Below are 70,267 nucleotides of genomic sequence, written 5' to 3'. Positions count from 1 at the left end.
AAAAAATCCTCATCAAAAATGTTAGTAAATGGAACCCAGTAATATGAAAAAGAATTATATCCTATTTCCAACTGGGGTTTATTCCAGACATTCAAGGTGGGTTCAATATGTGAATAACAATTAACGTAGTCTACAATATTAACTGGCTAAAAAGAGAAACTCACGTGATTAATTGATGCATAAAATGCATAATCCCACTTATGATAAAAACTCTTAGAAAATAGGGTTAGGAGGGAAGTTCCTCAAGAAATAAAGATAAAGAATATCTATGGAAGCCTAAGGTTAACATCATATACTTACTGATGAAAGACAGAATTCCCCAGGGATTCCCCAGGGACGGGGAACAAGGCAAGGATGTCTTCTCTCACCACTCCTCTCATCAAAGTACTGGAAACCAGAAAGTACTTTACTGAAGGCACTTTTGGAGTGCTGCTTTGGTGGAGTGGCTGACACAGAAGCCAGACTGAAAAGGCACGTAGAGCATTGAGATGGAAATGGTTCATCAAGAGGGTTCAGAATGGCTGCCCAGATAAGACTGCAGATGCAGCTATACTTTCTTGAACAAGTCCCAAGCTGACTCTTAATTTTCCAGTGAGATAGTTGCCCTTTTTTTTGAAACATTATTAGAGAAGCATATATAGCTTTAAAAATCTGAGATGAACACAATCTTAGCTTATTTAAAGTTGTTGGAAATCTTAGAGATCACCTAGTGTATTGTTTTCCACATTTTCCACAGCGCCTGGCCCATGTAGATAATTGCTGTTAAATTTGACAAGTGAGGAAACTGAAGCTCATGTAGACTAAGTTATCTCCCCTTTGCCAGATAATGTGGCACAAGTAGTTCCCTGCGTCGGAAATGCCCTTCTCCCTGGTGACTACTCTTCCACATTGCAGGTTAATTCCATCTCTTCCAAAGAATTCCCTGACTTCTTAAAGCATGAATCCTCCTGGCCACCTTTACTCATTTTACTGTTATGTGTTATTACAATTCATCATTATATATTTAGCCATACAATTTATGGGATATTATGTTCACTAAACTGCAATCTTGCGAGGGCAAGGATCCAGTGGGTTTCCCTTATAACTAGCACCTAGGGCAGTATTAGCACGGAACATTCACATTAACAATTATTTGTGAATTGTATTTTTGGCTGCTGTCTAGGGCAGGGAGTGCTTTACACATGAGTTTCAAGTGACAGGACGGTAGGCACTTTTCCAACAAAACATTCTTCTGTGTTGACTTCTTGGTCCATTCTAAAGCAATTCGCCATGTCTCACCACACCTTGACCACATCCATTTCTCCAGCTCGAGCCCCGAATCTTCCCAATCATCTTTCCCCCGCTCTGGCCCTCCTCCTGGAATCGCGTGTCCTGCATCTGGCCCCCAGGTCTTCTCCCCTTGGGGTGGTTCTCCTCCAGCTTCAGGCCGCCCCACCACCGCCGTTCGCAGATGTCTCAGAATTGTCGGCCGCACCAAGCAGTCAATACGAGAGCCACTTGTGGCCTGAAAATCACATTTATTCGTAAAGCATTTCGTTTCCAAAGAGCTTTCACAAATGTCATCATTTGGGTTCTCTACACACAGAACTGGCATCCAAGTCTGTGACTCCTTCCCATTGCTTCAGCAGGGACTTTAGCTTCCTCGTGTTTTTTGTTTTTTAATTTATTTGTTTATTTATTTTTGGCTGCATTGGGTCTTCGTTGCTGCGCGTGGGCTTTGTCTAGTTGTGGTGTGCGGGCTTCTCATTGTCGTGGCTTCTCTTGTGTGGCGCACGGGCTCTAGGCACGCGGGCTTCAGTAGTTGTGGCTCGCGGGCTCTAGAGCGCAGGCTCAGTAGTTGTGGCGCACGGGCTTAGCTGCTCCGCGGCGTGTGGGATATTCCCTGATCAGGGCTAGAACCCATGTCCCCTGCATTGGCAGGTGGATTCTTAACCACTGCGCCACCAGGGAAGCCCCTTCCTCGTGTTAAGTTAGCCTTTTTTAAACGTTCTAACCTCAGGGGTAGCCCAGGTTGCTTTTCTCGGGCCCGGGGCTCCCGCCCAGATTCCAGCCCGGCCACCCGGCTACCGCCTCGAACCTCCAGAGAACGCAGAAAAACTCCCGCAAACCGCCCGGAAGAGGAGGCTCTCGCGGGCGAAAAGCGTAGCCAACGCACTGGTCCTCCGGAGCCTCTTCCTGGGACTCTCTAGGCTTCCACCGTTTCTCAGTGGTTCTTCCGGTTTGGAGACTCGCACTATTCCCGCCTCTTCCCCTCTGCCGCCGGGATTTAACGAACTCTCGCGAGATCTAAGCCTCTTCCTAAGCCTACTGGAGTCGGCGGCGGCAGGGAGCTTCGGCCGCTTGGTCAAGGTATGTTGTCCGTCGCCGCCGTGCTGGTCCCACGGCTTTGAGGGGCACACGTCTGGGGTCCCCGTGTGGGGATGCGGCCGATTACCCGGCCTGCGGGCCCCGATGGCGTGTGCGGGGAGAGCTGGGGCTGGGACCGGGGCCGGGCCGCACGGGCGGGTGGGCGGGCGGGGTCGCGGGCCGCTCGGCTTGAGCGCTCCGTGCTTCCAGGTGCCGGCCATGTTCAGTTCCAGCGCGAAGATCGTGAAGCCCAATGGCGAGAAGCCGGACGAGTTCGAGTCGGGCATCTCCCAGGTGAGGGGGCGGGCGGAGCGCAGAGGCCGCGCCGGGGTCCGGGGTCCGGGGTCCGGGCGCTGACGGTGCTCTCCTGCCTTCTCTCCCGCAGGCCCTCCTGGAGCTGGAGATGAACTCGGACCTCAAGGCCCAGCTGCGGGAGCTGAACATCACGGCCGCCAAGGTACAGTGGGGTCCCTCCCGGGGGGTGTCGGGGCACGTGCTGTTGGCGGGACATCCCAGCGACTCGGGTGTCGAGGGTGTGACGGTGTCGGCGCGGCGCGTTACCGCTTCAGCTGGGCCAGACCGGGAGGGGCGGCGCTGGGGGCCTAAGAGAGCGTGCGTCTCTCTGCTCTCTCTTCCCCAGGAAATTGAAGTTGGTGGCGGTCGGAAAGCTATCATAATCTTCGTTCCCGTTCCTCAACTGAAGTCTTTCCAGAAAATCCAGGTCCGGCTCGTGCGGGAGCTGGAGAAGAAGTTCAGCGGGAAGCACGTTGTCTTTATCGCGCAGGTAGCTGTCCTGCTGCTGAATGCGCCGCCTTGCGAGTCCCGTAAACATCCCTCGCGGGTGTGAAGAAGCTGTTCCCGGAGGTTAGGGTGCTCGCGCTGGGCTAAAGGGAGGCGGCGCACGGCCACTGTTAACGGGAAGGCGGCTCTGTGTGTGCAGCGCCGTCGGTGCACCGGGGGTGCACACAGGTGATCGCGGTGAGACGTGCGCTTGCAGTGAGCCTGAGTTTTCAGCCTGATGGAATTGCCTGTCTGAGGCTCAGCGAGATTTTCCTGCCTGGTGCGTCAGACGTAGGTTTGGGGAGGAAAAGAGATGAAAAGAAATGGTATGTAGGGAAAGTGGAGCACGGTCGAGAGGTTTTGTTTTGTTTTTAAAGTTAGATCTGGCCTTCCTGCAAACAGAAATCTATAGAAATTAAGTGCCTGGCTTATGAGGAATTACGGAGTGGTATCCTGGCTTAGTACCTTAAGTGGGTGGTGGGCCGGATGGGACGTGAAAAGGGGTGTGATCTTTGGGAGAGCAGCCATATGGTGGAGCAACCGACTCTTTCCAGTTGCATTTTAATGTAAGCCATGGGTTCTGAAAGAATGAGAAATCGGGGAGTACTTAAGAGGATTTCTCAGTAGCTTGTTGGGTCTAGGTTGTTTGGCTTGCTGGAGCTTTGAAGTTATTCAGCCACTGAGTCCTTTGGTTTTTAAAGCAGGTTGACAGTGCTTAGTTTTCTGCCGACTTACTTACGGTCTTTTTTGTTGTTGTTGAGTGATAATTTTTACCTTACAGAGGAGAATTCTGCCTAAGCCAACTCGAAAAAGCCGTACAAAAAATAAGCAAAAACGTCCCAGGAGGTAAGTTTCAGCAGCGTGAAAAACGTACCACTCTTGTCAACAATTCTTGACTGGCGTGTGTTGTTCATAGTCAGAGTTGCAGTAGGCTCCTAAAACTAAATATTGTTAACGTAGAAGTCCATTCACACGGGAATTTTTATCAAGTGACTTAGTTTTTTCTGTAATTATATGCAGAAATGTTTTAAAAGTAACTCTGGAGGTAAGAATTACGTATATTCACACAGGTGGTATAATAGGTTACTGTTACCACAAAAGATGAGATTGTTTCCTCCAGTTCTTTGGGCAAAGGGTAGGAACAGTGGGGAGCAATCTTGAGTGCCGTGGGGTAAAGCACACCAGATGTGCAGGTGGGCTGCGACCTGTCATCCTCATTTTTAAATTTTGCTGTGGATTACGGCTGAAAGATTAGATTTTTCTGTTGCTCACATCACAGGTTAAAGGTGTCAGTACAGTTGTAGTTGCTGATGGACGATGCTTTGTAAATGTGATTGAACTGCAGGTTATCTGACATAAACTTAGATATTGGAAGTTGGCTCTTTGATCTGGGCCTTCTGGTATTTTGTTGAAGTCTCTGGTTTCATAGACTTGGATTATTGGATCGCTGCAGATCCTGCCCTTGGACCAGTTTGAGAAAAAAATACTCAAGCATCCCTCTAATTGCCCTAGAGGCCAGCCTTGTGAAGTACGTAATCTGTAGCGTTAGCATCGCTACTTAAGGGACGAGGAAACTCACCCATCGTGTGCTCATCACAGCTGGTATTAGTGACGCTGGAATTTAAAGTCGGTCTTGTTTCTGAAATTCCTACATAATAGGAAGTGATGGGTGTCCAGTGTTGTGGGCAGATGTGTTGTACCATGCTGTGGTGGAGGGGGGAGAGGGAGTAGTGGTGAGGCTGGAAAGGCCGGTTCCAGGTTTTCTGGAACTCAGAGTGTTGGTCAGTACCTTGAGCTTGTTTTTTGTTTTTTTTTAATATAAATATATTTATTTTATTTATTTTTGGCTGCGTTGGGTCTTCGTTGCTGCGCATGGGCTTTCTCTAGTTGCGGCGAGCAGGGGCTGCTCTTCGTGTCGGTGCACAGGCTTCTCATTGCGGTGGCTTCTCTTGTTGCAGAGCATGGGCTCAGTAGTTGTGGCTCGCGGGCTCTAGAGCACAGGCTCAGTAGTTGTGGCTCGCGGGCTCTAGAGCGCAGTCTCAGTAGTTGTGGCGCACGGGCTTAGTTGCTCCACAGCATGTGGGATCTTCCCCAGACCAGGGTTCGAACCTGTGTCCCCTGCATTGGCAGGTGGATTCTTAACCACTGCACCACCAGCGAAGCCCCTGAGCTTGTTTTAAGGGCAGTTGGAGTAGCTGGAGTACCATAAGAATTTAGCTTTTTTTTTTTTTTTTTTTTTTAATTCTGGATAGTTTGCAAGAGATCAAATACAGGGGATAATCAAGAACATTTAGTTTGTTAATCATGATACTTAAAAAGTGGTTTTATTATCTCAGTTCTGGCAACCCCAGTTAGTACTTGAGTATAAATACAGATCCTTTGCTTTGCACCCAACTAAGGCACTGACTCCCAAATCTACAGCCTTAATTATCCCTCATCCCAAACCTGTTCCCACATTTTCTCAGGTAATGATTTCAACCCGCTCCTAGTGACCTGGTCTAGACTTGGAGTCTTTGTTCTCCTACACTGAGGTCTGGTTGGGAGGCCAGAGTGAATCCACCCCTTTCCAATCTGGTTTCTTGCCTTCAGATTCATTTTCCTTCGCAGTCGTTATCTCTCTCCTACAACAGATTAAATGCTGAGATTTATGTTTTCTTTGGCTTCTGATCTATAGCAGGGTTTCAGTTATTTTTCTTCTGAAGCAGATTAGTTCCTATGCTTTGTGATTATTAAAGTTGCATTGCCACTGCTCCCCCTTAAAAAGTCTTTAGACTGGGTTGGAATTTGAGTCTGAGGCTAGCTTTGATTCTGTCCTAATTTATGTTTTGAAGGAAGTCATTAGCAAGTTTCCATATGTGTGCCTACCTAGTCCTGTAAGAGTAAGAAGTGCTTAGTCGGTGGTTAGCAGCCATTGATCGATTGGGCCATCTGTCTCATTTGCTTTTGGAGAGGTGATAAAGGCTTTGGAAAGTGGGTCCACCATGGGGCAGTGAGGCCTTTGCAGTTATTTAGGAGCGCCTTCTGCGTGCGTGGGAGCTGCCAGACAGGAAATAGAAATGAGTAGAACATAGCGTCTGATCCACTGAGGGGTGAACAAGACCGAGACACATTCCATATTAGAAGGTAGCTGCATAAACATTGAGAACGAGAGCTGTCTTTTCGTTCGCTCATTCCTGATATCCAGTGGTACAAAGCTGATACTTTAAAAGTTTGGAATTAATTGAACCTTCTCGTCAGGCAGCCAGATGGGTTGTGAACTTGAAATGATACTCAGGAGAGGAGCGAGGTTCCCTTGGCAGTTTGTGTGACGGGAAGGGTTGGAAACTGGGGACCCTCGTAGGAGGGGCCACATCCTAGAGCTGGCGATAGAGCAGTGTCTTTGGGATGGGATGTCACCTCATTCCATCGCAGGGAACAAGGGGGGGGTTGGTGCATTTTGGAGGCCAAGGGGAGCCCTCAGAGGGTCTTTAGTAGGGGAAGTGTGTAATGACATCAGTAATTATTTTGATAGCAATGGATGGGATAGTTTTGGAGAGAGGAAAGAGGTTACTGCAGTGATTTAGTCGAGAAATCATACGACTGACAATAAACCTAAAGATAATGTATAAAAATAAAAGTCATCGTTAATCTCCATCCCTTGGAGAAAATCACTCATAATAGCTGGTGTATGTGTAGTTGACAAGATATCACGTTTAAAATACGCTAAGCTTTTGTAATAAAATAATAGGGTGTCGGGAATTCTCTGGCAGCCCAGTGGTTAGGCCTGGCTTCAGTTCCTGGTCAGGGAACTAAAATCCCCCACGTCGTGCCATGTAGCCAAAAAAAAATAGGGTGTTTGTTAACTTATTCTAGTTTGGTAGTGGCTCTTGGTGTGATACATTAAATGAAAGTAGATTACTTGAAAGCTAGTGTTAATCTGGTTTCAGGAATCTAGAGTTTGCCATTTATGTTTCTGACTTCAAGGGGTGCCCTTGGGGCTCCCAGGAGGGCAGACCTTGCTAGATTTCTCACTTTTGTCACTGTATTCTATTCTTCAAGCCGCACTCTGACAGCCGTGCACGACGCCATCCTGGAGGACTTGGTTTTCCCAAGTGAGATTGTGGGCAAGAGGATCCGCGTGAAGCTGGACGGCAGCCGACTCATAAAGGTTCATTTGGATAAAGCACAGCAGAACAATGTGGAACACAAGGTAATAGGCCTTGTTTATTATGGAAAGATCCAGAACAGATAAGGGTAGAATGCAGCCTAACCCATCCCCATGTGGCACCAGAACCAGTCTTTGTGAACTGAGGGCCCACTTCCTCTTGGATTATATGTCAGGTTTTAAATTGGGGTGGTTTTTTTTTTTTTTTGGCTGTGTTGTGTCTGTGTTGCTGCGTGTGGGATTTCTCTAGTTGTGGCGAGCTGGGGCTCCTCTTTGTTGTGATACGCAGGCTTCTCATAGGGGTGGCTTCTCGTTGCGGAGCACGGGCTCTAGGCTCACGGTCTCAGTAGCTGTGGCTCGCGGGCTCTAGAGCGCAGGCTCAGTAGTTGTGGCGCACGGGCTTAGCTGCTCCGCGGCATGTGGGATCTTCCCAGACCAGGGCTCGAACCCGTGTCCCCTGCATTGGCAGGTGGATTCTTAACCTCTGTGCCACTAGGGAAGTCCTGGGGGATGTTTTAAAAGATGGAATTCTCTACCTTTTAAGTTATTAGAGAAATTGAAGTAAAGTAATTCCATGGTGTGGCTTTTAGTAAAGCTGTTTTTATGGGCGGGGTGGTGGTTGTGTTAGAATCTGGGGAGAACTGTCACTTTGCTTCATTCCTGTTAGAGCATTAACCTCTGGGGTCCCCCAGGGTCTGCCGAGTGGCCTAGAGGAGCCAGCCTTCGGGCGCAGTGCTGTGGAGGCCTGTGCCACGACACTGGAGAGGAGCTTGGTCCCAGGTTGGGACTGTAGAGGCATGTCCAGTATATTCCTTCTCTGCCTGGTTGCTGAGGAGAAAAACCATACAGGGCACAATTTCACAGTCTTTAGGCTTTAAGACGAATGTGTATTGAAATGTTTTGTGATGAGTTATTTCTTTTCTCTTAGGTTGAAACGTTTTCTGGTGTCTATAAGAAGCTCACGGGCAAAGATGTTAATTTTGAGTTCCCAGAGTTTCAGTTGTAAACAAAAATGACTAAATAAAATATTATTCACAATATTCTCTGTTTTGGGTATGTTTTTCACAATTAGAGAGCTGTGGGTGCACAGCTGTGTGCATTATCAAGTAGCTTCCTACACAGGCTGGAAGATTTTGAACAGAGAGGGTGCCTGTGGTTTGTGTCCGTGTGTTGGTTTCAGGTGTACAGCAGTGATTCACTTATACACGTATATGTTCTTTTTTCAGATTCTCTTCCCTTAGGTTGTTATAAAATACCGAGTACAGCTCCGTGTGCTCTCCAGCAGGTCCTTGTTGGTTATGTCTTCTGTATTGGAGCCCGTTTTTAAACTGCACGGCCTGTCTCGGGGGCCGTGAGAGGCCAAGGGCCGCCCCAGCCCCGGCGTCCGCCGCCCTCGCTGCCCCTCCCCATCCCGCCTCCGCGTCACCTTGCCACACCCTGTAGGCCTGTTCCTTCAGGCGGGGGACAGTTGTTGACCTGGAGCCGCAGGATGTGCGGCCTAGCGGGCAGGGGCCGGGTGGGCAGCAAGTGGGGCGGGAGGCAGGTCCGCTCGCCCTCCACGGCTGCGCTCACTGGGCCCTGGGAGCGGGGTCCCTGCACCAGCGGCAGCCAGCAGCTCGGGGCTTGGTGGAATGAAGACACCTGGGCCCGCCCTGCCTCCTGAATCTGAAGCTCCAGGGGCGCCCACCATCGGGGTTTTCAGGGGTCCTCCAGTACTGCGTTCCCTGATGATCTGTGGTGATGTAACGTCATTGGACGTTGTAATATGTTGTATCTCTGAGGGGTGAAGCCAGAACCTACCTCTCGTCACGACGGGGCGCCATGCGCTCCAGATTTGGGCCCTTGGCTGTGCTGGCTGGGCTTCTGGGCCACGTCCGCTCTGTGTCCACCAGCGAGCAGGCTCAGCGGATGGGTGGGTTCTCACACTTGGGGAGGGGGCCTGGTGTTTCTCTGGGCTGTCGTGGGCTCTGGAGAAATGAAGCCTTCAGGCGGAAGCAGGCCGCGGTTAACGTCCTCGTGGACAAAGTGTCGAAGAGATAGGGCTGCACGGTGCTGTGACCTCTGGGGAACATTCCCAGCCAGAGACACATGGGTTTGATCTGGCTCTTGTGTCCAGATTTCTCAGTTATGTCTGAGAAATGTAAATAATAACTGGGACATGAGCCAGATTCTTGTCCCAATCCCCTGGAAGTGGCCCATCTCTTCGGAGGTCAGAGTTCCTGAGGGAAAAGCCTGTTCCTGGTGGCCGTGAATTTAGCGCGTTCCAGAACAAGCTGAGGGGAAGGAGGAAAAAGGGAAGAGGGAGACAGGGAAGGCCCCAGAGGAGAAGCACCTAGTGATTCTGGTGGCTTTTTGGCACTTGTTTGCAAAGCAGGTGTAAACATGATTTATGATCTAAAAATGGTTCTAATTTGCAATCTACTGGAAATAGGCAAGTTAGTATAAAATTATCACTTATTTTTGTAACTCAGAGTAATTCTCAGGTTGTTGGCGCTTTTTATAAAAAGTGCTCAACATTTCAGGACACAGAAGCAGAAGGTAAGTACCCCCCGTCTGTCAGCTGTGAGACAAGAAAGGGGGCTGGGAGGAGGGAGGGTGGCCTTGGGATGGCTGTGTGCTATCTGCTGTCCTTGAGGTCTGGTCGGCATGTCCACTGCCTGTGTGATCATGGGCCAGTGCTCTAGTTCTCTGCCCTGTCTCCTGAGCTGTAAAATGGGAGTGATGATGCCTTGCCCGGGGGCTGGTTGTGAGGACTAAGTTAGTAATGATGCTGATCCGAGCCAGGCCCCCGGGAGCTGAGCCTTCACCCCATGTGCATCAAACAGCCCAGCGACCGCGGCTCAGTGACATGGGTGTGCAGGCGCAGCCACCATCCCAGTCGTCCTGTCGGGGGTGTCCCAGTGGCCGTGGGCATCTTTGGGATCTGGCCAAGGGGTTCTCACCTCTGCACTCTTGGCATTTGGGGCTTAGTTATTCTTTGTGGTGGACACTCCTGGGCGTTGTCGGATGTTCAGCAGCGTCCTGGAAGCCAGGACGCCCCCTCCACGGTGTGACCACTAAGAATGTCCTCAGAACATTGCTAGATGTCCCCTGGCGGGGAGTTGGGGCAAGGCTGAAGCTGGGCTAGGGTTGCATTATTTTGGATTTAAGTTGGTTGAGTGGTTCACAGTGATTTCCACGTACAAAGAGCTCATCAGTTACAGCCTGGACAATGGTGTGGTCAGTTCAAAAACATTATTCTCTGCACAGAACAAACTCAACATGCCTGAGATCAAACACCTCACATGAAAGAAATGAGTTTCTTCCAAATTTCACTACCAACCTAAAGAAGTACATGACATACCAATAATGGCTTAGGAAGTTGAAATAAATGTTTTAAAAGCTACCAATAATAAATTCAGATAACCATGCTAGGGAAAATACTGAGTTATAAGGTCTGTTCTTTCAATAGAAAAGCATTGTCATGGCAGGAGGCAAGGACAGCATATGCAGCCTAATAATATAGAACAAAAGAAAGGGAGTGTCGGGCAGCTTTTTTTAAGTGCAAGTTTTAATTTTGAGACAACTGTAGCTTCACATGCAGCTGTAAGAAGTAAACCAGAGGGCTCCGTGTACCCTGTCTCCCCAGTGGTAACAGGTCCTGCGGGAGCAGGGCCCACAGCACGGGTCACGGACGTCCCTCTGTTCCGCTCTCACACCACGCCCACCTCCTCAGCCCCTGGCCACCACTGGTCCGTTCATTTTGTAGTTTCATCATTTCAACAACGTTCTATAAACGGAAACAGGCAGTGCAGAACCTTTGTAGGACTGGCTCTTTTCATTCAAAATTCTCTGGAGACCCTCCCAGTTGGTGCTGTGTCTGTAGTTGGTACTGTGTCTGTAGTTGGTACCTTTACTGCCGAGCGGTGCTCCCTGGTGTTGAGGACCAGAGTTGCTTTAACCAGCCGCCCATTGAAGGACATCTGAGTTGTTCTCACTCTGGGGCTGTTAGGGATTCAGCTGCTATAAACCGCTGTGGATGTTCAGGTTTTCATGTGAAGGTAAGTCTTGGCTCCTGGGGTAAACGCCCAGGAGTGCAATCGCCGGGTTGTAGGGTAGTTGCATGTTCAGTGTCTTAAGAAAGTGCCAAACTGTTCCCAGAGCGGCTGCACCATTAACATCCCCCCCAGCTTGTCATCCTCAACAGCATTTGGGGTCCTCGCTCCTTTCAGTAGCAGCCATCGTGACAGGTGTGTGATGTACCTCACTGTGGGCGTGAGGGGCGTTTCCCTGGTGGCCAGTGATGTTGGACACCTTTTCGTGTGCCTCTTTGCCATCCGCACAGACTCTTGGTTGCAATAGCTTTTCATGTTGTGGCCCATTTTCTAACTGGATTGTTTGTTATTTTCCTGTTGAGTTTTGAGAGTACTTTATATATTCTAGATAAAAGACCTTTGGTAGATATATAGTTTGTGAATACTTTTTCCCCTCCTGTAGCTTGATTTGCATTTTAATAGGGTTTTCATTTTGATGAAGTACAATTTATCAATTTTTGCTTCTGGGGATTGTACTTTTGGTGTTTTGTCTAAGAGCTATTTGCCTATCCCTAGATCCTGAAGATTTTTCTCCTATGTTTTTTCTAAAAGTTTTATAATTTTACACTTAAGTTCGTGATTTATTTTGAGTTAATATTTGTATAAGGTTCACCTGTTGCCTCTGGATGTTGAGCTGCTCCAGCACCATTTATTAAAAAGACCATCCTCCTTCCACTGAGTTGCTTTTGCTCCTTTGTCAAAAATCAGTTGGGTCTAGGGAATTCCCTGGTGGACCAGTGGTTAGGACCTGGCGCTTTCACTGTGTGGCCCAGGTTCAACCCTTGGTCGGGGAACTAAGATCCCGCAAGCCACGCTGAGTGCCCCCCCCACCAAAATAAAAATCAATTGGGATGTAGGCCAGTTAGCACATGAAAAGATGCACTGGTCAGGAGGGAAATGAAAGTCAGAACTACAAAGAGAGCGACCTCACACCTTTTGGGATGGCTGCTATCAAAACAAAACAAAAAACAGAAAATAGCAAGCGCTGGTGAGGATGTGGAGAAATTGGAACCCTTGTTGGTGGGAATGTAAAATGGTGCAGCCACTTTGGAAAACAGTACGGCAGTTCCTCAAAAAAGTAAAAATAGAACTACCATATGATCCAGCAGCTTCACTTCTGGGTATAACCAAAAGAATTAAAAGCAAGGTCTGGAAGAGATATTTGTACACCCATGTTCATAGCATTATTCACAGTAGCTAAAATGTAAAAGCAACCCCAGTGTCCACCAGGGGTTAAATGGATAAACAAAACGTGGTCTATACATACAGTGGGACATTACTCAGCCTTAAAAAGCAGGGGAGGGACTTCCCTGGTGTCCAGTGGGTAAGAGTCCACGCTCCCAGTGTAGAGGGCCCGGGTACGATCCCTGGTTGGGGAACTAGATCCTGCATGTGTGCCACAGCTAAAGATCCCGTGTGCTGCAACTAAGACCCAGTGCAGCCAAAGTAAATAAATAAATATTAAAAAAAAAAATTGGACTTCCCTGGAGGTGCAGTGGCTAAGAATCCACCTGCCAATGCAGGGGACATGGGTTCGATCCCTGGTCCGGGAAGATCCCACAAGTCGCGGAGCAACTAAGCCCGCATGCCGCAACTACTGAAGCCCACGCGCCTAGAGCCCGTGCTCCGCAACAAGAGAAGCCACCGTAGTGAGAAGCTCGTGCACTGCAATGAAGAGTAGCCCCCGCTGTCCGCCAACTGGAGAAAGCCCACACACAGCAATGAGGACCCAATGCAGCCAAAATTAAAATTACAACAAAATAAATTTTTTTTTAAAAAAGGAAGGGGATTCTGACAACTGCTACCACATGGATGAACCTTGAGGACGTTAGGTTAAGTGAAATAAGCCAGTTACACAAATACTCTGTGATTCCACTTACATGAGATGCTTAGAATAGTCAGTTCATAGACATGAAAAGTCGAATGGTGGTGGCCAGGGGCTGAGATTGGGGGGACAATGGGGGGTTATGCTTAATGGGGACAGAGGTTCAGTTTTACAAGGTGGAAAGAAATATGGAGCTGGATGGTAGTGATGGTTGCATGACATTATGAATGTATTTAATACCATTGAACTCTACAGTTAAAATGATTAAGAGGATAAATTTTATGTGCATTTTATTTTAAAAAACAAAATCAGTTGGGTACCTTTGTGTGGGTTCTCTGTTCTGTTCCATTGTATAATAAGTCTTGAAACTAGGTAGACTGATTCCTCTTACTTTATTCTTCTTTTTCAAAATTATTTTAGCTATTCTGGTTCCTTTGTCTTTCATATATATTTTAGAATAGTATTGTCTGTATCTGTAAAAACTCTTGCTGAGATTTCAGTAAGAATTGTGTTAAGCTTGTAGATCAGTTTTGGGGGAAATGACATACTTCCTACGCGGAGCCTTCTGGTCATGAACACGACATGTCTCTCCGTTTGTTTAGATCGTCTGTGATTTTCTCACCAGCATGTTGTGTTTCAGCGTATAGGTCCTATGCATGTTTTGTTAGATTTATACCTACAGATTTCATTTTACTGAGCAATTGTAAATTATATTGCTTTTAATTTCAGTGTCCATACGTTCACTGCTAGCTTATAGAAATACAACTGATTTTTGTATGTTTATCTTGTATTCTGAGACCTTGCTGAACTCACTTAATAGTTCTAGAAGTTTTTTGTAGACTCCTTGGGATTTTCTTGGCAGACAATCATGTCATCTGCAACAAGGGACTGTTTTACTTTTCCCTTTCTGATCCCTGTGGCTTTTGTTTCCTTTCCATGCCTTCTGCATGGGCTGGAACTTCCAGCATGATGCTAAATAAGAAGTAAGATTGCTGTCCTGATTTTCCTGATCTCAGGAGGGGACACTCAGCCTTCACCTGAGGATGATGTTAGTGCTGGTTTTTAAAAATAGATGCTCTTTGACGAAATAGAAAGACATTTTTCCAAAGGACATCCAAATGGCCGACAGACACATGAAGCGATGTTCGACATCGCTAATCATCAGGGAAATGCGCATCAAAACCACGAGCTATTGCCTCACACCTGCCAGAATGCTGGTCATCAAGAAGATGAAAGGTAATGAGTGTTGCCGAGAGTGTGGAGAAAACACTGTTGGTGGGAATGTACATTGGTGCAGCCACTATGGAAAACAGCATGGAGGTCCTCAAAAAAGTAAAAATGGAATTACCATATGGTTGTGCAATTCCACTTCTGGGTATTTATGCAAAGGTAATGAAAACATTATCAAAGGACGAAATCAAATGAAAACATTATCAAACCCTCCCACATTTATTGCAGCGTTATTCACAATAGCCAAGGTACAGAAACCTAAGTGCCTGTCAAAGGATGAATGATAAGTGTGTGAGATATATATATATATATATATATACACACACACACACTCGGATATTATTCAGCCATGAGAAGGAGGAATGTCTTTCCATTTGTGATGGTGTGGTTGGCCCTTGAGGTCATTATGCTAAGTGAGATAATCCAGACAGGGAAAGACAAATATTGTGTGATATAACTTACATGTGGGTCAGAGGAAGCCAAACTCGTAGAAACAGAGTGGAGTGTTGGTTGCCAGGGTTGGGGTTGGGGGATAGGAGAGATGTTTCAGGGTACAAATGTGCAACTAATAGATAAATAAGTCCTGGAGATCTGGTGCACAATATAGTGAATATAGACAACAGTATTTTACTTAAATCATCAAAATTCCTGAGAGACTAGATCTTAATTATTCCCACTACGAAAGAAGCAATGACAACTATATGGCGCAATGGAGTGCTAACTAATTTTACAATTGTAGGCAGCCATATTACCAGGTACAGGTGTATCAAATCAACATGTTATATACCTTGGACTTGCACATTGTATGTCAAATATATTTCAGTAAAAAAATATATCTTTTATCCAAAAAAATCGATGCTCTTTGTCAAGGTGAGGAAGTTCCCTGTCTATTCTTATTTTTCTGAGAGATTTTATCATGAAAGGGTGTTGGATTTTGTCAAATGCTTTTACTGCCTCGATTGATATGATCATGTGATTTCCCTCTGTTGGCTTGTTAGTATGGTGGATTACTCTGGTTGACTTTTTTTTTTATATCCTCCTTCTTTTGTTTAATTCTTTATCATTCCATTGTGAACATTTCTCCCGGTCATTAAAATTCTTCAAACACTGCATTCTTTTTTTTTTTACATCTTTATTGGAGTATAATTGCTTTACAATGGTGTGTTAGTTTCTGCTTTATAACAAAGTGAATCAGTTATACATATACATATGTCCCATATCTCTTCCCTCTTGCGTCTCCAAACACTGCATTCTTAATGACTGGTTGATTTTTGAATATTGACCCAGCCTTGCATCCCCAGAATACCCCACTTGTTTATAAATAGTTTGCAAATCTTTTTATATGTTGCTCAATTCTGTTTGCTGATATTTTGTTAAAGATTTTTGCATCTATATCCTTGCAGGTTATTGGTCTGTAGTTTTCTTCTTCGGTACTGTCTTTGTCTGGTTTCGGTATCAGGGTAACACTAACTTCATAAAACGAATTGGTAAGTGTTCCCTCCTCTTCTACTTTCTGGAAGAAGTGTGTAGAATTGGTGTTAATTTTTCTTTAAACGTTTGGTAGAATCCTCCGGTGAAACCATCTGGCCTAGAGGTTTCCTTTTAGGGAGTTTTAAAATTGCAAATGCAATCCCCTTAATTGCTATAGGGCTGTTAAATTCTCTGTTCCATGTTGGGTCCACTGTGGTAGTTTGTGTTTTCCAGGAAGTGGTCTGTTTTCATCTAAGTTGTCACATTTTCTTATGCTATCAGGTGGTTTTAGGAAAGAATCCATTCTTTTTCATGGACTTTGTGGTGTGTGTGGAATTCGTCAGTTCTGACATTTGTAATTTGCTATGACTTCTCTTGTCAGTCTTAATAAACATTCACTTTTGGACCTCACTTTTTATGATCATAATTTGATCTGTGTCTTTTTCTTAAAGGACCCCCATCTGCCCCTTGTATAAGTCAGGCCACACAGAAGCTGGATCTGCCCAGCCCCCTCCAAAGACGTGGATTTGGCATGTGTTTGTTGCCTTAAATGACACTCCAGTGAGCCGAGGGAGTTCGGGGCCTCACCACCGGTTAGGTCTCGACACGCAGCAGACGAGTACTTTATGCTTTTGGAGTGAAACCCATATGGAAAAACTGCAATATGTCAGCCTGTATTTAGTCTTGTCTGTGAGAAACCAGGTGATAGTTGTGTTGCTCTTCTTTCTACTTTCCTAAACTTCCACAATACATATGCTTATTTTTTCAAAAAATGAAAGAGAGGAACAGAAAAGGTGGATAAAAAGGGACTGACTGGGGAGTTTGGGGTGTAGAGTTAGGGGGGCGTCTCCAGGAGGGGCCCCAAGACCCCGACATCTCACGTGTTTCCAAGTTCCCACACTCCCTTCTCCGCCCGATGCATTTCAAACAGGAAGCTGTTTGCAGATAATACCGCAGCCCCAGCCTGATTTGCCGGGCAGTCTGACAGCCAGGCCGCTTGCCCGACGTGTGGGACTGTGGACCGAGAACAGCAGCCTGGCCTGGCGCACGCCTCAGGTAGGGACACTCTGCTGGCCACTCTGCAGCCTTGGGAGCGGGATGGGGGTGGGGGACCCGCGGGAGATGCTCAGGCGGGAAGGCAAGGCTCCTGACGGGGCACAGGTAGGAACTGGGTGCAGGGCCGAGGGATTTGCTGTCAGATCGGGTGTGTCGCAGGGATCAGGCCGGAATTCTGAGGCTTGACTGATTCGGTAGCTCACGGTGGAAACTTCCTGGAGCCGAGCGCCGAGCACCAGAGCTACCAGTTACTAGGAGATGATCAGGTTTCCATAGATTCAGAGGGGTGACGCAGTTTTTCCTGAATCCCAGCCGGGGTACAAGCGGCTGCAGAACCCCCGTCCCAGCCCCTGGCACACACAGCTTCCTGAGCAGCCAGCTCAGGCCCCTGGGGCCTGGTGGACCCCCCAGCGGGGGCGACGGGACGACCACCTCCTCTGCTCCGTGGCCAGCCTCTCTGTTTCGGGCTCAGTGGTGGGAGTCCCAGATGTGGGGCGAAAGGCGGGGCTGGAGAAGGCACCTTTCAAGGGCACATAGGGTGACCCTGCACGGGGTGGGGTCATCCTGCCTCCAAAGTTGGATTTCACAGCGTCCCAGGGGCCCTCCTGCCTCGACCCTGGCTGTCCGGCCGAAGTTAGGCAGTGGTTCTGAAGCTCGGAGGTCAAGTTTGGAGGCCACTGAGTGTGCATAACTGGATTTTCCGTTTGATGGGAAGCACGTTGCCCGGGTGGCAAGCAGAGCAGCGCCCCAAACGTTTGCAGCTGCTCAGTTCTGTCTACGAAGTTGAAAAATCTATATGCCAGATAAAAGAACAGACAGACGATTTGCATAAGGCTAGGGGGAGGTAATAGGGAAAAGGCCTCTGCTTGCTTCATGGTCTTGGTAAAAAGGTAGGAAAAATGTGTGCCCTTGGGGTGAAAGTCTGTCAGGGCCATAGTCGCTGGGGAAGGCCCAGTGTCACTGTAGGGGTGGGGGTGGGGTGTCTGCCTGCCAGTGAGACCCGCGGTGCTTCTAGGGACGTGCTTCTCTGCAGGCATTCACGGTGCCCGTAAGACGGTGGGCCCTGCTGTAGACATTTAATGAAAATGTACAGTTGCACGTTTGGCCCATTAAGCCCCACTTTTTTCCCCATTTCATTCTTATATCGTGTTTCTACCAAGAATTCCAAACTGAATTTCCTTTCTTTTCGGCCAAGCTGGCCTCCTTCACGGAGGGGCGGCCCCGGCTGGGAGATAAGGATGTTTCTCTTGAAGAGACCCAGGAGGAGCTGCAGCCTCCCCGTTTATAAAACAAAATTCCTCTTCTAAGAGGGCAGGAAGGAGCCCGAAGTCTGGGAAAGAGGCTCCCACCCAGGGCCCGCCCGCACTGATTCCTGCTGGCAGGACCCGCGGTGGGCCCAGAGGGAGGGCCAGTGGGACGGCCAGTGGGAGGGCAGCCCCGGCTTCCCGGCACTCCCGGCTCTCTGCCCCTTGCTCTCCCTTCTTGGGAGGCGGCATCTGATCTCCTCGAGGCCGCTCCTGAGGCTTCTGCAGTGTGAGAGCAGTGAGGCTTGCTGAACAGAGGTGGCTGCCTTCTGACCCAGTGGTCTCTAGCTAGAGAGGAAATTCCCATGTCAGTTTCCGAGACATTTAAAACAATCTAAACACAGCTGGCCTCCCACACATACCAAGAGGCAAGTATCCATTGGCCTGAGCACAAAAGTCAGGGGAGCAAGTGTTTATCGTGGCTTTGTAAAAATTGCCAGGTAGTTGGCACGTAACATTCTATTATCATCGCCTTCAAGAAGTGCTTCCTTGAAAGAAGCAAACGACTTTGCTGCTAAAGCAGCAGCTACGCTCTTTATGGTTAAGAGCACGATGTGATCATCCGGCTGGCTGCACACCTGGCGGTGCTGCTTTGTTCAAAAACCATTAGGAATTCCAGGCCACAATCCCATTACGCGGCCCTCTACTTGGGTCCACACAGGGCGCATGTCCGAGGAGCTGGCCCGGGGAACACCGTGTGGACCTTGGGCGTGATTAACACCATGGGAACATGGAAAACCATCAGCAGGAGGAGAGCATCACGTTCTGTGTGCGTTGCAGCTGGGAACCTCTGCGCGTTCATTCATTCATTCGCCTATCCTTCCGTTGACTCACTCAGCTGAGCGCCTGCAAACCCCAGGCCCGAGTGCTCCAGGCTCTTCCAGTTACGGCCCCAGGTGCTCACGGCGGCCGATGTCCAGGACGAGCTGCTCGCTCGGGGGTCAAGGCTCAGCTGACAAAGGAGACGGAGGGAGCCAGCTCACCGGGGCTGGGGCCGTGGGCACCTCCTCGTCACTCTTCCCCGTGGTTCCAGCGTCGTGTGAGCGCAGGGAGTGGGCGGGGGTGACAGGCGGCCACGTGTGAAGGGCCCTGCAGCCTCTCACTGCCTCCTGTTCATTGTCTTTAAAACCAGGGACCATCTACGTCACCAGGTGGTCCGGGGACTAAATAAGACGTGTGTGTCCACGTTTGGTGCGCAGTAAACGTTAGCCCCTTTTCTCTCCACCAAACATGAATATTAGAAAATTAAATAAAATAAAAGCCCGCTGCTGCTGTGACTGAGGGGGGAGGGTGGGCCCTTACTTTGATTCGGGGAAGCTGACAGTTAGGCAGAGTGAGCAGTGGTGCTGACAGGACAGCCTTAGGAAGCCCCAGGTTCCAGCCCATCGTCACCACTTCTTAGCTGTCACTGAAGTCCCTGCCTCTGGCCTCCTGGCCTGTGAGGCTGGAATGACGTGCCCATCCCTATGCAGCGTTACAGGAGCACCATGCTGTCCCCGATCTGATGAGCCGTCCTCCCCCTGCCTTGTCCCTACAGGATCAGATCTGTGACCACACGTGGGGAGCCGGGGCCTCACTGCAGGACGGCACAGATGACTGTCACCTCTGTCCCCTTCGTGGAAGATCTGGCTAAAGCACAGGCTCTTCACGGGGGGCACAGAACGCTCTCACTCAGCAGCTCTGCTTCCAGCTCTTCATTTGTCTGGAAGCCAGGGCCGGCTGTGGGACTCCTTCCCAGGGTGTGGTGGCCAGGATGTCAAAAACTGCTGTCCAGTGGGGCCGGCCTGGTGCCGAGCTGCATGCACCGCTGCCTGTTCTTCCTCAGGGTGACCCCAGGGGGCTTGCCTCGCTGTAAGGTGAGGGAACAAGCTGACCGGAGATGCAGTCTAGCCAGGGCACTGGTCCGGGTGCAGCCAGATGCACAGCTGTCTCCCAGCACTGCGGCATCCAGACACCAAGGTCCCGTGGGGCAGACCTTAAAGTCTGCGTGCTTCCTCACTGGCCCATGGCGGGGGGGACCGGCACAGGGACGGGGGGGCCAGCTGTGTCCTTCCAACCTCTGTCCCTGTCCCACACCCTTTGGTGACGGGGGCTTCCTCATTGACGTAAGGACATAATAAGCTACAGGTGTGTGCAGCAGCATGACGTTGATGAATCCTGGAGCGCGATGTTGAGTAAAGTAGGTAAGACGGCACACAGAGTGACCAGTATCTCATAAAACTCAGAACCCGGCGCACTAGACACCGCGTTGTCTAAGAACGCATCCACTGCTGTGCACTGAGCCTGTTTTGGAAACAGCAGGAGAAGGTGGGCTCGCGGGTGAGGAGAGCGGCTCCTCCGAGGGGAGGCCGGGGGCGGGATGGGCACCAGGGACTCGGGTCACAGGGGGCCGGATGTGTGAAGCGGATGCTCACCAATGTTTGTTTTACGGCTTGAGTGTCCGAGTTTTCCCGTAACGGTAAACACGCCTCTGTGTGTATCAAGTGTCAAGTATCAAGTGTTATAAGGAATCAGAAGAAGCATCCGGAGTGGTGACTGTTGTCACTGCTGGGCGAAGGGGACGTCTCGGTGGAGGTTTAAGTCGGCACCCGAGTGAGAGAGACAGAGCGACAGAGAGGGAGACAGACAGACAGAGCGACAGGGAGAGAAAGGCCCCAGAGCACAGAGCGCCACTCCAGGACAGCTGCCTCCGTGGCCCCGAGCGGGCGGGTGTGGCGGCCGGCGCGCCTGCACACTGTCACTCGCTGTCCCGGTTCCCGGAATTCCCGTCACCGTTTACTGCTTCTCCCTCCCTTCAGGAGTCAGCGTGCTGCGAGGCTCATCATGAAGCGGGCCCTGGCTCTGATCGGCCTGGCCTTCCTGTCGGTGCTGTGGGCCGGGGGCGCCCAGCAGACGGTGGACGACACCTGCTCCGTGCAGATTCTCGTCCCTGGCCTCAAAGGTAACTTCCGCCGGGCCTCCCGGGCAGCGGCGCGAGCGGCGGACGCGGCGCTCATCCCGCATCCCCAGGCCGGCTCGGGGCCCGGCCGCGGGCAAATCTGCCCCGTCGATGGCCCTGGTCCCCTGTTCTGTAAAGTCCAGGGTCAGACTGTACGTGGCGTCCAGACTGTCTTCAGGCGAGGGATTCTGTAATTCTGAAACCAGACGTTCGTGTGCAGCTCGGTCCTCTCCGGAGGGACCCTGTGAGGCGTCCGAGGTGTGTTCCAGGCGCTGCACACGTCACCTCCAGCGCCCCTGAGGGTGAGATGCTCTCATTGTGCAGATGAGGCCCGTCCAGGCTCAGGGAAACTTAGCAATCTGTCTAAGTGGGTTGCATAGCTCTGAATCCTGGGCTCCTGTTACGGTTACTGAGAGGTCTTTTTTTTTTTTTTTTTTTTTTTTGCGGTACGCGGGCCTCTCACTGTTGTGGCCTCTCCCGTTGCGGAGCACAGGCTCCGGACGCGCAGGCTCAGCGGCCATGGCTCATGGGCCCAGCCACTCCGCGGTATGTGGGATCTTCCTGGATCGGGGCATGAACCGGCGTCCCCTGCATCGGCAGGCGGACTCTCAACCACTGTGCCACCAGGGAAGCCCTGGAGCTCTTTATTCCTTCTTCGAAAAATCAAAAAAACCTTCTCCTGAGCTTTTTCTGCAATTCACCTCCAGGGGCAGCTGCCTCTGCAGACCAGGGATGGGTGGGCGCCAGCACAGGGGGAGGACTTTCACTCAAAAAGTCACTGGGTTCTACCACGCACGGGCAGGAGATCCCAAACCTTGTGGCTCCCAAGCAGGACCAGCTCCGTAATTCGAGGGGCCCAATGCAGATGAAAATGTGGGATCTCTTGTTCAAAAGTTAGAAAGAATTTCAAGACGGGGACAGGGCGCCTCCACCACGTGGGGCGAGCTGCCCCTTGGGCCTTGTGCTCCTAGGAGCAGCGGGCAGGGTTCCGCAGCCCCAGATTCCAGTCTGCCCCTCCTGGCCCTCTAGGGCTGCGTGTGCTCTTAGTAATGAAGTGACACGGCCGTTTGTTTTCTGCTCTAAAATTACTCGGGGCCTCTGAAGCACACAGCTCCTGACTCTGGAGCGAATCTCAGATAACCTGGGAAACACACACCAGGAGGAGGCCCTAAAGAATGGTTTAAGCGTATATTTATTGTCATGGAAAGAGTCAGTCATTTTTATTTATTTATTTATTTATTTATTTATTTATTTATTATTGTTGTTACTTTTTTGGCTACACCGCAGCTTGTGGGATCTTAGTTCCCTGACCAGGGATTGAACCCGGGCCCCCTGCATTGGGAGTGTGCAGTCTTAACCACTGGACCGCCAGGGAAGTCCCAGAGTCAGGAACTTTAAACAGTCTCTTCCTAACCCCATTAAAAATATACAAATACACAGAAATAGGAAGAAATCTAGACTGAGATCCACTGGCATGCTAGCAGCAGTGCTTCTCTCTGAGCACGGAGTTGTGGGTGTCTGGGAAAGCTCGGTCCAGATATTCTACTGTTTAGCCACATTCACAATTTAAATATTAAACCGGGACACTATCAAGATTCAGATGTCTCTGGGTTTTCAAGCACATCTTGAGGGTCTTCTGAGACAGATGCTTTTTTTTTTATGTTAAAGGAATTGTGCTTTTTTAAAAAAAATTTTATTTATTTATTTATTTATTCATTCATTTATTTATGGCTGTGTTGGCTCTTCGTTTCTGCGTGAGGGCTTTCTCTAGTTGTGGCAAGTGGGGGCCACTCTTCATCGCGGTGCGCGGGCCTCTCACTATCGCGGCCTCTCGTTGCGGAGCACAGGCTCCAGACGCGCAGGCTCAGTATTTGTGGCCCACGGGGCCAGTTGCTCCGCGGCACGTGGGATCCTCCCAGACCAGGGCTCGAACCCCTGTCCCCTGCACTGGCAGGCAGACTCCCAACCACTGCGCCACCAGGGAAGCCCCCAGATGCTTTTTGACATCCGCGTTGGTGACTGTTTCTGCTGCATCCATATGAAGGGCGTTCCAACCTGCATGCTCGGCGGGTCCCCTGCAGTGCTTCCTTCTCCGAGGGGGGCCCGCTCCAGGGACACCTCACCTCCTCTAAGCAATGATTTCTCACCACCCAACACTGTGCTGTGGTCGGTGATGAGCCACTGTATTGCCAGGTGGAGGCATATGGTCCACAGAGAGCCGACCTGCTGTCACTGTGCTGCTCCTACCCCGCTCGCAGACTGAGTGTCTGCGGTGGGCCCTCCAGCGGAGGGTTCTGCCAGGGAATCCGCGGGGCCCCTGCTCTCCAAGGCTCACCTTCTGGCAGGGGGTCAGACAGGCTCCCAAGTGGTGCTGAAGCTGTGTGGGATGTTTGGGGCCGTGGGCAACACGCAGACCACGTGCTACCCACAGTGTGTGTTCTGGATCCAGCATTTCAGGGGCAGCATCGTTTCACACGTCCGGTTTCACCCGAGTCTGTCAGCACCAAAGCAGCGATTTTAGTGGAGAAACTTAGTGTATTTATGAAGGCCCCTAGAAACTGGATATCTTGTTCTTTTTTAAATTTCCAGCTTTGTTGGGGACGTAACTGACCAACAGAAGCTCTGTCTATTCAAGGTGTACATCGTGATGCTCGAATAGGCAGGTACCTTGTGGACGGATGGCAGTCACGTTGATGACCACACCCACCTCACCTCGTTACCCTCTGTGCGTGTCTTGTTCTGACGCAGAAGCGTGGGTCAGCCAGAGTTCCTTCCTTGTGATGAGAGGGTGCTGACCCGAAACAGAGGAGGGGTTTCACTGCTCTGAGTTTTACGCTGGGCAGCAGGGGAAAGTGGAGGAGAGAAATCTACGGCAGCAAAGCAAGTCTGGGGCTTCTGAGCAGCGAACGTTCAGGCCCGTGTAGATGTGCGTCCCCTGCAAGGTGAAGCTTGGTATCACGGCAGAGCTCCTTCCCTGGATCCGCGTCTCGTGCAGCGTGGGGCAGCAGCGGGCCGGCCGCCCTCTGCCCGGCGCCTGGTCCCGCCCAGCTCCTCCTCAGACCAAGCTCCGACCTCGAGGACATTCTGTGCTGCTCTCAGGGCACAGAGAGCAGGATGCGCACGGGGGCAGAGGGAGACGGGCACGGTGCAGGCACAGGGGGGCTCCTCCATCCCAGGCTCTTTCGTGTCCACTCAGTCAGGGTCTCGGGGGACTTAGGACTTTCCATCGCTCGATGGGTGGAGCTTCAGCGTCACACCCAGCCTCAGGGCACAGGGGAGGGCGTGCTGCCTCCTGCCTTCTCTGAGTGGCTTGCCAACCACTAAGTGCGCTGGCCACACAGGGAGCCAGGCAGGGGATGTGGGCTTCGCTGGCCACACTCGCCCAGATGCGCCCGAGAGCCGGGGCAGTCTGTGAAAGGTCTGATTACAGCACATGTGCCAGGGCCTGCCTTGGTCAGTGGAGATAAACACAATACAGGCCCCGCCCTTAAGATGAAAGAGGCAGGTGAGTGGTCTCCATTTGTTCATCAGACGCGTCTGTGTTACAGGCCCCACCAGGCCAGGCTCAGCCTGTGAGGGTGCAGCCGGTGTCCGTTTCCTTGGAGACGGAGCCTGGAGGTGGTAGGCAGTCTGTGGGGACATGGCGCCCAGCTGCTTCCGGCCCGTCCTGGTGCTTCTTCCTGCGAATCCACACTGGGCTTCAGAATCCTTCTCAACATGACTCCAGGCCACCTTCTCCTTGAGAAGAAAGTCATCTGCTATTACAGACCTAAGCGTAACACATTATCTTTGTATCTGGAGAGAGTAACAACTCATTCTGATGGAAGAGCGGTCTTTCCTTTATGGCTGGAAAAATGGGCTGTAGGTAGGAAAACACTGGTGTGTATTAGCAAGCCTGCTGCTCAGAGATTTTAAAAGGGAATCGTTACTCTTATAGGTTTTATCAAATTAATTGAAAGAAGGTCGATAAAGCCAATAATGTGACTAACACACGCACGTGGGGATTTCACGCTTCGGAAGTGCTGCTCTGGGCCCGTTCCCCCCTCAGCTCTGGTCACCCTGCCTCTTTCCTGTCCTGACTGCTTTCTCTCCCAGAGGACGGTCCAGTAGGGGACGTGGCCTGCTTGTTCTCTGATTAGGGTTTTGCTGCCCAGAGCCAGGGAGCTGGCTTGTCGCCTGTCTCTGGCCTGGCTCTTTATCGTAAAGTGGACGTGACCCCTGCCTCACGGGGCGGGTGGCGGGGAGGCCAGGTTAAATTATGTAACTAAGTGAATGGCCGTGTGTGACCCCTAGGAGTTCATCTTAATCTATGGAAGAAGCTGGTGCGTTTGCTTGGTGTTAATTTTCCACAATTATTGACAGAGCCGCTGTGTGGTCCAGGGCTCTCCCGGCTGCTCCAGGAGACGCGGGCGGGCACGACGTGGACCCTCCGTCCACAGGGGGCAGTGGGACGTGGGTGCTGATGATGCTCGCCTCTGGCCTGGACCCTGGAAACATTATTCTTACTGTGCTCCCCTGATGCAGGCATGGGACCACGGTATTTTCCTCCTTAAAGCCTGGCGGGGGCGTCCGGTGGGCCGTACGTGTGAGGTCTGAGCACTGTCTGTGCCCGGCCCTCTCGGCTTGTCCCACCTCACCTGCGCAGGTGTCCCTTTCTCTCCTCAATCTCTGCCTGGCTGCATCTTCCTGGTTCAGCAGGTCTCTGTTAAAAGCCACTTCACCAGAGAGGCCTCTTCTGATCTCAGTCTAAATCACAGCCCTTTTGTTGAAGTTACTGCTTCGTTTTATTCTCGTACCCTGTGTTGCTAATGACAATTCTATGTCAATCTAATTCTCATTCACATGCGTGCAGTCTTTAAAAATTCCTTTTCCTCGTGGCGCTTATAGAATGTCCTCTTTATTCTTGATGTTCTGCGTGTCACTCTGACACATCTGAGTTATTTTCCCTCGTTTTTTTCCTGCCGGCCCGTGCATTGTGCTCTTTGGTGAATTTCCTTCGTGCCGGGAGATCGTAGCTATTAAATCTTCACAGCTATTAAGGCTTCAAACGTCTATTCTCCTTTTCTGGAATTCCTGTATGATGGATGTTGGGATTTGTGGGTTTTTTCTTCAACGCTCAACCTGAAAACTTCAAAACCGAAACAAAACTCTCCATCTCCTTCTCTCTCAGTGTTGCCGTGTAGACAAGCTCTCCATCCTAATTATTTGTCTCATGAATTAGCTTTTATCCTTGGCCATTCTGTTACTCAGCCTGCCTATAGAGTAACTTGTTTCAGAAATGTATTTCACGCACGAGATTCCCTAGTTGGTCCCCTTTCATTGCCGCTTGCTCTTGTTCATAGGTGCCTCTTCTCTCTCGTCTTTATGAGGATATTCAGTGTCTTTCACAGTCAGATTCTGGCTGCCCCATTGAGTCCTGTTTCCTGGGTTGTTATTTCTTTTTTCACGATGCTGGTGCCCCTCCAACGTCTGCTGATTCTTGATGGTGAGATCAGTCTGTTAGTCGGTATTTCTTGGTAGACTATCAGTTCTTCTCCAAATATTACTACTGTAATGATTTCCTTTCTTCTTAAAAGATAAGAAAAAACCCCGAGAACTACCCAGAGATTCAGGGGCCCGTGTGTGCCAAGTGTGTCAGCCGCCCTTCAGCAGTGGTTCATGGAGCTGTCACAGCTGTGACGGGGTGGCAGTAACATGCCAGCCCTGCATTCCACGTTCTAATGGCACTTGCTTTGCTTGTCTCTTTGTTTCCTTACGTTTAAATGGAATGCCCCCTCCCCTTAAGGCCAGATTATCAGTTTGGGGGATCTCACTGGGGAATCTGTTATCTCAGGGAAGCCTCTTTACCAAATGAAGGCGCGTGTAGAGAATTTACGGAGAATGAGAGTTCACTTGAATGTTGGGCTGCTTTGTGCACAGCTAGGCAGGTGCACGTCAGCACCCACCCCCGCTCGTGGGAGGCAGATACATCAGGGAAGTAGGTGAGGCCACGAGACCATGACTGTGGTACAGAGCAGGGTCCTCATCACGGGAGAAAAGAGATCCAGTGAGGGGATGAGGAGCAGCTTCCTGGACAGTCAGGTGAGCAGGTGAAACCCGCACAGGTGGGTCGATGGTCACGGCCGACTAGGCAGAGGCAGCAGTGTAACCGGACCCCGGGCTCCAGGTGCAGGCCTGTGGGCAGGAGCTGAAAAACGGGACATTATTTATACCTACATTTGGCTGTTGGTGGTTTTGAGTCTCCTTTGAGAAGGGGAGTATCATAATGGACTCTGTGATTTGGGAAGAAGACTCTGCGGTGGATTGGAGTGGGGGGCGGTAGGAGGGGACTGGGCGGGGCCTTGATGTCCCGTCCACAATCCGTCCTCTGCTCCCACCGGGTCGCCTGTCCTGCTTGGACGGGGTGTCTCCACGCTTGTTTACGACCCGTCTCCTGCCCTGAGCCACGTGAGGGCGGGCTGGTGGTGCACTCACCTCCAGAACTGCAGAGACGTGGCTGAGCGTGGCGCCCCCGTGGGGATCGGGAGGGAGTGGCCGGTTGGACTTGGCAGAGCTGGGCGGATGCTTGCACTTATCCAACGAGGGAGACGCAAAAGCAGAGATGACCGTGGGGCTTGGAGCTTGGAGTCTGGGAGACTCGGTGTCTCAACAGCAGAAGCAGGAAAGTCCACAGAAGAGACTCACTTCTGGGGAAAACCATCAGGTCGACTTGGGACGTGCTAAGTGCAGGGTACCGGGGAGACTCCACAAACAGCCCGTTTCCCTGTTTCGGTTCTGAACGAAACCGGAAATAAAGCAAAACGTGCCAAAACATGGTCAGGATCTGTGGGGAAGGCTGGGGGAGTGTGTAGCTTAGGCTGAGAGCAGGACGCACCTGGCCAACGAGCCTGAACCGGGTGACGTGCTCACCTGGTCACAGGTGTCCCCGTGTGGGAGGACCCTGCCCCTGAGCAGCAGTGTACCCTCTGGGGGGTGCTCACACTGAAGGGACAAGGGGACGCCAACTCGTGCGCCCAAGTTTATTCTTCCCGAGAGTACCGGCCAGACGAGGGAAGAGAGAGCCCAGCGCGGGTGGCAAAGGGGCAGCAGAGCAGCCATGGTGGGTGGGTGCTGGGGAGCCCTGCGCACCAGAGGGCAGGCTGCGGCCAGCCCAGGGGGTGGATGGAGAGAGGGACAGATGCATTCCCAGAGGGCGCGGGGAGGCAAGGCAGCAGAATCCTGAGAAGAGACTTGGGGAGGGAGACCTAGAGCCAAGGCTGGGAGCAGGTTGGGAGGAAGGGGTGAAAGCCCCCGGGGGCGGGGTGTGAAGAGGGAGGCCAAGGGGCCTGGCTGGCGGCACAGACACCGGAGCCCGGCGCGCAGGGCAAGGTCCTAAAGGCACGTGACTTCTTCCACAGGGGACGCTGGAGAGAAGGGAGACAAAGGCGCACCAGGACGGCCTGGAAGAGTCGGCCCCGCGGGAGAGAAAGGTACCTGCTGCCCCTGGGCCCCGAGGGCACAGCTGGGGCGCCGGCTCCTGAGAGAGCTGTTGGTGGGGAGACGGAGGGGCGTTCGGGAGGAGCCCGACACCTGTGTAGGTCTCAGGACTGAAGCAGGGCACAGAGGCGGCTCTTTAGACGGTGCTCCCTGGCTCTGGCCTGCCCGGCACCGAGAGACCAAGTGCCTCCTGGGAGGTGTGCCTCATCGGGTGGTTACGTGTATGGAAACTCAGCACTCGCTCGGCCTCACGTGCAAAACGGGGATCCTTTGTGATCGTTACACGTATAAGTGCAATTATGAGGTGTGCAAACAGTGATGGAGGCGTGTGAACAGTGATGGAAACAGCCATGTAGGTGTGCAAAGGAGAGAGAGCACAGATTCGGGTGGGGCATGGGGGGTTACACCGTGGCCTCCCGTTTTTGGCTAACGGACCCTAGTCACCTTGAATCTGTTTCCTCATCAGGAAAAAAAAATAGTGTCGTTCAGCCTGCCTGCTTGGGTTGTGCTGAGGCTTACAGAAAATAGATCCTACCTTAAAAAGTAGCTACGTGGTACATGGTGATGTCAATGAATGTCATCATTAGGATACACTTACTTTTGCTGCTTTAAAGTTTGTGAAATCCTTAAAAGCTGTGTTTGGAAGTGCTTTGTCAATGCCTGCACACTCTTCTATGAGAACACGTGCTGAGAGTATCCAGCCGGTCCCCACCCAGCCTCATAGCATCGGAGTTATGTGCTTCTTGTAACAACACAGATAAAGGTTGTTATGTTTTTAAGTCCATGCACTGTTTTTTCATTTTGAAATTTTTATTTAATGTTGTTGTGGGGTTTTTTGGGATTAATTAATTAATTTATTTTGGCCACGCTGTGAGGCATATGGGATCTTAGTTCCCAGACCAGGGGTCGAACCTGTGCCCCCTGCATTGGGAGCACTGAGTCTTAACCACCGGACCAGCAGGGAAGTCCCAGTTTTTTCGTTTTTTGAGGTGTGATTTACGTACCATCAGTGAGTTTGGCGGCTGCAAATGCCTGTGAAACCCTGGTCCCAGTCAAGACCCAGAGCACTTCTGGCACCACCATCCCTCCATCAAGCCCAGGTGCTGATTTTTATTTCTTACTTTCCCTTGACTCATAACAAATTAATTAAAAAATAAAAGAGCTGTGCTCCTGGTTCAAAGTTCAAAACATACAGAAATTATTCACAGCGACTAGTCTCCTTCCCATCCCCACCAGCAGCCCGACCCACTGGCAACCACTGTTAGGTTTCTTTATCTTCGCAGAGATATTTTGTAATGGCGGAGTGAACTCTATTCTTTCCTGCTTCTGTACAAACAACTGCAAAATGTATGTAATGTTCTGCATTTTGTTCTTTTCACTTATCCGTGTACTTGGAGATCATTCATTCTACAGGAGGACATGCAGGTTTTGCTTGCTCTCACATGGAGACATCGTGTCCGTCTTTAACTGGTCTCCTATTACTGCAGATTTACAGTTCCCTAGGGCCTTGCTGCAGTGAGTGAGTAATCTTGTAAACGTCATTTTTAATGTGCACGAGTACAGCCTGAAGATAAATTCCCGACAGAGTAATTGTTGATCAAAATGCACGTGCATTTGAAATGTTGCTGGATATGGCCTTCCAAAAGGATCGAATCCATTTACCCTCTGTTTATTGAAGCACAAGACAGCCGACCCCTTCACCCTCCCTGCCTCAGAAAGCTGCCAGTCTGGTAGCCGTGGAAGGCCACATCAGTGTGGCTTTAACTGAGCCTCTCTTATCATAAATGAAGTCAGCTTATTTTTCAGGTGTTTAAAAGTCATTTGTATTTCTTTTCTTTTTTTTTTCCTTTTTGAGCATTGTCTTTTCCTGTCTTTTTAAAAACCCTTCTTGGGTTCTTCCTTTTTTAAAAAATTTTTATTTATTTTTCGGCTGCGTTGGGTCTTCGTTGCAGTGCGCGGGCTTCTCATTGCGGTGGCTTCTCTTGTAACGGAGCATGGGCTCTAGGCGCGCGGGCTTCAGTAGTTGTGGTGTGTGGGCTCAGCAGTTGTGGTGCACGGGCTTAGTTGCTCCACGGCATATGGGATCTTCCCAGACCAGGGATCGAACCCGTGTTCCCTGTATAGGCAGGTGCATTCTTAACCACTGTGCCACCAGGGAAGTCCCCCTCTATTGCCTTGTGAGGAAAATGTCACATTTCACAGTTAGGAAGTGAATATCCCCCTATTCTGGATGGTCACAAATTCATTTTCATGATGCCATTTCATTGATTTTTTTTTTTTTTTTTCCCCTTTGGCCGAGCTGTGCAGCATGTGGAATCTTAGTTCCCTGACCAGGGATTGAACCCACGCCCCCTGCAGTGGAAGCACAGGGGTTTTGCATTGATGTTTTTTCAAAGTAAGGATGTTTGAGCTCAACGCACATGCAGCAGGAAATGCCTCATTTCATGCCAACGTGGACCCTTGGCTGCTCTCTCATCTCTGTCACTAGTGTCACCAACACGTAGCTCTGTCATCGCTCTGTCATCATCATCATTCTCTCTTATTCTCACTCTTGAACAGGCAGGACAAGCACGCAGAGACTATAAATGCTGTTATTATAGCGTCTGAATCTCCTGATGAGGATGAACGTTGCTGGGAAGGCAACAGCCTAATTCATTGCGTTTTCCTGTCATTAACCACTAAGTTGAGTGCGGTTACGTGCTGAGATCTCGGGGAGGCCACCTGAGCCCCAGAGTCAGAGGGGGGAGAACAGATATGTGGACCCTGGAGAGTAAATTGAGGCAGAAAGCTGTGGGGCAGTGTGGAGGGGAATTTGGGCTGGATCGAGAATCTGTCTTGTTTCAAGTTTTTCTAACACGTAACAGTAAGGTATGCTCATGATAGAAAATTTATATATATATATATATATATATATAAGTGGTGAGGAAAATCAGGCATAATAAAATCATCCAGAGATAACCATTTATTTTGGTATATTTCCTTTTTCGGGGTGACTTTTCTTGCTTTGTTGCAATTATGTTGTGTATATAAGTTTGAACCTATTTCTTAAATTTAATGCCAAATTTTAGTGTAAGTATTTCTCATGCTATGAAATCATTTTGATGAATGTCTCCTATCCGTGGGTAACTTAGAACTCCACCGGGAGCGGTATGTTCCAGAGCAGAGTCCTGTGTATGATTAGGGCAGGAGAGGGGAGCCTGGACCTGCCCTTTCCAGGCCCACTGACCTGCCTGACAAGGAACCTGCCAGGCTAGGAGGCGATGGGGCAGTGATCACCGGGCTTGCCAGGGGTCTGGCTTCGCCACTGACAAAATGAGCAGGTTTGGTCTGGGGTCTTTGCTACTTTGTAGAGTACAGAGAACAAGTCAACCCAAGTGGGATATATTTGGATTATTGAATAGTGGGATAGTTACGTAGAAATCTAGGAAACATCCGTTTTTGGATGACCTTTAAAAAGAGGACTGGCCGCGGCATGTTAGAATATAAGAGAATCAAATAGGATACAAGAACAGACATGTGATCGACTAAGATATTTACAAAAAGATGAAGAAAAAGGATGGAAAAGAAATTAATCAAAATATCAGTAGTAGACATTTCTGGGTTATAGGATTATGGACCTTTAAATTTTCTTCTTTAAATTCTTCTTTACATTTTCTCCTGTCTCTGTCTTTGGTGTTCCCAACAATGTGCGTGAACTATACTCTTGATGTTAACAGGTATTTTGAAAGGTTGCAGTGGCCGTGGCCCTGGCCTGTTGGCGATGTAGGCTCACTTGGAGGCCCAGGTGAGGGTTCGTGAGCTCTGGCGGTCTTCCACACACTGACGGCCATGCTCCCGGGGTCAGCATGGCTGCACCTGGGCTCGTCGGAGCCTGGAAACTGAGAGCTGCGGCCAACCTCAGAAGCGCTAGCACAGGTTCAGTATGGCGAAGCTTGAGGCGGCCGGTGCCCGGGGACTCAGGTGTGCTGGGAGGCGACCTCAGCTCCAGGACGCCCCAAGGCTCCTCACAGGAACCGCTCTCCTGCCGGGATGCGGGATCCTCCCGGCCACCTTCCCATCCTCCTGCATCCTGCTTTCGTGAAGGCGTTCCCACCAGTGCCCTGCTCTTAGCGGATTGCAGCTACTGCCCGGGGGGCCCTGTCCCCTACGGAGGGCAGTGACCGCTGCAGGGCGGGGGGCTGGGGAGACTTGCCTGGTTTCTGCATCAGCTTGGTTTCTACGAAGAATGGCAGTGGGCTGGATCTGGGCACCTGTCCAGAGGCTTCTGAAAGGGGTTCCTGGGATGAGGGCTCCGGGGCAGGACGGGCAGGGTGTGGGCGGGGCAGACCCGCTCAACGCCAGCCGGGCTGCTTACCAGCTGTGCCGGCTTCACACCCTCGCTTCCAACCCGTGAAGGCAAAATAATGACGTAGTCGCTATCAGTCCCTATTGTTTATTAAAGGATGAAAGCTGGGAACTTGGGAGCAGCAAGCCTGGTGCACGGTGGGCCCTCGGGCAGCTGCCTTGCTCCCACTTCCGAGCTGTTCCAGCCCCACGCCCACCGGCACTGAACCCGAGGGGGGCCTTGCTCATCCCAGACAGCGGCCCTTTCACGAGGGCCCCTTCAGAGTCAGCTGGGACCTTTCACAAACGGTTATTTCCACTTGAGGCTGTGTTGATATTTCCCCAGGCACCACATTAAGCCAACTTAATTCCTCAGTTGTGTTTATGCAGTGCACTTACATCATGCACACTTGATTTTCATTGTTTAGAAATTATTTTCACTGGAATTATTTTTCCCCTGTGACTTTTCACGGACTCCTTGAACAGTTTTATTTTTTTTTTAAGAATCAATTTTATTTATTTATTTATTTTTTGGCTGCGTTGGGTCTTTGCTGCTGCGCACGGACTTTTCTCTAGTTGCGACGAGCAGGGGCTACTCTTCGTTGTGGTGCGCGGGCTTCTCATTGTGGTGGCTTCTCCTGTTGTGGACCATGGGCTCTAGGCACGCGGGCTTCCATAGTTGCAGCACACGGGCTCAGTAGTTGTGGCTCGCGGGCTCTAGAGCACAGGCTCAGTAGTTGTGGCGCACGGGCTTAGTTGCTCTGCGGCACGTGGGATCTTCCCGGACCAGGGCTCGAGCCTGTGTCCCCTGCATTGGCAGGCGGGTTCTTAACCACTGTGCCACCAGGGAAGTCCTTCTTGAACAGTTTTAATGTTTTATTTTTTACCTACCTCACATCTTCCCAACTCTCGCCTCTGCCATCCTGAGCTCTTCTGAGAGTGTTATTTGCACCTGGTTGAAAATTTCAGCTCTAAATTGTATAGAGAGGACTCTCCCATCAATCTTTAGTTAATGACCATTTTTCCCTGTGTAGTTTTAGCCAGCGTCAGTTTTATTTGGTGATGGTTATTTCTATCAGTAACATTCCCTATGAAATTGTCAGAAGACTAAAAGCTCTTATTTACTTTCTTGCTAGTTTATGAAAAAGCGTGAGTAATTCCCTGTGGATAGTCCAGAATTCCTCATTGGTGTCCCATCTCCCTGGGTTTTTGCACATTTCCGTTTCCCCCGCGGGACCCTTTCCTTCACTTACCACCTCATTCCTGACTTGGAGTGTTCTCGTCCCATCAAGGACCTGGCCCTTGGAAGGCTCTCAATCAATTGTTTGTAAACTATCTTGACATTCAATGTCTTGGAATATCTTTGAAATCTGCGGGTGACCTGTCTGTGGCTGAGGGGCCTCAGGTGTGCGTGCACCTGCTCGTCCCCAGGTGCTAGAGAAGTCTGCGGGCTGAGGATTCTGAACACGCCGAGCTGGGTTCATTCCCTGCTGCCTACTGAGCAGACAGCTCTGCTCTGAGGATGCTTCCCAAGCCATGGGGACCAGCTGGGCCTGGAGTTAAAATGCAGCTTCAGCTTTGGTTTGGGGGGGCGGCCTGAGACGGGGCAGGTCCGTTGGCCAGCGCCGGGGCTGCCGATCCCCCGGTGCTGCGTGGGGTGGGATTGCAGGTCGATCACAAGGATCTGGACACCCTCCACCTGGCGCCCTTCTCACGTCAGCTTCCATGAAATGCAAGCTGCGTCACATGGGGCTGCTGCAGGGGGGCTTCCTCTTCTGCTGATTTGCCTTGTGTTGGGGGGTGGCCTCTGGTCACACACTGAGCAGCCCCCCTGTTGAGAACTCAAAACAGCTGTAGGAGAAAGCGCCAGAAAGCTGACGGCTGCCTTTTCTGGAACGACAAAGACAAGCCCAAGGGCCGGCAGAGCCCCCCCACCCCCACCCCCACCCCCACCCCCGCTGTTGCTGTCCACTGTCCTTTATTGAAATGAGAGCTGTCCCCACACTGCCAGAGTGCACGCTGTGTGCACACAGCACGGAGCTGGCTTTGCCACACGACCCGCTAAAAATGTGTCGTCCCAGCTGTCAAAGCTCCTACCCCCAGACACGCAGCTAAGAGGCCTCCGGGCCCCTGGGCGCAGAAGCTGGAGACCCACCTGGCCCGCGATGGGGGAGGGCGACCCTACGTCAGTGACGGGCTTTCTGGGTTCTGTAACGTGCACCTTATCTCCGCTGAAAATCGCAGAGGAAGTTGGATGCCGAGTGCTCTTTCCGCCCTGTCTCCTCTTCAGAGGACGGTGTGAGAGCTTCATTAAAATTAATACGAATTAGCAGCCCGCTGCGAGCCGCCCCCCGTTCCTCATGCATGTCCAGAGGACAGATGTGCGCTAGCACACTTCTCACAAGCGGGATGGGATGGGAAGGGCTGGCACCGCAGTCACAGCTCCCTGGGGAGCCGCCACCGCCAGCTCTGGAGACTGAAAGGGACCGGATCTGAGCGTGTCTGGTGCGTTTCCAATCATCCCACACCACCAGGGTAGGGGGATTTGTTTGGTTTTTGCAAAAAGCTTCTTGTCATTCGGAGAAGCAAGAGGAGGCGGGATGAAGCCAGCAGGGCTCGTGTTCAGATCCAGCCTCCCCTAGGCTGGCAACCACGCGGTTTTTCTGCTGCTTTCCAAGGAGTGTCTGCGAGTTAAAGCAAGTCAGCATCGCAGACGACCTTGGGTTGCCCTCAAGTAGAGGGTGTGTGGACATCTCAGGGAACTCAATGGTTCTTGCTTTTTCTTCTTCTCCAACACACCCCAAAGAGAGAATATTCCTACTAGGAACGGCAGCCCACACCCTTGACCTTGTGTGCAGGTGACCTTGGTGCAGGGGCCTGCTGTAGACTCCTGCTTCCGGCTTTCAGCCCGAGTGCTGTGAGGAGGAAAGGTTTGCTTGGTGTGTGTTTGTATGTTTGAACATGCGGTTTATGTGTATGTGTGCATGTAGATATGTGTGCATGTGTGTATGTATGTATACGCACATGCATGTGTATGTATATATGCATATGTATGTGAATATTTGGAATGCATGTGTGCATATGTATGGGCGTGCATATGTATGGGCGCACATGTGTGTATGTGTACATATGTGTATGTACGTGTATATGTATGTGAATGCGTGTATATGTGTGTATGTGTGTATATGTATGTGAATGCATGCATGTGGGCATGTATGTATGTGTGTATATGCATGTGAATGCGTTATGTGTATGTGAATGTGTGTATATGTGCACGTGTATGTGTATGAATGTGTGTGTATGTGCATTGTGCGTATATGTATGTGTATGTGTGTATATGTATGCGAATGCACGTGCATGCGTGTATATGTGCACATGTATGTGAATGTGCATGCACGCACATGTGAATGTGCATATATGTGCATGTACGTATGTGTGAATATGTATGTGTGTATATGTGTGTGTACACGTGTGTGTGTGCATGCGTTGCCCAGCAGGCACCCACAGGTGGTGGCTGTTGTTACTCTGACCCCCCCTCTTGGGCAGCACTGACGGCTGGGAGCTGTGCACGGCAGGGCGCTGGTCGTGCTGGCTGGGGTGACCGTCGCATCAGGCCCAGCTGCCCCCAGCGCCTAGCCTTCTGCACAGAGGCCCTCTTGTGAGGTCATCGGGGGCGTTGCGAACCAGGTCTCCTCCGGTCCGAGGGCCCGGGCCGTGGGCCCTGAGGATGCAGGGCTGAGCAGGGACCGGGGAGGCCTGGCCCCTGAGCGGCTCCTCACAGGTGAGCCGGCACCACGGGAGGCTGGGTGTCAGCTCTGCTCTCTCTGATTTCCTATTTCCCACCTTCTGGGCCCCCGGGGAGGGTCGTTTGTCTCCCACAGCCTGCAGCATGCCCTCAGGCCCAGTCCCTGGAAGTGCAGCCTTGGCTTGTGGCTGGGTCTGTGGAGATCAGGCCGCTCCCCCACAGCCAAGGTGAGGGCTCGGGGCCCTGGATGTGGCCAGGAGACCTGGGCCGATGTCCTATGCTCAGTGACCTGAAGGGTAATGCCACTTTGCAGGTGAGGAAGCCGAGGCTCCGAGGACTGTGACTCACCCAAGGCTGCGCGGGTGGAGGGCTGGGACCTGGGCCTGGTCTGCCTGATTGCAGGCTGTGCCCTGGATCACTGGACACCAGTTGTACTAGCGGCATGACTGGTGGTGGGTGGCACCACCCCTCTGATTCCACTTTCTCTTCTGGGGCAGAGGGAAAGTGTACCAGTCAGCTGGGGCTGCCGTAACAAACATGGCAGATGTTTATTCTCTCAGCCCTGGAGGCTGGAACTCAGAGACCGTGGTGTCTGCAGGGCTGGTTTCCCTGAGGCTTCTCTCCATGGGGCACAGATGGCCGCCTTCTCCCTGTGTCCTCACGAGGCCATTCCTCTGTGTGTGGCTTGCTGGGTGTGTCTTCCTCTTCTTACAGGGACACCAGTCCTATCGGATTAGGCCCTCACCTTTCTGACCCCATTTAACCTTAATTACCTCTTGAAAGGCCATCTCCAAATTTGGTCACATTGGGGGTTAGGGCTTCAACATATGAATCTTGGAGGACACACAATTCAGCCCATACCAGGTGGTCATGGCAATAACACTGTGAGGTTGAAATCCATCGGTACATGTGGACACGCTTTCCTGGCACACAGTGTACCTGGAAGTATTCTAATTTATCTCTGAAAGTTGGAAAAACGAGCAGAACTGCCCCAGATTGCAAGCACCTCTATTGATAGCTCCAGTTTGCTCCTGGCAGCAGCAAGCAGTGGGTTACCATGGAATCTCAACCAACCTCCAAAGAGGGCTGCCCGTGGGGTCTGGTCCAGTCCTGCTCCAGCTTTGGGGCCCCTGGAATCACCCAGGGATGTGTTAAAATGCGGATTTTGGTGCTTGAGCTGGTGGGGCCTGAGGCTCTGCATGCTTGTGAAGATCCAGGGGGTTCATGGGGGACATGGATTGCCCCTGGGGAAGCAGCGTCCCAGCTCGGAGGTTCTGCCTCCAAGTGACAGTTACAGTGGCCAACACTTACGTCCACCTGCTACGTGCCAGATGCCGTTCCCGACGGTGCTCACGTTTCTCTCAACGCCCAGTGAGATGGCTCTATTATGGCTATTATTAGCCCCATTATGTAGGTCAGAAATGCACAGAGATAGCACAGCCGAATGACAGGGGGAGGATCAGCTGGGCCCCAGGGACCGAGCTCTAAGCCTTGTGCACACGGCGCTGCGGGCCTGGAGTCTCAGACACGCGAGAGGAGCTGTTATTACAGGACACCACTTTGCAGAGAGGAAACTGAGGCGCAGGGAGACTCAGCCTCGAAGGTAGAGCTGGGGTGCCTGACCCCTAGCCTTGGCCTGCACGGGTGGCCTCCTGCAGCTCCAGCCTTCTCACATCCCAAACCGCAGGGGTCTCCAAGCCCGGTTCTGGAAGCAGCGGTATCCGAAGCGCTTGGGAGCTCGACAGGGATGCCCCCCGCCCGGACCTGTGGAATCCCCCCTGGGGCGGGCCCAGCCGGCCGTGGTGACGAGTCCCCGGGGGACTCCCACCCTGAGGTTTGCAGACCTGCAGCGCCTTCGTTCCCCGCCTCGGGCTTGGGTTCACTGCCTGCCCCCATCCCCCTGCCCCGTGAGCTGCTGGCATCCGATTGATTTTCTATACGTGTGCCTGGTTTCTCAGAGCCCCCTATGGCAGGGGCCGGGTCCCACACCCCTCCAAGGGCAGGAGCTGGGCTCAGTACCTGCTGGGGGCAGGTGCCACGTGTCAGCAGCAACCTTGAATTAGTGGTAAAGTTCGGCTGTGCAATTGAGAGATGGGCTGAAAGCCAAAGGCTCTCCAGTCATCCTCAGGTTATGACTTATTTACCACAGCAGGATGTGTGCTAGACCCTGACTGCATCCTTCAGCAGATGCAGTGAATCATGAGTTAATCGTCTACTAAGCTGAGAGATTTTATGCGGGGTCGTGGTGTGAGGGGGCAGCCCTTGCCCCATTGTTTTTGATCGCAGGTGTTTCCCCCTCCAGTGTGCTCGTCCAAGCCTCCTTACCCTCCCCCTGTGTGCTTGGGGCAGCAGGAGCCGTCTGGGTGGGAGCAGTGGGGGGCAGGTGTTGTTTTGAGTTCCCCTCTGCAGGGAGGGGTCTCGGGGAGAAGTGACCCCAAGGTTGACAGGAGGCCCACACTCTGTTCTCACCTTTTCTAGGTGGAATCTTAGCAAACATCACACTCTTCAGGTGATGGGTTTGCACTCACACGCAGTCTGCCCCAATCTGCCCATTAAAACGTGGACCAGACTCCTCTGCAGTGCCGGGTCTTCTGAACGAGGAGGCGTGTTCCCCTGGCAGGAAGCCACTCTCCATACTCTGGTGACCCTGCCCCTCTCCAGTGGGAGTTCAGTGGGATCCACATGCTGGGGACCATCCGCCCAACTCATTACTGTAGGTGCAAATCCCTCGGACTCTGTGTCTCTGCCTTCCTGTCTGAAGATATGGTTGGGTTGGGGGTCTCCGAGACCTCCTCCTGCCCTGGGCACTCTCTTTGTGGGACTGCCCGATCGAGCCCGAGCTTAATCCAGTTTATCAGGCCTGCACGTCCCTGTAAGGACGCCGCAGCAAGTGTCCCAGCAGACCCTGCTGATTCAGCGTGAAAACAAGCCAAACCACCCTGTGATTTGGCGAGATGTGAAAGTGAGAAAAGCATGAGCACGGAGGTCATCTCGACACTTATCCTGCTCAGCCCAGCTTCCCCAGGACTCACGTTGACCCCAGGACCTCAGGAGGGGCACAACTGAGAGTTAGGGAAGAGGGAACGTTGGCCTTTTGAAGAAAAGGTGTCCGGAAGGAGGGTGGCGGTTGAGGCCCTGGAACAACAGCAAGAGCCGAGTGTGCACTCCAGGGACAGGGGCTTTTCTCTGGGACGCTTTGCAGGAGGCTGAGCAGAGCATCTGTGGTCATCTTTGAGCTCAGACCACACTAATGGACTGGAGGGTCCAGACAAGGGACCAGGGGGTCCAGACAAGTGGCTCAGGGGCCATAGCCAAACACCACAGACACAGGGGCTTAAACCCCTGACGCTGATCTCTCACGGTTCTGGAGGCAGGGGTCCCAGAGCAGGCTGTCTGCATGGTTGGGGTCTGGGGAGGACCCTCTTCCTGGCCTGCAGATGGCCGACTTCTGGTCGTGTCCACAGATGGTGGAGAGAGAGGATTCCAGGCTGTTCATTCTCTCATCAGGGGACGCATCCCACCCCCGTGACCTCCTCTAACCCTGACCCCCTCCAGATGCATCACACGGGGGTCAGGGCTTCAGCATATGAATCTGGGGGGCACTTCAGCCCACAGCAGGAGGGGACAGTGGTCAGGCCTGCTTGGGGGCACGATGCTCCTGTATTTATGGGAGCACAGACAGGGTGGGGAAGCTGAGGGGAAGATTGCAGGGAGAAAACAGTTTATACGTTTGAAGGACTGTCTGTGGACGGTGGGTTAGACTAGCCGTGCATCTCTCTGGCTGCAAAACCAGGACTGCTGGGTGGAAGGAGCAGGTGGCAGCTTTCGAGCTCCTGCAGGTCGCGGAGGGACACTTTTCTGTGGCTGGAGCTGCCTCAGGACGGCTGCGCTGGGGGGTTCGCTTAGAGCCCCAGGGGCGTGGCTGTCGAGGCCTCTGTGGCCCCGTCTGGCCCAAGAGCTGAGTGTCCTGTTCCTCCTCCAGCGATAAAGTAAAGCCCCTCACCATATCCTCAGAGTGGAATATTTACTAAATAAATACTTATTTAGTAAATATTTTAGCACGTATCCCTACAAGGCAGTGCTTCTCAGTGATTTCAGTGCTATTCCTTTTTCTGGATTACCAGTAGGGTGAGTGCAGTTGATTGACTGGCTGATTGAAAACCCCTTTTTTCCTGTTATCTTTTCCCTCTCACTGCTCTGCCGTTTTCCTGTTAGAGAATTAATCAGGTCGAAATGCTGTCATAACGCGACACAGAAAGGCTATATATTCCTCGACCCTGGAAGGACCAGTCAGGAGACTGAAGCAGGGCCGGGCCGTCAGGGTGGCTGAGCGGGGAGGGCAGGGCTGGCCCAGCTGACGGAGCCCAGACGGAGCCGGGTGCCCGACTGCGGCTGCCCCAGTGAGCCCCGTCCCGCCCAGCCCTGCGGGAACTCTCTGCACCCCGGGTCCTGCTTCCTCACCTCCCGCCCCACCCTCTGAGACCCTCCGGTTGGCCCGTCCTTGTCCTACGGCTTCTCTGGGCGGCACCTCCCTCTCTCGCCTCCCCCCCTCAGACCAGCAGCAGTGCTCCAGGGTCCCCGGCCTGCTCTTCCCACAGGGGGCCTTCTCGCTGGGCCCCCTGGTGCAGGTCTGTGCATGCGGGGCCCCCAGGCTCCATCCCCACCCCAGACCCAGTCCCCGCAGGCCTGCCGGACACCTCTCCTCGCTCGTCCCGGGCATCGCGACCTCAGGGTGTCATCTTCTTGCCCCTCCTGCTGTCCAGGGACGGGCACCCCTACCCCCCAACGACCAGGCCAGAGGCTTGGGCACCACCGTCCCCTTCACCCTGACCCTCCCTCATGCTGGTCATTCAGACGTGGTCGTCTCTGCCTCCCAGATGCTTCTCAGTCTGGGAATTTCTCCCTACCCTCCCGACACCACTCCCCTGGGCCGCCTCCTGCGGTGCCTGCCTCGTCCCTGTCCAGGCCTCGTCCACGTGTGACCAGAGGCATGGTGACATGGTCCTGGCTGGTGGCTGTCTTCTCCCCAGCTCCCGGATGCCTCCTCGGAGCCCTGGGCATCTCCTGTTACAATACTAGTTGTGTGAGTTACCACCGGCCGCTTGTCTCCCCAACCCCGCCACAGACCCTGAGCCCCGTCACTCCTGTGTCCCCAGCATCACGCACGGTACACCGTGTCCGGGGCAGGAGTCACCTCGTGGCAGGACCAGGTACTTGACCCGCGCAAGCGCTTAACCCCCGAGAGCCCCATCTGGGCGATGAGCCCCTCCTGTAACCAAATAAGAGAAGACGTGTGCGCGTGCTCTGTGCCAGACACTTCGCCCTGTGTGAACGCAAGCCGGCTTTGGGTGGGGCGTCTGCACTTCTGCTGTGGTTCACCCCTCAGCCTGGGCTCTGCCCTCTGCCCTCGGCCTGGCCTGAGTCGTGGGAACATCACAGAACTAGGACTCGCTTGCTGGCCGGAAGTGCTCAGTCTAAGGCGCTTGGTTGAGTTGAGGTCGTGGGGATGTACAGCGTGGCCTCCTCTGTTCCGTAGTGTGTGTGACTTTAGGGGGGGGGTGGGTGTCTTCCCTTGGGAAATACATCAGCAGGTGACATGTAGAGCCTTCTGGGGTCGGTCGGATACACGACCTTGGGGAGGTTAAACAAGAGTTGTGCCGTGTTCGGTCTTCTAGTGTGCGTGTGTGCGTGCGTGTTCGTGTGGCTGACACACGTGTTCACGTGGCTGACACACAGGATGTGTACTGCATGACCTGTGCCTCGACCAACTGTGATCTCATTGTTTTCCGCAGGAGACGTGGGTGACAAAGGACAGAAAGGCGGCGTGGGGCGCCATGGAAAAATCGGTCCCATTGGTTCTAAAGGTACTTCGGACACACCTCTGCTCACTTTCCCTCGCAGACTCACCACCTGGGCACTTAGAGAGTAGCTGGTGGTCATGTTTATTTTGTGCGCTTTATACACGATAAGCTCTGTTCCAGCGTTTGCGTTTGGGGATCGATCAGACTTGACTGGGTGCCACCAGGTGGGGAGTGCTCCCTGCCCCTCAGGGTTCACATGCTGCCTGGGGGAGAATCAGGAGCCCCATTTAAGCAGCGGAAGGACCGCGTTCCCGACACACTGTCCGTCCACCTGCAGCTCGGGCGACTCAGACTCTCTGAGACTGGGGGGTGGCTCCCCATGAGCACGGGGGGCAGGAGGGTAACAGCAGCGCGGAAGCAGCGCCAGTGCCCACGCGACCCCGTTTGACCTGCACAACCCTGGAGGGTGGGCAGCTCGGGAGACAGTCCCCAGGGCAGTTAAGGGGTCTCTCAGCATCGCCCGGCTCTTCCGTGCACCCCGCCCCCCATTCCGCACTCATTCAGCAAACGCTTTCTGAGCCCCTGGCTTATCCTGCGCCTGTGCTGGACCCCAGAGGGCTCAGGGTGAAGGAGGAGAGGCCCCCCAGCCCCGTGAAGGGCTCCCCCAGGTCCTGTCGTGGGTGCTGGCAGCAGGAGACAAAGGCTGGGGGGCTTGGGGCTGGGAGGGACTTTGGCTGTTGTCTGCTCTGCCCAGCGTGGTGCCCGCAGTCCTTGCCCCATCACCCTGCCTGGGGCGCTGAGCTGTGAGTGGGTCCAGGTGGTCAGTTCTGATCGGTGGCACGGACCTCCCCCGGCCCAGCCTGGCCCTGGCGGGAAGGGTCCCTCAGCCAGGACCGAGACGAGGAGTGTGGCCAGCTCGGCGAGCTGCGTCTCTCCTCCCGGCAAATCCGTGGGAAACACCTGCCCCGTGGATTCATTACAGAGCACACAGATCGCTATGCATGATACAGAGAGGGATGCGGATGCTTTGAAAAAGCTTAAAAAAAATGGTGGTAAAATATTTGTAACATCAAATTCGTCACTTTAACTATTTTCAGTGTGCGATTCAGTGACACTAAGCACGACTGCAGTGTTGTAGAACCAGCACCGCTGTGCATTTCCACAATGCTTTCATTCCCCCAGAGAGAGACTGTCCTCAGGAGGTAACAACGCCCCACACCCCTGCAGCCCCTAGCAGCCTCTAATCTGCTTTCTGTCTCTATGAACTTGCCTGTTTAGATATTTCATATAAATGGAATCATACAGTATTTGTCCTTTTGTGTCTTATTTCACTTGGTGTAATGTTCCCAAGGCTCATCTGTGTTGTAGCAGGCGTCAGAATTTCCTTCCTTTATAAGGCTGGATAATATTCTGCTGCATGGATGGACCACATTTTATTTATCCCTTCATCCGCTGATGGCCACTGGGGTCATTTCCACCTTTTAGCTGCTGTGAAGAATGCAGTGGCTACTGGCTACAAGTAGGGATGTGTGTGCTTATAACATACAGCATGGGCTCTGGGTAAATGTCAGAGTCTCATCAGGGGACAGCTTGCCAAGAAGGCCCTTACTGGGCTTAGCTTACCTGATCTGCTCCATCTCTGAGACTGCCATCCTGGGTCCTTGTCAAGCTGATCCTTGAGTCATTTTCAAGCTCCCGATGTTGATAAAAGAAAAAAAAAGGGGAATCGCTTGGACGGAGACTGCCGAGCTCTCTCCACCCCCATCAAACAGAACATGACTCTCCAAGGATGTAGAAGTCGTAGAAGACAGCCCCTTCACTGTCCCAGGTCGGCTGAGAAGCTTAAGTCCTCTCAGGGGGAAGAAAGGTAGTGCTTTAGGAATATTCCTGTGATTTTTTTTTTTTTTTTTTTTTTTTGCTGTACACGGGCCTCTCACTGTTGTGGCCTCTCCCGTTGCGGAGCACAGGCTCCGGTCGCGCAGGCTCAGCGGCCATGGCTCACGGGCCCAGCCGCTCCGTGGCATGTGGGATCTTCCCGGACGGGGGCACGAACCCGCATGCCCTGCATCGGCAGGCGGACTCTCAACCACGGCGCCACCAGGGAAGCCCTATTCCTATGATTTTAAAATGAATATCCATTGTCTAATTTTAGGGCAGCTAGGAAGCTCTGTTGCCATGATTTTCTCGTATCCCTTTGTTCATAAGTTGGAAGAAACGGAGGGGCAGAGTGGCTGAGTCGTCTGTCCTGTCCACAGAAGGCTGGCGCCCAGGTGTCCTGGTGGCTGTGCCCCTGGGACACCTTGCTGCCTCTCAGAGAGGGACAGGGAGGACCGATCTCATCTTGACTCTGTTTGGAGGAGGTAACCTCTACGGTCCATCCGTCTCTGACGTTACCTGTTCTACCTGAATTTTCTTGCTGTGATGTGGCACATGGAGAGAACTGGCACCGGGTGTTAAGGATTTCCGAGATGATAGCGTGTTCTAGGAAACGTGCTGGGTTTTCCAGAATTGACTTAAAGAATGCGCATCTGATAACCTCTGAACTTCCGTGATATGTGGATGTTCCACGTCACACAAGCAGAGCCTGAAGGATCAGTCATCTACAGACCATTCCTCCCTACAGTTCACCGCAGAAGCCACAGGGCACTGCACGTGGAAGAAAGAACATTGTTACCTGGACATTTTGAACTCAGGGGACACGTTCCACCCCTGCTTTGTGACTTTGGTCTTGCTTCTCTTTTCCAGGTGAAAAAGGAGATTCTGGTGACATAGGACCCCCTGGCCCTAATGGAGAACCAGGTATGGCATAAAGGGTCCAAGGATTTTTTAGAAATGTATTAAAATTGCACTTTTAAAAAGTATAAATCATGACATAAAACTTAATAGGCTGGAAAAAGCGCGTGTAACTGACATGCCTTCCTCGTGCATCACACCCTCCTGTGGACTATTTCAGTATTTGCTTTCCTGCCACCTGAATGTGTCCATTCCCGCTCAGGGCTGCGGTCCACACGCCGGCTGTGTGTTATGACACCTCATCACCATCCGGCTTAGACACGCGCGTCCTAAAGCGCCCTTGCCTCCTTTCCTACGGCGTCTCTGGGGGCATCGGGACCCCCCTCTGACCACCAGCTTCTCTGAGAAGCGCGCCCGCACTTTCTGGCTCATCTTCCTCATTCTGGGTGTCCTTGCAGCTGACTCCCCACGACCCTCCTGTCACCGCGGACCCCGGCCCCGCTCAGTGGACTTAGCCGACTTCCCTGCCGGCCGTCCCTCCCTGGCGCCAGGAGACCGGGCCGCGGGCAGCCCCCGTCCTCTCTGCCTGCCGCCCTGTTGCCCCTGCTGCTTCCTCTCTTCTCGGGGGAGCTCTGCCCGCTGCCCTTTCTTCTTTCTCCACGTGGCACAGCCTGCTGCCCGCTCCAACCCCACCCCTGTTCCCTGGGCTTCGGCTGCACCCGCCCCCCGCTCCCCTGCCCAGCACGCACCTCCCCCCCGATGTCACTCAACCCCTGTCCCCGCCAGGTTCAGGCCGTGTACGCGCAGTGTCCCCCAACCCCTGCCGGACTGCTCCCGCCACCATCACTCAGGCTCTTGTGGCCTCTCAGCCCCGTTACTGAAACGCCATCCTAACAGGTCTGCAGCTCCTGGTCCTCGTCCCCACCATGTGTGACCACAGGAGACACTTCACAGATACTAGATTGAGGGGGAAGATACAGTGTCCGAGTCCCTTGGGTAGGCCCTTCCTGCGAGCTCAGGTTGATACCGGTTCCGTCTCTCCAGAAAACATCAGCGCCTCAGACCTCAGCAAACTCAAAGACAACGTGTATCTCAGAAAAAGTTCCATTAAAGAAAAAAAAAAAAAACCCCAATCACACCAGCATCAGTCCAGGTGCTCATGTGTTGGGGAGTGTTTGGGCTCCAAGTGGTAGAGGGGGTCTGCGAGTCTGGAAGACCGGGCCAAACGCCAAAGAGCCTGTTCAGACTGGAAAGGCAGGCTGAGAGCTTCGCACGACGGAATGTATCAGGAAAAGGGGAGAAGTCCTGCCGCTGTGCTCACAGAGTCAGAGCAGAGGGCGGGCGGGAGCCGGCGGCCCCTCCTGGTCTGGTGGAGAAGCCGAAGCCAGCAGTGCCACCGTGTGCAACGGGCCCCCCAAGCGCTGTGACGGCCGAGTGACATTCTGAGAATGTCCCTGACCACGTGGAGCTCTTCACAGCTGGAAGGTTAGGGTCCTCCTGAGGGGCCAGGAGGAAACGCCCAAGCTGAGGCAAGGTTGGCCACGTGGGATGACTGAACATCACCCCACGGTTCCAGCTGCATCAGTTTCCTCCAACGTCTTGGCGTCTCTCCTGCCGCGCTGTCACTGCCCGCAGTCTTCCCGAGGTGACTGTCCTAACCCCCTGCTCTCGCCCACCCGTCTCGCCGCCACTGATCATGCCTCCGCTGATTTCCTCCGAAGCGACCAGAGCGAGATTGTGAAACGTGAATCCGACCTTGGCGCCCCTGTGAAAACCTTTCCACTGCTCCTGGCCTTTAGGATCAAGTGTGAAGTCTCCACTGCAGCCTCAAAGGCCTTCGTGTTTGTTGAATCGCCTATCATGCGGGGGAGGGGTGCCCCCCTCTCTGAGCCCGCCTCTGGGTCAGTCCCATCACACGCCGGCGCGGTCTCCGCAGGCATCCCGTGTGAGTGCGGCCAGCTGAGGAAGGCCGTCGGGGAGACAGACAACCAGGTCGCGCAGATCACAGCGGAGCTGAAGTTCATCAAACACGGTACGTGCTTCTCGGGGCTTCCCTGCTCCCGTGTCCCCCCGACCCCTGCCCGGAGGCAGAGCGGCCCTGGGTCTGCTCCCCGCGCGCGCGTGCTGGGTGGGCGCCCCGGGTTTGCTGGGGACCCGCGAGCGCTCGCCCTCCAGCCCTGTCCCCGCAGCCGTCGCCGGCGTGCGTGAGACAGACCAGAAGATCTACCTGCTGGTGAAGGAGGAGAAGCAGTACGTGGACGCGCAGCTGGCCTGCCAGGGCCGGGGCGGCGCGCTGGGCATGCCCAAGGACGCGGCCGCCAACGGGCTGCTGGCCGCCTACATCGCGCAGGCCGGCCTGGCCCGCGTCTTCATCGGCATCAACGACCTGGAGCGGGAGGGCACCTTCGTCTACGCGGACCGCTCGCCCATGCAGACCTTCAGCCAGTGGCGCAGCGGGGAGCCCAACAACGCCTACGACGAGGAGGACTGCGTGGAGCTGGTGGCCTCCGGGGGCTGGAACGACGTGGCCTGCCACCTCACCATGCACTTCCTCTGCGAGTTTGACAAGGAGCACGTGTAGCGGGGGCCCTGCTGCTCCAGCGTCGGCGGCCCCTCCGCCACCGGGTGGCTGCCGGCTGTCGCCGCGGGTGGGAGGCTCTGCCCGCCACGTGGTCCCCAAGCAGGAGTGCGGGGTCCCCGGTAAAGGCTCCTTTTCTGAATCTTAGAGAATGGTGCATGCTTAGGCGAAACAGAAAAAAAAAAAAAAAAAGTGCTTCCGGGTATTATGTCTGAAGAACTAGAGTTTTATTATTTGTAGTGGAGACAAAATGTCCGTTATGTAATTATTACTCAGAATTGCTCTTGGCTTTGTGCAAAGTATGATACGAGATCTTTAAATGTTATAACAGTTACGTACAAACACTGGTAGTGAGGTCTTAAATGACTACCTTCCTTTTAATTTCTATATGGAAAAGAATCCTCTTAGCTTAGATCAATGCTTCTGTAAAAGTAGAAACAATTTTGCTTTGCTGCGGATTTCAGGAAAAAGAAAAGTAAATGCTCCGAATTTGACAACTGAATGTGTGGTGTCATCCTGTTCTCTCAACGTCTTCTCTAGCGGTATTCGTTATCTATTCCTGTATCACGGTCACCCCCAAACAGCGACTCACGACAAAGCATCAGTGTCCCCGTAGGTCCTGTGGGGCGGGATTTCACCCAGAGCTCAGGGGGGCTCTGTCTCACCAGCCACACTTGACCGTGAGGTTGCTGGTGGGATTCAGTGCCACACGGGTGGCTGGATCGAGGCCTGGGTTCCTTGCCGGGCACCTCTGCCCTGGGCACCTCCCCAAGGACCGCTGGCCGCCTCAGAGCAGTGCGAGCGTGCGCCCATCCTGGAAAATGACCCCCCCGTCACTGTCTGCGTTCTGGTCTCAGAAACCTGTCCCCAGGTCCAGCCTGAACTTGGGGAGGGGACTCCTGGAGACGGGACCGCTGGAGGCCATCCCAGAAGCTGCCTGCCAGTCACCCATGGTTCTTCCTTTTGTACATCAGAATCCCCAGTAAAAAAATAATAAACATCTTCATTTTTCAAAGAAAACAGGCAGACATGCACACGCAAAGGAAAACAGCTGGGGCTGGGAGCCAGAAGGGGGCTCCGGGGAAACAGCTCTCCAGGGCCTCTTGTGTGTCTGCGTGTCTTGGGAGCGAGGCCCTGGCTGCCCGGTGCTGTGGACCGTGCCTGCAGGATGTTTGTGCAGCGACTGTTTTGGAGGAAGGGGAGCGTCTGCCTAGAGCTGCGGGGGTGACCGACCGGCAGGCGCGGTGAGAGCCCAGCGCAGTAAGGGTGCCGCCTTCCTCCCCAGGGGATGGTCCGCTTTGTGCCCTGCGGGCTGGAGCTCAGGCCCTGGTGCTACTGCTGTAGGTGCCACAGGGGCCAAGGCAGCGGCTTTGCTCCGGGTATCTGCTGGACCCCCGCTGCACCCACGGGCCTGCGGGGCAGCCAGGCACCCCTGCCCACAGCCCAGGGCCCATGACCTTGAGCTGGCCCCGGTGCCTGCCCCTCACAGGACAGGCAGATCCAGTCCCGGGGGCCTGTGCAAGGGAACTGACCAGGTGGTGACTGCGGTTGGGCAGGGCGTCCTGAAGCCGGAGCTTCCCCAGGATCCCCACGACGGCCTCGGCCCATGCGACTGCCCTCGGTCACCCGGACAGAGCTGCCCCGGTTCTAGGGTGGGTCAGGTGTGCCCCACCCCTCCGGGCTCTTCACGGGGGTCAAGCGCAGCCCAGGGCAAGCCGGCGCCTCCCTGGGTCTGGATTCCTCGCTCGTAGGGGAGGAGTTGGGATGGGGCCACTTCTGTGCCTCGGCTCTCAGGTGAAACCAGAGGGAGCCGATCCACGTCCCCTCTTGTCGCCGCCTCCGCTGAGCCCGCCTCCGAGGCTCTGTGCCAGCACGAAGCGCAGGAAAGCACACCGGCCTTTGTCTGTGCCCGGGTCACACACCTCTACGGGGCTGTGACGGTTTCAAAGACAATTTGACAGGACAGGCGCAGCCGGCAGGAAGCCAGAAGCACAGCCGCTAATTGAATCCCCCAGCTCGGCAGAAAGGGCCCGCGGGGTGGGCCGCGGCCCCTGATTTGCAGCGCAGGAGGGAGGCGGTCTGGTTGAGGGGAGAACCGGGATTTATTAGGTGCTGCATCGAGGCGTGACCGAGAAGCTGGTGCGCGGGCACCTCTCTGAGCCCCGGGTGCAGCGTGGGCGGAGAGGCTGGGCGGCGGCGGCGCACCCGCGCGTCCACACTGCCACCCAGCGGCCGCGGGGGGACGTGCACCCGCAAGACGATGCTGCAGGGGTCCCGGGCCCCCTAGGCTGCCCGCTGCACTGAGGCTCTGGGGGTTCCTGTGTGTGTGTGTGTGTGGTGTGTGTGTGTGTGTGTGGTGTGTGTGTGGTGTGTGTGGTGTGTGTGTGTGGTGTGTGTGGTGTGTGTGTGGTGTGTGTGTGGTGTGTGTGTGTGTGGTGTGTGTGTGGTGTGTGTGTGGTGTGTGTGTGTGTGTGTGTGGTGTGTGTGTGTGTGTGTGGTGTGTGTGGGGGGGGGCAGTGGGGTGGTGCTCCCCGCCACGGTCTTCTCCAGCTAGTAAACATCCTGGAGGATGGAAAACTTCTCTGTGCCATCTGACACGGGAGCCACGTGTAGATCCTGAGCAGCTGAAATGCCTCCAGTACAAGGAGGAACTGGAATCGTGATTTATTTACTTGTAATTAATTTAAAATTTACTAAGTAGCCGCACGTGGCCAGTAGCTTCCAGGTTGGAACTCAAACGTCTGGACCAGTGTCGCCCTCCAGCTCCCGGGGCCCCGGAGCCCACCCGCCCACGTGCAGTCTGTTACTCCTTCTGCTGGCGTCCCAGCTCGGGTGTCCCCTCCTAAAGGGGACTCACGAGGTGTGTGTCCTCTGTGCCCTGGGAGTGCACCTCTGTCCCTGCATCTCCTGCTGTGTCTGTGCCCTGCCCTCCGCTGTGAGCCTCTGGAGAGCAGGTGTGACCCCCGCGCGTGGCCCCGTGCCTGCATGCTGGGGAGCTCCAGCCACGGCTGCTGGATGAACAAGCGCTAACGGAATGAACACCCCTTAGGCTGCACTGACGTGTGCCGGCACTGCGTTGAGAGCTTTCAAATATGTCACGTGAGCACATACCTGGGTGGAAATAGTGTTCACTTCCCAGCTGTGTGGTTTGGACAGTTTACTTGGCCTCTCAAAGAGGCATTCTCTTCATTTGTAAGATGTGAATAATACCGAACTTGCAGGGTTGTTCTGAGGATTCAAATGAGATAAAATAAATGAACTGAGCATGACAGTATTGTAAACTCAAAGAAATGCTAGTAAATTCCTTCTTCTGTAGTTTTCTTTTCCACCATGAGGACTAGGAAGAAACGGTGGTAAGGAGGGGTCACCCTTGGCTCATGAGTGGGGTGACGTCGGCCGGCCCTCCCTCGAGGCCTTGCTCCATTTCTCTGAATCTGCTTTCTCAACTCAGAAATTAGGGTGCTGGGAGTTGCTGATATGATCTCCCGTTGCTGAGTCCTCCCAGGTGGAGGAACCTCTGTGACTCAGTCTCTGCTTGAGAGGCCCAGGCACCTGTGGATGTCTGTTCCCAATGCTGGGGGCTGCTGATATGATCTCCCGTTGCTGAGTCCTCCCAGGTGGAGGAACCTCTGTGACTCAGTCTCTGCTTGAGAGGCCCAGGCACCTGTGGATGTCTGTTCCCACTGCGGGGGGCTCCCAGGGCAGGCGTGCTCTGTCCTCTGGGCCCACTTCCAGCAAGGACCTGCCACCCGGTGGCTCAATCCATGTTTTTTGAAGGTATCCAAAAACTACTAAAAGCAAATTGTTCTTTTCTAAATTAAAATATTTTTTCCTCTTTGAATAATAAACCTTTTCAATTTGTAGCTATAGAATCTGAATATTTTATTCTTAGCTACTTCAGAGGGAGGCCGTGTGCTAATTCCCTCCCATTTCAGCGTTTGTGCAAAGTCGCCCAGAAGGGACCCTGGAGCTGGTGGGCCTCATCCAGTTGGAGGCACATGTGTTGTTTCAACGGCTCAAGGCTCGGTTTGGGGGGCCTGATAGGGGCCTTGCTCGCTCCGTAGGACTTTCTCCTTGCAGAAAGCATGACTGACTCTCCCAGAGAAGGTAAAGTGGCCAGGCCTGCAGACTTCACCCAGCTGATTGACATGGCACCTGAGTTCGTAGGAGGAAAGGTCAGTGGGTCTCTCAGGGTGAGAACAAGCACTTAAAGCACCCAGGCCGAGGTTCCAGCTCATTTACCACTGCAGGGGCCATGACTAGAAGATCACGAATCAGACCAAAGGACGGCCTCCTTGAGAAAGCCCATTATTGCAAAAGGCTTCTGAGAACTTCTCTTAAATTGGCGACAATTATGAGCAAAGGCAGCATTGCCTGAGGTTGAAACAAAAAGACATTTTGCACCCGTGAAAAGAATTCCCCGTCCCTCTGTGTTTTCTTACAGTAGAGATGAGTGGTCCTCAGACTTTAGTAGGAGAATCACGTGGAAAGCTTAACATGGCGTGCGAGGCACCAGGTAAGGCACAGAGGGAAGGTAAGACCCAGGCCTGCCCTCCAGAGCTTACACTCTGCCCGGAGACGTCCAGACCAGGGCTGGCATCAAGGCAGGCCAGGGCACCGCGTGGGGTGGGGAAGGGGGGAGGACCATGTAGGTAAGTGATGCTCAAAGGACTCCTCAAGGTTGGGGGGAGCTGGCCAGACAGAGGATGCAGCAAAGGGAGTTGACGGGGGTGCCTGAGGGGCAGGAGCCTGGAGGGTAGGTGAGGGCCCCTGTGTCCCAGGGTTTGGGCCCTGGAGCAGGGGAGGGACTCCCAGGCGGGCTCCCCTGTGCTCCGCTCGCTCTGCTACATTCTCAGGGGCAGGTGTCCCAAAACAACCCCTGCACAACCTAGAAGTTGAGAGTTATGTTTTATTTGGCGGACAAAACTGAGGACTTAAGCCCAGGACGCAGCCTGTCAGTAGCGCTGAGGGACCGCTGTGAAGAGGTCGGGGAGGAGCCAGGATCTACAGGGGTTTTTGCCACAAAGACCAGGCAGTCGAAACATCAAAGATGACTATTCATTAAAGAAAACCAGACACCTCAGGTTAATGAATTCAGCCCTTTTCTATGCACGGGAAGAGGCAAGAGTCTAGGCTCACTGGACTCGTCCCTTTGATCCGCACCTCAGCTACCTGGGGCCAGTGTCCTGTGCTTTCTCATCCTGAGTCCCCGCAGGGGGCCCCCCGTTTTAAGGGGGTGGCTGCAGGGGCTGAGGGCTTGGTGGCGGGCATCCTGTTTCCATCCTGAGCTCCCTCAGGGCTCACCATCTGGGCGGCTGTAATGTGATGGCTTGATGGCCGCAATATCCTTTGTTTACTGATATGGCAGCAGCATTTTTTTCATTGATACGGGTCACACATAGCAACAGCCCCACAAGCTAGGTCACCCAAACAGCTGGCAGCTCCTAAACAGCCAGGTCCTCCCCTGCCTTTTAGGTTCTGGCTGGGGTCAGAGGCCAGGACACTGAGTCCTTTCCATACCACAGGTGTCCCTGGGCCCCAGGTTCAGTAGGGTGGCCAACAGCCAGTTTACACCTTACTCTCAAAAATGGTCTGCTTTGGGAGTTTCCTGGCGGTCCAGTGGTTCGGACTTGGTGCTTTCACTGCCATGGCCTGAGTTCAATTCCTGGTCCAGGAACTAAGATCCTGCTAGCCTAGCAGCGTGGCCAAAAGAAAAAAAAAGTTCTGCTTTGGTTAACAAATCACCAGGCCAAACTACCTGCAGGGCATCCTCTGATGAGCTGGCTAAGCCACAGGGGTGACCTTGTGCCAGTTTTTTTTTTTTTTTTTTTTTTTTTGCCCTTTGCTCTGTGAAAGATTCACAAAGCCCAGTGTGCTTTGTTCTTGAAAATAAGTTGGTTTATTTTCTTTCCAAGGGTAAGAAGTTAGCACTTTTGTATCCAGATGGTAAAGGGGGTTAAGAAAAAAAGTGTGGGAAGGAAAGATTAAGGGGGAAGCAGGCAATGAAATCAAACCATTTAAAAAGCATTGTGGCTTCATTTCATGGTTTCTCTTCCCCTAGGCAATTTCACATTTTCTTTCTACTGCAGCTCCTAATGTTTCACTAGGGAATGAAATAAAATGGTTTGTAATTTATGGTTATTTTATCCTTACTTCTTTCTTTCTTTCTTTAGATTTTATTTGCAACAGATGACTTTTTTGCTCCTGCAGAAAACCTTATAAAGGTACTGTAAATTGGCCTCTGCAAAGTGCTGGGGTGGGGTGATCCACGAAGCCCTATTAATTAAAATCTCCCCGTGTACTTGGGCTGGGAGTCACCTGATGCGAATCAGTGAATTAGCATATTAGAACAGCAGAAGAGTGTAGAAATCAGCCTCCACTCATGCTAAGACATGGCAGAGACAGACGGGGATCTGACACAGGAATTTGGGACCACTTTGCTCTATGGGGGAAATCACTGAGATCCTCCTGTATTTCTCTCTGCCCCACGTGGTGTTCATAATCCGTGATGGGAAGGAAAGTGGGGCAGATCTTGAATTTTTTGGAAAATGTTTTACCTGCCTAATTATAAAAATGTAGGACATGTTTATTAAAAAGAGAAAATACTGATAAATATGTGGAAGAACTGGAACTCTGGTGGAATGCCGCCACCCTGTCCCCCCAGTGGGAGAAGTGAGGGACGATGGACGCAGAGGCCCGGCAGCGGGTGTGACTGCCGTCGGGTGGGGTGCGGGCTCTGGCCTGGTGATGTGCTTTCTGGCCATCTGGCCACTCTGGTGGCACAGCTGCTCCTTCTGGGCAGGACCCGGCCAGGTCCAGAGCACACTGAAGTCTGACCCTCTGAGGACACCTCGCATATGCTAACTTACCCGTCAGAGAAAATGATCATAAAATGAGGAACACAGATGTTGATTAGCTTGTTCTACGTCACACAGCCGTCATTGTCAGAGCTCTTACGATTTACCATATGTCTATCTTTGAAAAAATTGAAATGCATCCACACCTTGACTTTGCTATTCCACAGACTTACCTTATTTGCACAAGTACACAAAGATATGTAGAAAATATTCATTCCGGTGTTGCTTGAAGGGGAAAAAGCCAACCTCAATGTCCCCTAGTGGGGAACTAGTTAAAGAACCATGGGGGTCTTTCAGATACAGAATGATGTGGCCATCAGAACCTGAGCTGGCTGCCCACGCGCTGGGACAGTGGTCCAGGCAGGCCATGTGTGCAGGAGACATGCTGGAAAGGGTTCACGCCCACCGTGAGGCGGGGTGTCTGTGGGGAGCCGGGCTGGGGGAAGTTGGCGAGAGAGAGAATGGGCCTTATTTCCTACACTCCACTCTAGTGTGTGTATATATATATATTCTCTCTATATATACACACTTACATATGTTCACACTTACAGACCACTTAAGATGTGTGTGTGTATATATATATATACACACATACACACATTCTCTTATTTGAAAAAAAAAGGATAATACAGATAAAGCTAAAGCCCCTTTTCACCACCAATTCAATGCCAAGTGGTTCCTTCCCTTTGTAGAATTAACACTGATAAGATTGGCATATTCTTCTAATAGATTATGTACTTTTATTATTTTATTTTATTTTATTTTTGCGGTACGCGGGCCTCTCACTGTTGTGGCCTCTCCTATTGTGGAGCACAGGATCCGGACGCGCAGGCTCAGCGGCCATGGCTCACGGGCCCAGCCGCTCTGCAGCATGTGGGATCTTCCCGGACCAGGGCATGAACCCGTGTCCCCTGCATCAGCAGGCGGACTCTCAACCACTGTGCCACCAGGGAAGCCCGAGGTCAGTGTTTGAGATTTGCTCTGATCCCAGAAAGGCTTCTTCGAGCTCTTTCCCTGTTCTTTCTAGCCAACTGTCTCGCTTACAGTTTGTACTGCAGTTTTATAGTTTTATATATATATATATACGTGTGTGTGTGTGTGTATATAAAAATATCTGATGAATGTATTAGTCTCAGTCTCCTCTTATAGCTTTTCACCATCACCGCCATTGTTTTTGAGAGCACCCTGAGGCTTGAACTTCTCCATACTCTGTTCCACGTGAAGCCCATTTACTGGGAAGAGATTTGGAGCTCTCTGTTCTAGGACCCGCTTCTCCCTGATCTCTGAGCCCTGGCTCTGGAGCTGGGGGGTGACGACAATGGTGCACTTCTCTCTGACTGACAGCCCTGCTTTAGGAGCTGGGTGCTCAGTGGAGGGGGGCAGTAGCCTCAGGTCTTCTTGGCTTGTCTCTCTCAATGTGGACCCCCTGCCTTGTGAACTGAGACACAGGCGATCATGGCCCCAATATCTCAGTGGGGCTGTGTGCAGGGTAGAGCCCCGTCTCCCGAGTCGGGGCTGGGTGGAAGGAAGGTGCCCCCCTCTTCTCAGCCACACTCACCTGGAACTTAGCCTCACAACAGGCAGATGGGGCAGAATGAGAGCCCTCCTGGGGAGAAAGCCCCCAACTGAGATGTGGGGACCAGCCCTGCGTTCGTGGCTGCACCCGTGTGGAGGGGAGGCTCCACTTCATTGTAGTGGGAGGAGGGAGTGAAGGTGCTGGCCTGGTTCACATACCACAGACTCTCCCCGGTCTTGCTGAGTTTTGGTAGATTTTTGGAATAAATGTGGCTTCATTTTCTGTGTGCCCTTAGGACTATTCCCAGAGACTTTAAGTGGTTGCTTTTTTCCTAATTTTCACAAGCTTTCCTGGGGAATGGGTCCGCAGAGATCCATGTGCCATCATGCTAGAAGTGGATCTCTTGACCCTCACTTTAGATGCAACGTGTTTCTGGTTATCATGCTTTAAAGGAAGACACCAACATGTAGAGACTTGAACACATTTAGTGATATTGATTGCTCATGGAAACCATCTGTTCTAAAATCAATGGAAGCAACTGAAAGAGCAAAGCCAACAGGAGAGATTTAGGACTTTTCACATTTGCTAATTCAACAAACACTTATGGTATAGCTGTGTTGGGCTAGGGGATAAGCACCGGCCGTATAATCACTTCCCAGATGATGAGTAGGGCAGAGGCAACAGAACGCAAGCTTCCTGAAGACAGGGGTCATGTGTCTGGGTTGTCCTTTGCTCACGCCCACTTCCTAACACAGGCTGGGGGGACAGAGTAGATGCTCAGTAGCCATTTGTTGTTAAGGCTGAATTGATGGGGTCCTTGCCCTTACAAAGTGAACAACACAGGTGGGAGATGCACAAGAAAAATCCCGCAAAAATAGTGATGTGTCACAACAAAAGCACTTAGTAGAGCCCTGAGAAATTTCTATTTGGCAATTTTTGATAACTGAAATAGCAACTTCACATGTTCAACCCAGTGTGTACAGAGCTTAGGAGTTGAGGGAGGGTCTGCAAAGGTATCGGGTGGGAGCCCTGCTTTGTGGGATTGGTCCTTGAAGTTTCCTGCACACATTAAATCTCGTTTTTTTTTTTTTGTTTGTTTGTTTGTTTTGCGGTACGCGGGCCTCTCACTGTTGTGGCCTCTCCTGTTGTGGAGCACAGGCTCCGGACGCGCAGGCTCAGCGGCCATGGCTCAGGGGCCTAGCCGCTCCGCGGCATGTGGGATCTTCCCGGACCGGGTCACGAACCCACGTCCCCTGCATCGGCAGGTGGACTCTCAACCACTGCGCCACCAGGGAAGCCCCTTTTCTGCTTTTTATTAACTATGTATCATGACAGTTTAACATAGTAAAGAATCTTCTGCCACATGATTTTTAGTGGCTGCAAAATATTCCATCACGTGACTCTATCATAATTATTTAACCCATTCCCTGTCAACAGACCTTACATCCTTCTTCTTTTTCATTATTGTAACTAGGCATCGGGATGGACCCTGATAGAGCCGTCATGACTGTTTATAAAGAAGAGGAGTTACACGCACAATTTTTACCTCTTTAATATTTACTTCCAGAAAGTTTCTAAGAACATGTACTGCTTCCAGTGGTGCCTGGGAATGCCATCACTGCCCTCGGGCGCTGTGGGGAACTGCCCAGTGTGGAGGCCTGCGAGGTGCTTGATGGTCACTACCCCGCCCCCTCTCCTTTGGTGGCAGAAGTGACTCCCTAAAAGTGGCTTGTGATTATTGCTGCTTGCTATGTAGTATCTTCGTGGACATTCCTCTGTGACGTAGCCAAGAGCTCTGCTGGTCCCGTGAGGAGCCCATTAGGGCAGCCTGCAGGTTACATCTGTGTCCTGCTGTCCCGTATGAGGATGTAGAGCTGCCAGTCACGGGGCTGAAGTTCGTCAGTCACTTAGTGGGCACCTCTCTTTCGTCCTCCATACTGCTCACGTAACTATAACTTAAACTCTCTTTGCCACCTCTCACTGCTCACTACCACTTACTAAACCACGTTTTAGCTGCTTTGTGGTTTGTGGAGACGTACCCATGATTCGGGAGATAATATAATACTTAATGAGCTAAAAGACTTGTCTTTTTCTAAATAAATTTATTTATTTATTTATTTTTGGCTGCGTTGGGTCTTCGTTGCGGCGCACAGGCTTTTCTCTAGTTGCGGCGAGCGGGGGCTACTCTTTGTTGCGGTGTGCGGGCTTCTCATTGTGGTGGCTTCTCTTGTTGTGGAGCACGGGCTCTAGGTGCGCAGGCTCCAGTAGTTGTGGTTCACGGGCTCAGTAGTTGTGGCTCGCGGGCTCAGTAGTTGTGGCTCGCGGGCTCTAGAGCGCAAGCTCAGTAGTTGTGGCTCACGGGCTTAGCTGCTCCGCGGCATGTGGGATCTTCCCGGACCAGGGCTTGAACCCGTGTCCCCTGCATTGGCAGGTGGATTCTTAACCACTGCACCCCCAGGGAAGTCCGGGGGAAGAGGTCTTAATATCCCACTTAAAAGATGAATCACGAGTTCAAGACAGGTTAAGTGATGTGTACAGAGTTAGGCAGCTAGTTAGTAACAGACCTTGGTGTGAAACCAGAGATGAATCCGGGGTCCCCCCACCTCCTTCCTTGGGAAAAGCCCCATTACTGCACTGTGCAACCTGTGCATATTAAATGGGTTTCTTCTGTTTAATTCACAGAATTAAATTCCGTGAATTATTTCTGGTGAATACTTGAGCGCTCACCTTACAGAAAGAGCCGCACTTTGTGCACTGGGGTGGGACAGACCGGATGGTGCCATGCCGCGTTGGCACAGCGCAGGCTCTGCTGGGGGACCGGAAGCAGAGAGTCAGCGCCACGGATCTCCAGGATCTGTGCAGAGGGCTGTGGGAACCGATGCCCCGTAGGATGCGCTGCAGAAGGGGACCTGGCCCTCCGCAGCGCCACCTCATTCCAGGACAGTGGAGAACAGCTTTGCAAGGACTAAAATCTCGCCAGGCCTTGTGGGGTGTCGAGGCCACGGGCAGCCCCTGCTGCATCTGCTCCAGCCGGCTGGTTCAGTTCACACACTGGGCCTTAAGGATGTTTACAGCAGCATGTTCTTTTTTTTAGTAATTACAAAAACCTGGGAACCACGCGAATGTCCATCAGTAGAGGAATGGTTGAATGATTCATGACTTGTCATACTGTGATTAGATCTCTAGGTATTGATCTGAAATAATACCTCTCGGAATGTTGCTGGGATTAAATGAGATGGTGCTGGGCATATTGCAAGAGCTCAGTAAATAGTTGAAATTAATACTCATAATGCCTTTAAGTCTGGGTAGCTCCCCCTATTAGAATTTGAGATCCATGAATGCTACCGATTTGAATACCAGTGCAAACTCTTAGAAACACTAAATATACTATACTGTAAGCTTTGGCCAAGTCCAAATATTCAGTGTTTAAGTGTTTTACTAAGTTATCCCACCTTATTTTGTGATAGTACCACAGAGAGTAGAAGTACCTAGCTTTTTGTATTCTTTCACAGAATTTCCGTTTTGGTCAAAATATATTAGTGGGAAAATTGAAGACACTTCTCAAGAGACCTTGATTCAGTAAAGAAATTTACTTAAAATTAATTAGAATACCATAATAATATACTTCATATAACCATAGAAATGACTTATAAAATGCTTCAATATAATGAATTTGGAATTACGTTTCATTACACAGAGGGGCAAGGAGAATTAGACTCGAAAACAGTGCTCTTGGGATCTTGAGTTTCCATGACTGTGTCACGTGGATTTAATGAGAAAAATGTCCTTGGTCTCAGTTTAATTCCAGGAGTTCTGTTGCTACATCCTAGAGTTTGGGTGTGTAATGTCAAATTGTATAAATTTAGGCAGAATTTAGAAGACCCCCCCTGTCCTTTTCTTACAGTTCTAAGAACAAATGAGCCCCAGTTCAATATTTTTTCTTGCCCATGAGGACTGTTTCCTGATTCTGTCCTTTTAGTGCATTCATCCTGGTAAATAGCATACTAATGGTAAAACAATTAAACCACTAATTTAGACCTTATTTATCTCAAGTTGTCATGGAAGAGAAGGAAGTGAGTCCCTGAGGTGAATTTTCCAAATAATGGCAGTTACTGATGATTCTAACAAAAAAGAATTTTAAAATTAACTTTTAATATAAATGTCTATAACGTGTTTTATGTGATTCCCTATCTGATTGAAAAGCAAGGGGAATGAAATTTAACTGTGTTTTGACTCAAGATTTGGCTGAGGTCCTTTGCACTGACTGAGCTGATACCCAAGTGCATCGTATTCTCTCAGTGGCCTTGCCGTTGGCTCTCCTTTTGAACGATCCTGAACACATTTTTGGAAGCTTCTGTTTCTGTTAAAAAAACCACTATATAATTCATGTTCGTTGTAGAGAAATGAGAAAATATATGTAATTTAAAAGGAAACACACACATAATCCTATCAGCCAGAGATTAGCCACCATGTTTTTGTATATGCTTCTAACCTATGTGCACATATATGCATATATATACAGTTGACCCTTGAACAATGCAGAGGTTAGGAGCACTGACCCCCTGCACAGTTGAAAATCCATGTATAAGTTTTCACTCTTTTAAAACTCAACTACTAATAGCCTACTGTTGACTGGAAACCTTACAGATAACAGTTGATAACATACTTTGTGTGTTATTTGTATTACATACTGTATTCTTGCAGTAAAGTAAGATAGAGAAAAGGAAATGCTGTTAAGAAAATCATAAGGAAGAGAAAATACATTTAGAGTACTGTACTGTATTTATTAATACTGTATGCTTTTGTCACCTGTTTACATGAATCGTCTGTCAGTACAGTCAATATTCTATGATGCAGAACACTGTAGATGTTATACGTGTTACTAACACCAGACATCAAAATGAAAAGATAACATGAAAAGGAAATTCATATTTATTTACATGTGTAACGATTCATGCATTGATAATGAAGAAGCAGCAATATGATTGCTTTATGGTAGCCTGGCTTATACACTAATGAATAAATTGTTATAAAAATTTTATGGCACACATTATGACAGTCATATTCATGATACAGTATTGGAAATACTGTTGCACTAAAAAAACCCACTTCCCTGTGATGATAGGCTGATATGCAATTTCTCCAATTATGAGCGAGAAAGGCCTATGTACGGTAATGTAATTTTTTGAAAGCAAAGTTGTATCAATAAAAACAGAAAGAAAGCTAACACATTATTAATTTTATATTAAATATCACACACCTTATGCCTATATAAGGATAGACTAGTGTCTACATATATTTTATGCATTCGTGACATACCTTTTTATTGTTTTGATATTTCTAGGCTATGAAGTTTATGAGTTTTTTCAAAATGTCACAAATGTCCAAAAAATTCTCCAATATATTTATTAAAAAATTTGCATATAAATGGACCCATGCATTTCAAACCTGTGTTGTTCAATGGCCACATGTATATACTTCTTACTTTACAAATATATTAATTTAAGCACAAATGAGAGCATATTCTATGTATTATTTTTTACAAATCCCCTTTTACTTAACAATGAATCATGAAATCTTAATATGTCAACAAATATGCTCCTATAATAATTTGTAGTGGATTCAGAGTATTCTATTAAGTGATATATACCATATTTTTTAGCTTTATTGAGGTGTAATTGACAAAAGTGTAAGATATTTAAAGTGTACAGTGTGATGATTTGATGTATGTATACATTGTGAAAGGATTCCCTCCACCCACCAAGTTAATTGACACATCACCTCACATATTTATCTCTCTCTCTTTCTCTCTCTTTTGTGAGAACACTTAAGTTCTACTCTCTTAGCAAATTTCAATTACGCAATGTGATGTTATCAATTACAGTCACCATGTTATCCATTAGATCCTCAGACCTTATTCATCTTGTAACTGAAAGTTTGTACCTGTGTACCAATCTCTTCCTATCTCCCCCACCCCCAGCCCTGGCAGTCATTTTTCTACTTTCTGTTTCCACTTTCTGCCACCTGCCCCCCAGATTCCACATATAAGTGACACCATGCAGTGTCTTTCTTTTGTCTTTCTTTGGTTTATTTTACTTAGTATAATGTCCTCCAGTTTCACCTATGTGTTACAAATGGCAGACTTTTCTTCTTTTCTATGGCTGAATAATATTCCACTGTATGAATATAACATATTTTCTTTATCCATCCATCCATTGGTAGGCACTTAGGTTGTTTCCATACCTTAACCATTGTGAATAATGCATCAATGAATACTAACTGGAGGACATATATCTCTTCAAGAAAATGGTTTCATTTCCTTCTGATATATACCCATAAGTGGGATTGCTGGGTCATATGGTAGTTCCAGTTTTAAGTTTTTGAGGAATCGCCACACAGTTCTCCACAGTGGCGGCACCAGTCTACATTCCCACCAACAGTGCAGGAGGGCTCCCTTTTCTCCACGTCCTCACCAACACTTGTTATTTGTTGTCTTTTTGGTGATAGCCATTCTGACAGGTGTGAGGTGATATCTCACAGTGTTTTTGATTTGCATTTCTCTGATGACGAGTGATGCTGAGCACCTTTTCTTGTACCTTTTGGCAAGTTGTATGTCTTCTTTGGAAAAATGTCTATTCAGGTCCTTTGTCCATTTTTAAACTAGGTTGTTTTTGTTTTTTGCCATTGAGTTATATGAATTCCTTGTATATTTCAGATATTAACCCCTTATCAGATCCAAGGTTTGCAAATATTTTCTTTCAGTAGGTTGCCTTTTCATTTTGTTGCTGGTTTCCTTTGCTGAGTGGAAGCTTTGCATGTATTAGGTTTGATGTGGTCCCACTTGCTCATTTTTGCTTTTGTTACATCTGCTTTTGGTGTCAAATCCAAAAAATCATTGCAAAGATCAATGTCAAGAAGCTTACTTACTCCCTATATTTTCTAGGAGTTTTATGGTTTCAAGTCTTATGTGTAAGTCTTTAATCCATTTTGAGTTGATTTTTGTGTTTAGTGTAAGACAGGGGTCCAGTTTCTTTCTTTTGCATGTGGCTGTTGGTTTTTCCAGCATCATTTTTATTTATTTATTTATTTATTTATTTGCGTTACGCCGGCCTCTCACTGTTGTGGCCTCTCCCGTTGCAGAGCACAGGCTCTGGACGCGCAGGCTCAGCGGCCATGGCTCACGGGCCCAGCCGCTCCGTGGCATGTGGGATCCTCCCAGACCGGGGCACGAACCCGTGTCCCCTGCATCGGCAGGTGGACTCTCAACCACTGCGCCACCAGGGAAGCCCCCCAGCATCATTTATTGAAGAGACTATTCTCTCCTCATTGTATATTCTTGGATCCTTTGTGGAATGTTAATTGACTGTATACACATGGGTTTATTTCTGGGCTTTCTATTCTGTCCATTGGTCTATTGGTTTGTTTTTACGCCAACACCATACTATTTTGATTATATAAAAATATATTTACAGATTATATTTATAGATTTATATTTATAGATTATAAATGCCTCCATCTTTGTTCTTCGTTTTAAAGATAGCTTTGGCTATTCAGGATCTTTTGTGGGTAAGTTGATAATGGGGGAGAGAATAGGGAGAATTGCTTAGAACGATCTTAAGTGGATGAGAAAAGATATGAAGAGTAATAATAGCTGCCTCAGGATTTGCCTATTCTGGACATTTCATATAAATAGAATCATACAATATATGGTCTTTTGCATGTGACTTCTTAGACTTAGCATAATGTTTTTAAGGTTTATCTATGTTGTAGTGTGTATTGATTTTTTATTCCTTTCTATGGTGGAAGAGTATTCCATTGTATGAATAGACCACATTTTATTTATCTATCCCACATCTGGCGGACATTTGGGCTGTTTTGTTTACAGCTGCACTGGTGGGTGGGAACTGGTCCTCTTTCTCATTCTTGAAGTGATTTCTTTCCTTGTCATCTGAAACCCTGCTCTCTTCTTATTCCCTCCGGTTGCTTCTCCTCAATTTTTCTTGTGGCGTTAGTGTCATTGTCTGTCCTTGGAGTCCCCACTTCCCTCCAGGTGCTACCCTGGTTCTTTCCCTCTTCTCATTCGGGCAGTGCACCTGCCTCATCATCCACCATCATCCTTGTGCCCGAGGCACCCAGGCCTCTCTCCAGTGCAGGATCCACTTCTCTGTCTACAGGGCACTGTCACTTGGATGTCCTAAGGATACCTCAGATTCAGCATGTCCACGTTTGAACTCACTGGCCTCTTCCCACAAACTCAGTTGTTATTTTGTGTTCCTTTTATTCAGAGAATGGTGCTGTATACTCAACTCCTAAAACCAAAAACCTAGATAATGGTCTTAGCTTTTACTTCTCCCAGCCACCCCCTGCCCCACCCTGTCCCTCCTGTGCTTCCCCTCAAGCCCATTCAGTTAAGGACCCCCATTCTTGCTGAGGGCACCCAGAGCTGCTCCTAGAAAGAGTCGTGTGCCTTCCACCTGGTCTTCCTGCATCTAGCCCATCCCTTTGCAGTTGGATCTCATCAGTTCCCCGGTTCAGACACTTCAAGGCGTGCCTCTTTTCTCCGAGGGGATGGAGTCTACACTGCTAAGGGCGGATGTGAAGGCCCTCCTTGATCTGGCCCTGGCTTTCTTCTCCAGCCCCGCCTCTCACCACTCCCCCCTCTGTGTCCAGTGTCTAGTCTAGACTTTTCTGTTTCCTAAAGACCTTGTATCCACGAGGATGTATCCAAAGTCCTCTAACAGGATTTTGTGTATGCTGTTCCCCCTGCCTCATTTAACATTTCTTCCCATCCTCAACGGACTGACTCCTGCTTATAAATCAGGTCTCAACCTAGAGGCCGCTTCCACCAGGAAGTCTGCTTTGTGTCGCTGTGAGGATGGAGTGCGCCCCATGCTGGCTGCCAGAGAGCCCTCATCACAGAGCTGCGTGGCTTGTCTCCTTGTTTACGGATCGCTCGTCCAGTGGTCTGTGTCCCCATGCCTCCCAGCCCTCCGAGGCCAGGTGTGATGACGGTCTTGCTCACCTTTGCGTCTCTAACACTTAGCACAGTTCCTCCCATGGAGGGGTGTCCTCCGCAAATAGGGCTTAAATAAATGAATGGAACGGTGACCGAGTGCCTTCCGGGAGTCTGCAGCCGGGCAGAATTCGGGGCAGGTATTCTCCTCTCCTTGGGTTGGTTTTATTTGTGACCCTGCTTCCGAGTAGGGACCTCCTGGGATGGCCAGTAGGCTCCATAAATCGCGTGGCTGTCTGTTGCTGTAGGACGGTTCCTCTGGGGGGTCAGCAAATTTGGAGTCATTCAGAGCATCAGTTCCAACCGATAAATCCATTGCCAGCGGGGAGCTGACATCCGTTCTCCATGGAGCGGGGCACATGAATCAGCTAGGGGCCTTTTTTATTTGACGTTTTGCGTGGAAAAGGCCGTGAGGATGTTCACGGAGGACTGTCGGAGCAGGATGACCGGACAGAAGGAACAACAGCACAGATAACAAGCACTGCTGTCAGCTGAGCTCGCGACGCACCGCAGGCACCTGCTGAGCACCGGAGAGCGAGCTCTCTCACTTTGTGTTACTCATATCGTGAGCAAACCTATAGCAGAGGCACTACTTTTTTTTGTTGTTTTTTTTACCTTTTTCCTTTAGCCAAATTTTATGTTATATTTGTATTTTTTATTGAAGTATAGTTGATTTACAATATTGTGTTAGTTTCAGGTGTACAGAAAAGTGATTCAGTTATCCATATTTTCTTCAGATTGTTTTCCATGATAAGTTATTACAAGATAATGAATATCGTTCCCTTTTTTATACAGTAAATCCTTGTTGCTTATCTGTTCTACATATGGTAGGTTGTATCTGTTAATCCCAAACTCCTAATTTATCCTCCCCCTGCTTTCCCCTTTGGTAACCATAGTTTGTTTTCTATGTCTGTGAGTCTGTTTCTGTTCTGTGTATAGATTCATTTGTATATTTCTTTTTTAGATTCCACAGATAAGTAACATCGTGTAATATTTGTCTTTCTCTGTCTGACTTACTACATATACACCACTTGGATCTGCGTTGCATGCACGGAGAAACAGGTTTAGGGAAATGAGACAACTTGACCAAGGTCACAAAGTGAGAAAGTGACGGAGCCAGTCCTGGAATCGTGGATGACTCAAAATAGGCTCCTAAATGGTACACTGGTGTAGGTTCAAATCTCCATTTTGCTAAAAACTATAATAGAATATTTTTTGATGGCTTATCATGGCCAGGACGCTTGATAGCTGTGTGTTCTTGGGAAGATTATATAACGTCTCTGATTCTTTGTTACCTGGATATTTTGCCTGGTGATTTTGAGGATTAGGTATGAATGCATATAAAGGTCTGAGTGCAGTGCCTGACACATAGTAGGCGTTCAGTAAACCATAGGTGCTACTTGGGGAAACACACCTTTGGCAGCCTTGAGTGTCTTCCATCACTGAGGCAGATTTGGTTCAATTACCCTGGACCCTTGTTAAAGAGCTCTAAAGCCCGTGACGTCCTGCCTCTCAGGGCAGGTGACTGACACGAGTCTTGAAACTGTCATCACCATCAGACAGTAACAGAAAAGCACGTTTGCTTGCTACTTCTTCAGAGATTATTATGTGGAATACAGGGGAAAAAGTCCAGCAGCATGCATTTAATTGCTGGAGTCATTTAATTAGGCAGGTGATATCAGGGTTAATGAATCATTAACATGTAAAAAAGCAATTAGTTCATTGTTTCCATAATTTTATGCAATCAAGGAGAAAACTGCTTCTTAGGGTAGCTGTGCCTTAATAGAATTTTGCAGAGGATAATTTCTGTTGTTTTGTTTTCACACTAGGTCTGCAAATTCATGGTAGTCATTGACATTCATGGCACTGATTTTGTCACTATTAGCATGCAAGTATATATAATTTTATATATAGTATGACAGTAGGGTAACAATGGATGTAGGTGTGCATTGCCACAATCCTCAATGAACTCACTTTTTCTGGGATTCTTTCCAGAGTATCAGAGCTGTTTCTCACTTGTCATTCATTTGTTCATTCTTCATTCATATTCATGAAATACTTATCAAACTTCTACCATGGGCCGCTCATTGTTCAGGCACTGGGAATTCTTTGTTGAACATGACAGACAAGGTCCCTGCTTTCAGGAGGCTTACACTGTACAAGGAGGAATCAATAATAAGCAAGTAAATAAACACAAAAATAGTAGGCAATATCAAGTGCTGTGGTGAACATACATCAAGGTGCGTGATCATCAGGGAAGTCCTCTCTGAGGATCTGGCATCCAAGTTGACTTCTTAGTGCAAGAGGGAGCAAGCCGTGCAAAGATCTGGGAGAACCTTCCGGGGTCAAGGTCTTGCGCTTGTGGGAACAAGCTTGGTGCTTAAAGAGCTGGAAGAAGGCAGGCATGGGAGGAGGTGTGGGAGGGACGAGAGCAGAGAGGCCGCGGTGCCAGCCACACGGCCGCGTGGGCTAGCTGAGGAGTGCGGACCTGCTGGAAGTGTGGGTCTTTCCGCCACTGGGGCTTTAAGTCAGAGAGTGATGGCGTCCTGATTTGTGTTTCCAAAGCTCCTCCACTTGCTGTGAAGAAGGGACTATGGGGGTGGGGAGATGAGTTAGGGGAGGGATGGGGAGGGATGCGGGGTGGCAGGAACAGGGTGGCCCAGGATGCAGTTTTGAGGTAGAACTGAGAGATGGGCTGATGGCTTAGTTGTGGGTGTCAGGGAACAGAGGACCCACCGGTGTCTCCCAGGCTTGGTAGTTGAACAAGTGGGTCTAGGGTAGTGCCATGTTCCGAGATGGGGCGTCTGGGGATGAGCAGTTGGCTGTGGGTAAAATCAGCAATTCTCTTTGGGCTGTAATCCAACCGAGATGCCGAAATGGTCTCTCTCTCCCTCCCCTCCCCACCGGCCCGGATTCTGCATGTCTGTGTGTGTTGGGAGACTCTCATATTTACTAGACTGTGTATTTATCGTATGTGATAATAGGTATGGCATTGTGCCTTTTATAAAATGTTATCTCACAAAAACCCTGCAAGGTATATCATCCCCATTCCCAAATTAATACATTGTATTAATTAATAAAGGTGAAATGCTTCTCCAAAGTCACACAGGCAGTAAGGGGTTGGGCTGGAGTTTGAACCCTTGTCTGTCCGGTCCCAGAGGCTGTGGTTCCTCCTCTCCCAGGCTGCCCCCCAGGTTTGTTCTGCTCCCTCCGTGACTGAGGCGCTCCACGCTTACAGCGAGGTGCCGCGGCAGGCTTCTCCACAGCACCCCCGTCTTCCCCGCTCACCCGCATCGTCCCCTTCAGAAGACAAGGTAACACCGCTCCCAGCTCCTCATTTAAACCACGGCCCTGGGACAGCGTGAGCTGCCCACGTCTGCCTGCTCTGATGGGGGGCTGCGCAGCTTGCCCCTGCTCTCGGGGTGAACCCCGAGGATGCTGCTTGGGTGTTATTCTCGGGAAAGGAACTGCTGTAGGTGACTTTTACTCAACTTGGGGTAATTCAGTGGAACTGCGCCAACGTTAGAGGTTGGCTGGCCTGTGTGTACGTGACCGGGCGGCCTGGCGGGTCAGGGAGGTGCAGGGAGACGGGCCGGTGGGAGGCCTGGGCGGAAACCCTCTGCCGCAGGGCCCTCCGTTCTGGGCCAGGGGCCAGGGGCCAGGCCAGCCCTGACGTGAGGGGGGGCCCGGGGCTGGCGGGGGGCAGGTCTCGGGGCCTCTTTCCTGCCTGGGTGTCTGGGCCTTGGTGGGCGTGAGGCCGAAGCTGAATGGAGCCCCAGGGCTGACACAGCCCCTCAGGTTGGATTCACAGAAAAGAGAAGAGAAGGGTCAGGGCACGCTGGGAAGCCGTTCTCACCTGCCAGGACATCCTAGCTTGAACCCCCTGGCCTGAATTAGAAACCCCCGTCCCGTCTCGGGGCCCCAGCGGAGCTCACCCAGGCTGTGGGAGCATCCTCAGCGTGAACCACACAGCCCCTTGCTGGGCACCTCCAGCAGGGACCTTGCCGCCCCCTGGACCGCACAGCCCCTCAGTGCGCCGCCCGCATCGCCCCGGCTGGACTCCTGACCACCGCCCGGCGCGGAGCCCAGCGCTGCCCGGGCCCCTGCCGGGTCCTGCCCTGCGGTCTCCTAGCGAGGCTGCCCCACCTTTACCTGGGTTTGGGGTCGAATGCTGTGTCTACTGTTGGTATTTAACAAGCGTTTGTTAGCTTGAACTGAATTCTGAGGCTTCTTTTTTCTTATTTTCAGATCAAGCCGTGGTACATTGTGACATAAACATGCCTCCCAGGTGGCAGACATTCCATCGTTTATCTCGACAAATCAAGTGAGTACAGTGGGGTGGGGGGTGGGAAACGGCCGCTTGCCGAGCTCCTTAAGGACGTGGCGCCCCGTTCGCCACGCTTCTGCTCGTCCTCTCCCTTCTCTCTCTGACGCTCACCCTTCCCCCCGGGAGCCTTCTGTATGGCTCAGCCTTTCAGATGCTGCATGTTCTTCTCTGGTGAACCTTGATTTTGGAGAAGCGATGCCGTTGCCCTGCCGCGGCTGCCAGTTCCCGTGGGGTGGAAATGCACAGCTTAGTCTTAGCTTTTTATTTAGTTTTGGTAACCTAGCCATTGCAGCTGCTGGATGGTGAAAGGAAATGCGGAAGTTATGTTCCCACCAAAGCCCCTTGGCTGGGGAGACGGGCTGTCGGATGCTCAGCGCACCCTGGTCAAGGGTGCCTGAGGGCTGGCTGCCCCGGGAAGCGGCTGGTGGCGCAGGTGTAGAGGTGCCAGGGGACTCTGTCCCCGTTAATCGGGACCGCTCTGTGGGCCGGCCTGCGTTATGCTTGGGGTTGTAGAAAGAGAACACACTTGACTCAGGTCAAACGTTGGTTCAAATCCCGCTTTTCACCTTGTCGGTTTTGTGACCTGCATACGCTTCCTCTCTCTGAACTGGCATCCTCATTTGTAAACAGGATGGTGACATGTACCTGCAAAGTCCCAGAAAACCCCGCCCAGTGCTCGTTAAGGGGCGGGAATTCTCCAAATGGCAGCCATTTCCTCCCAATCCTTCATAT

General features: G+C 51.2%; 2 protein-coding genes across 3 annotated transcripts; both read left to right on the top strand.

Annotated features, from left to right (window-relative positions):
* The first annotated feature begins 2,283 nt into the window (after positions 1–2,283).
* Positions 2,284–8,310, top strand: RPS7 (ribosomal protein S7). The gene is made up of 7 exons (XM_079720888.1): positions 2,284–2,349; positions 2,557–2,640; positions 2,732–2,803; positions 2,987–3,130; positions 3,908–3,972; positions 7,165–7,315; positions 8,199–8,310. The coding sequence occupies exons 2-7, from the start codon at positions 2,566–2,568 to the stop codon at positions 8,274–8,276; spliced, it is 585 nt and encodes a 194-aa protein (XP_079577014.1). The 5' UTR covers positions 2,284–2,349; positions 2,557–2,565; the 3' UTR covers positions 8,277–8,310.
* A 12,741-nt stretch (positions 8,311–21,051) lies between these two features.
* On the top strand, positions 21,052–47,825 carry COLEC11 (collectin subfamily member 11; the record flags this gene model as incomplete). Of its 2 annotated transcripts, none has more annotated exons than XM_079720586.1 (6): positions 21,052–21,169; positions 28,564–28,635; positions 42,503–42,574; positions 45,257–45,310; positions 47,181–47,276; positions 47,434–47,825. In XM_079720586.1, the coding sequence occupies 6 exons, from the start codon at positions 21,052–21,054 to the stop codon at positions 47,823–47,825; spliced, it is 804 nt and encodes a 267-aa protein (XP_079576712.1). The 2 variants fall into 2 exon arrangements, with proteins under 2 accessions (XP_079576712.1, XP_079576711.1); XM_079720585.1 differs by having other exon boundaries at positions 47,181–47,280; positions 47,420–47,825.
* Between the last annotated feature and the right edge of the window lie 22,442 nt (positions 47,826–70,267).

This window comes from Hyperoodon ampullatus (assembly GCF_949752795.1).
Source record: "Hyperoodon ampullatus genome assembly, chromosome: 15".
NCBI lineage: Eukaryota > Metazoa > Chordata > Mammalia > Artiodactyla > Ziphiidae > Hyperoodon > Hyperoodon ampullatus.
The sequence above is the reverse complement of the archived record's forward strand: the minus strand, read 5'-3'. Positions and strand labels throughout refer to the sequence as shown.

Bases quoted from the DNA above. Each gene is read 5' to 3' on its own strand.
- RPS7 (XM_079720888.1), top strand. From the start codon at position 2,566: ATGTTCAGTTCCAGCGCGAAGATCGTGAAGCCCAATGGCGAGAAGCCG. The intron at 3,131-3,907 runs GTAGCTGTCCTG...TTTACCTTACAG, and splicing joins ACGTTGTCTTTATCGCGCAG to AGGAGAATTCTGCCTAAGCC. The intron at 3,973-7,164 runs GTAAGTTTCAGC...CTATTCTTCAAG, and splicing joins AAGCAAAAACGTCCCAGGAG to CCGCACTCTGACAGCCGTGC.